This window comes from Stenella coeruleoalba (genome assembly GCF_951394435.1).
Source record: "Stenella coeruleoalba genome assembly, chromosome: X".
NCBI classification, from domain to species: Eukaryota; Metazoa; Chordata; class Mammalia; order Artiodactyla; family Delphinidae; genus Stenella; species Stenella coeruleoalba.
In genome coordinates this window covers 38,428,337-38,500,425 of record NC_137152.1, presented here as the reverse complement: position 1 = coordinate 38,500,425, position 72,089 = coordinate 38,428,337, and the positions used below count along the sequence as shown (strand labels likewise).

The window sequence follows — 72,089 nt, the reverse complement described above, 5'->3', positions numbered from 1 at the left end:
CACTGAACCAACCTTACCCACTGGGGGCAGACACCAAAGACAACAGGAACTACAAACCTGCAGCCTGTGAAAAGGAGACCCCAAACACAGTAAGTTAAGCAAAATGAGAAGACAGAGAAATATGCAGTAGATGAAGGAGCAAGGTAAAAACCCACCAGACCTAACAAATGAAGAGGAAATAGGCAGTCTACCTGAAAAAGAATTCAGAATAATGATAGTAAAGATGATCCAAAATCTTGGATATAGAATGGAGAAAATACAGGAAATGTTTAACAAGGACCTAGAAGAACTAAAGAGCAAACAAACAATGATGAACAACACAATAAATGAAATTAAAAATTCTCTAGAAGATGTAAGACCGGACACTATAAAACTCTTAGAGGAAAACATTGGAAGAACACTCTGACATAAATCACAGCAAGATCTTTTTTGATCCACCTCCTAGAGAAATGGAAATAAAAAGAAAAATAAACAAATGGGACCTAATGAAACTTCAAAGCTTTTGCACAGCAAAGGAAACCATAAACAAGATGAAAAGACAACCCTCAGAATGGGAGAAAATATTTGCAAACGAATCAATGGACAAAGGATTAATCTCCAAAATATATAAACAGCTCATGCACCTCAATATTAAAGAAACAAACAACCCAATCCAAAAATGGGCAGAAGACCTAAATAGACGTTTATCCAAAGAAGACATACAGATGGCCAAGAAGCACATGAAAAGCTGCTCAACATCACTAATTATTAGAGAAATGCAAATCAAAACTTCAATGAGGTATCACCTCACACCAGTTAGAATGGGCATCATCAGAAAATCTACAAACAACAAATGCTGGAGAGGGTGTGGAGAAAAGGGAACCCTCTTGCACTGTTGGTGGGAATGTAAATTGATACAGCCATTATGGAGAACAGTATGGAGGTTCCTTAAAAAACTAAAAATAGAATTACCATATGATGCAGCAATCCCACTCCTGGGCATATACCCAGAGAAAACCATAATTCAAAAAGACACATGCACCCCAATGTTCATTGCAGCACTATTTACACTAGCCAGGTCATGGAAGCAACCTAAATGCCCATCGACAGACGAATGGATAAAGAAGAAGTGATACATATATACAATGGAATATTACTCAGCCATAAAAAGAATGAAATTGAGTCATTTGTTGAGACGTGGATGGATCTAAAGACTGTCATACAGAGTGAAGTAAGTCAGAAAGAGAAAAACAAATATCATATATTAACTCATGTATGTGGAACCCAGAAAAATGGTACAGATGAACCGGTTTGCAGGGCAGAAGTTGAGACACAGATGTAGAGAACAAACGTATGGACACCAACCAGGGAAAGCGGAGGGGTGGTGGGGGTTGGGGTGTGATGAATTGGGTGACTGGGATTGACATGTATACACTGATGTGTATAAAATTGATGACTAATAAGAACCTGCAGTATAAAAAAAAAACAACTAATACTAAACTTTTGGGGGGTTATTTGTATGGAAATATGTTAATATAAATGTTTCAGACATTACATGAAATTTCTAAAAATTTTATATGTTCTGTTATAATGTTATAAGTCATAATTCTAGTTATTACTTTAAGATGTATATCTCAGAAATAACTAAATTTCCTCATCAATTGCATTATTATGAACTTTCATCAAATCTTTAACCGTGGTCATTTTTAAGTCTTTTGTCATTAACAGACAGTTCTGGGTGTACTCTGATGCTTTTGCAAAAATGTTCCTATAAAAGGGTTTCATCTTCAAGGAATTCATGGAAAAGACTCTGACAAGTACAGGTTTCTGGTAACTGACTATACTGCTGAACTGAATGAATAAGCATTTTCAGAACTCTAATGGAAAACTGATGAATTCATAAAAGTGCTAACAAAAGATCAAGATAAAAATAATTAATTACATGGGACTGAGTGAACTGATGAGGATGATTATAATTTATGTGACTTTCTGTTTGAATAAAAAAAATCCCACAAGGACTCAGAGGCAAAAAATATACAAATCAATTTTCACTGCAAAGTAAAGGAGCTGTTACAGTGGAGGATTACTGGACTGAATGTCAATATAATGACATAGTATGAGTGTGTTTCATGTTTGGTAACTGCAATCATTGTTGCTTTTGTTGTGGTCATCCATTTACAATGCTTGGTGTCAGTTTATTTATCTCTTGTAAAAATAAAATACAGTGTGTGTGTGTGAAAAAAATAATACTTGGTAATGAGGGAGGTGAAAAAAAAAAGGAAAACAACCAAGTGTCCTTTGACAAATGAATGGATAAAGAAAATGTAGTGTATATATAGACAATGGAATATTATTCAGCCATTAAAAGAAGGAAACCTTGCTGTTGGTGAAAATGTAAATGGACCTGGAGGACATTATGCTTATAGAAATACACCAGACAATGAAAGACAATGTATGATCTCACATATATGTGGAATCTAAGTAAATCAAGCTCATAACACCATAAATTAGAACTGTAGTTGTAAGGAGTAGATGGTGGAGAAAGTGGGGAGATATTGGTGCAGGGTACAAACTTTCAGTTAAAAGATGACAAAGTTCTAGGTATCAAATATGTATCATGTTGACTATAGTTAATAATGCTGTATTGTTTTTTTGCTATCTAGTATGAGAGACCTGCTTGTGTTCTCAACACCCAGAAACACACAAATAGAAACTATGTGAGGTGACAGTTAATTACCTTGATTGTGGTAATCATTCACAATGTCTATCTGTATTAAATCATCATTTTGGAAATCTTAATGAAACTTTCAATTTTTACAATCGAAATATATGTAGTTTTGTGAATCATACTTCAATAAACTGGAAAAAAGGGAAAAAAAACAGAACAAAAAACCCAAAAATGGGCAAAAGACCTAAACAGACATTTCTCCAAAGAAGATATACAGATTGCCGACAAACACATGAAAGAATTCTCAACATCATTAATCATTACAGAAATGCAAATCAAAACTACAATGAGACATCATCTCACAGCGGTCAGAATGGCCATCATCAAAAAATCTACAAACAGTAAATGCTGGAGAGGGTGTGGAGAAAAGGGAACCCTCTTGCACTGTTGGTGAGAATGTAAATTGATACAGTTACTATGGAGAACAGTATGGAAGTTCCTTAAAAAACTAAAAATAGAAATACCATATGACCCAGCAATCCCACTACTGGGCATATACCCTAAGAAAACCGTAATTCAAAAAGAGACATGTACCAAAATGTTCATTGCAGCTCTATTTACAATAGCCAGGACATAAAGCAACCTAAGTGACCATCATTGGATGAATGGATAAAGAAGATGTGGCACATATATACAATGGAATATTACTCAGCCATAAAAAGAAACAAAATTGAGTTATTTGTAGTGAGGTGGATGGACCTAGAATCTGTCATACAGAGTGAAGTAAGTCAGAAAGAGAAAAACAAATACCGTATGCTAGCACATATATGTGGAATCTAAGGGAAAAAATGATCATGAAGAACTTAGGGGCAAGATGGAAATAAAGACACAGACCTACTAGAGAATGGACTTGAGGATATGGGGAGGGGAAGGGAAAGCTGTGACAAAGTGAGAGAGTGGCATGGACATATATACACTACCAAACGTAAAATAGATAGCTAGTGGGAAGCAGCTGCATAGCACAGGGACATCAGCTCGGTGCTTTGTGACCACCTAGAGGGGTGGGATAGGGAAGTTGGGAGGGAGGGAGACACAAGAGAGAAGAGATAGAGGAACATATGAATATATATGACTGATTCACTTTGTTATAAAGCAGAAACTAACACACCATTGTAAAGCAATTATACTCCAATAAAGATGTTAAAAAATAAAAAAATTTAAATATAAAGAAAAGATATTAAAATCAGCAAGGGAAAAGCAACAAATAACATACAAGGGAATCCCCATAAGGTTGACAGCTGAACTTCAGCAGAAACTCTGCAAGCCAGAAGGGAGTGGCAGGACATATTCAAAGTGATGAAAGAGAAAAATCTACAACCAAGATTACTCTACACAGCAAAGATCTCATTCAGATTTGACGAAGAAATTAAAACCTTTACAGACGGGCAAAAGCTAAGAGAATTCAGCACCACCAAACCAACTTTACAACAAATGCTAAAGGAACTTCTCTAGGCAGGAAACACAAGAGAAGGAAAAGATCTACAATAACAAACCCAAACCAATGAAGAAAATGGTAATAGGGACATACATATCGATAACTACCTTAAATGTAAATGGATTAAATGCTCCAACCAAAAGACGTAGACTGGATGAATGGATACAAAAACAAGACCCATATATATGCTGTCTACAAGAGACCCACTTCAGATCTAGGGACACATACAGACTGAAGGTGAGGGGATGGAAAAAGATATTCCATGCAAATGGAAATCAAAAGAAAGCTGGAGTAGCAATTGTCATATCAGACAAAATAGACTTTAAAATAAAGACTATTAGAAGAGACAAAGAAGGACACTACATAATGATCAGGGGTTGGATCCAAGAAGAAGATATAACAATTGTAAATATTTATGCACCCAACACAGGAGCACCTCAATACATAAGGCAAATACTAACAGCCATAAAAGGGGAAATTGACAGTAACACATTCATAGTAGGGGACTTTAACACCCCACTTTCACCAATGGACAGATCAACCAAAATGAAAATAAATAAGGAAACACAAGCTTTAAATGACACATTAAACAAGATGGATTTAATTGATATTTATAGGACATTCCATCCAAAAACAAGAGAATACACTTTCTTCTCAAGTGCTCATGGAACATTCTCCAGGATAGAGCATATCTTGGGTCAGAAATCAAACCTTCATAAATATAAGAAAGTTGAAACTGTATCAAGTATCTTTTCTGACCAGAACACTGTGAGACTAGATATCAATTACAGGAAAATATCTGTAAAAAATACAAACAGATGGAGGCTAAATGTACATTACTAAATAACCAAGAGATCACCGAAGAAATCAAAGAGGATATCAAAAAGTACCTAGAAGCAAATTACAATGAAAACACCATGACCCAAAACCTATGGGATGCAGCAAAAGCAGTTCTAAGAGGGAAGTTTACAGCGATACAATCCTACCTCAAGAAACAAGAAAAGCCTCAAATAAACAACCTAACCTTACACCTAAAGCAATTAGAGAAAGAACAACAAAAAAACCCCAAAGTTAGCAGAAGGAAAAAAATCATAAAGATCAGATCAGAAATAAATGAAAAAGAAATGAAGGAAACAATAGCAAAGATCAATAAAACTAAAGGCTGGTTCTTTGAGAAGATAAACAAAATTGATAAACCATTAGCTAACCTTATCAAGAAGAAAAGGGAGAAGACTCAAATCAACAGAATTAGAAATGAAAAAGGAGAAGTAACAACTGACACTGCAGAAATACAAAGGATCATGAGAGATTACTACAAGCAACTATATGCCAATAAAATGGACAACCTGAAAGAAATGGACCACTTCTTCGAACAGCACAACCTTCTGAGACTGAACCAGGAAGAAATAGGAAATATAAACAGAACAATCACAAGCACTGAAATTGAAACTGTGATTAAAATCTTCCAACAACCAAAAGCCCAGGACCACATGGATCCACAGGCGAATTCTATCAAACATTTAGAGAAGAGCTAACACCTATCCTTCTCAAACTCTTCCAAAGTATAGCAGAGGGAGGAACACTACCAAACTCATTCTAGGAGGCCACCCCCAACCTGATACCAAAACCAGATAAAGATGTTACAAAAAAAGAAAACTACAGGCCAATATCACTGATGAACATACATGCAAAAATCCTCAACAAAATACTAGCAAACAGAATCCAGCAGCAGATTAAAAGGATCATATACCATGATCAAGTGGGGTTTATCCCAGGAATGCAAGGATTCTTCAATATACGCAAATACACCATATTAACAAATTGAAGGAGAAAAACCATGTGATCACCTCAATAGATGCAGAAAAAGCTTTTGACAAAATTCAACACCCATTTATGATAAAAACTGTCCAGAAAGTAGACGTAGAGGGAACTTACCTCAACATAATAAAGGCCATATATGACAAACACACAGCCAACATCATCCTCAATGGTGAAAAACTGAAACCATTTCCTCTAAGATCAGGAACAAGACAAGGTTGCCCACTCTCACCACTCTTATTCAACACAGTTTTGGAAGTTTTAGCCACAGCAATCAGAGAAGAAAAAGAAATAAAAGGACTCCGAATCGGAAAAGAAGTAAAGCTGTCCCTGTTTGCAGATGACATGATACTATACATAGAGAATCCTACAGATGGTACCAGAAAACTACTAGAGCTAATCAATGAATTTGGTAAAGTAGCAGGATACAAAATTAATGCACAGAAATCTCTTGCATTCCTACACACTAATCTTTTGCATTCCTATACACTACAAAATTAATGCACAGAAATCTCTTGCAATCCTATACACTGCGAAAAATATGAAAGAGAAATTAAGGAAGCACTCACATTTACCACTGCAACAAAAAGAATAAAATACCCAGGAATAAACCTATCTAAGGAGACAAAAGACCTGTATGCAGAAAACTATAAGACACTGATGCAAGAAATTAAAGATGATACAAACAGATGGACAGATATACCATGTTCTTGGATTGGAAGAATCAACATTGTGAAGATGACTCTACTACCCAAAGCAATCTACAGATTCAATGCAATTCCTATCAAACTACCAATGGCATTTTTCACAGAACTAGAACAAAAAATTTCACAGTTTGTATGGAAACACAAAAGACCCCAAATAGCCAAAGCAATCTTAAGAAAGAAAAACGGAGCTGGAGGAATCAGGCTCCCTGACTTCAGACTATACCACAAAGCTAAAGTAATCAAGGTAGAATGGTACTGGCACAAAAACAGGAATATAGATCAATGGAATAGGGTAGAAAGCCCAGAGATAAACCCACGCACATATGGTCACCTTATCTTTGATATAGGAGGCAAGAATACACACTGGAGAAAAGACAGTCTCTTCAATAAGTGGTGCTGGGAAAACTGGACAGCTACATGTAAAAGAATGAAATTAGAACACTCCCTAACACCATACACAAAAATAAACTAAAAATGGATTAAAGACCTAAATGTAAGGCCAGGCACTATAAAACTCTTATAGGAAAACATAGGCAGAACACTCTATGACATAAATCACAGCAAGATCCTTTTTCACCCACCTCCTAGAGAAATGGAAATAAAAACAGAAATGACTTAATGAAACTTAAAAGCTTTTACACAGCATAGGAAACCATAAACAAGACGAAAAGACAACCCTCAAAATGGGAGAAAAATATTTGCAAATGATGCAACTGACAGAGGATTAATCTCCAAAATTTACAAGCAGCTCATGCAGCTCAATATCAAAAAACAAACAACTCAATCCAAAAATGGGCAGAAGACCTAAATAGATATTTCTCCAAAGAAGATATACAGATTGCCAACAAACACATGAAAGGATGTTCAACATCACTAATCATTAGAGAAATGCAAATCAAAACTACAATGAGGTATCACCTCACACATGATCAGAGTGGCCATCATCAAAAAATCTACAAACAGGGGCTTCCCTGGTGGCGCAGTGGTTGAGAGTCCTCCTGCCGATGCAGGGGACACGGGTTCGTGCCCTGGTCCGGGAGGATCCCACATGCCGCGGAGCGGCTAGGCCCGTGAGCCATGGCCGCTGGGCCTGCGCGTCCGGAGCCTGTGCTCCGCAATGGGAGAGGCCACAACAGTGAGAGGCCCTCATACTGCAAAAAAAAAAAAAAAAAATCTACAAACAATAAATGCTAGAGAGGGTGTGGAGAAAAGGAGACCCTGTTGCACTGTTGGTGGGAATGTAAATTGATACAGCCACTATCAAGAACAGTATGGAGGTTCCTTAAAAACTAAAAATAGAACTACCATACGACCCAGAAATCCCACTACTGGGCATATACCCTGAGAAAACCATAATTCAAAAAGAGTCATGTACCACAATGTTCATTGCAGCACTATTTACAATAGCCAGGTCATGGAAGCAACCTAAGTGTCCATCGACAGATGTATGGATAAAGAAGATGTGGCACATATATAGAATGGAATATTACTCAGCCATAAAAAGAAATGAAATTGAGTTATTTGTAGTGAGGTGGATGGACCTAGAGTCTGTCATACAGAGTGAAGTAAGTCAGAAAGAGAAAAACAAATACCATATGCTAACACATATATGGAATCTATAAAAAAAAGAAAAACGGTTCTGAAGAACCTAGGGTCAGGACAGGAATAAAGAGGCAGACATAGAGAATGGACTTGAAGACACAGGGAGGGGGAAGGGTGAGCTGAGACGAAGTGAGAGAGTGGCATGGACATATATACACTACCAAATGTAAAATAGATAGCTAGTGGGAAGCAATTGCATAGCACAGGGAGATCAGCTTGGTGCTTTGTGACCAGCTAGAGGGGTGGGATAGGGAGGGTGGGAGGGAGACGCAAGAGGGAGGGGATATGGGGATAGATGTATACGTATAGCTGATTCACTTTGTTATACGGCAGCAACTAACACAACAATGTAAAGCAATTATACTCCAATAAAGATATTTTTTAAAAAATACATCTGTAACAAAAACCATAGCAGAAACAAAAATGATTATTTAAATGGAGAAAAATATCACATTTTTTCCTCAGAACCAATAAATGAGTTTCAATTAATCACTAAAAAAAAAGTTGAAATAGCATAAATATCTACCAGCTGATGAATGGATAAACAGAATGTCATATATAATTATATTATTCAGCCATAATAAAGAATGAAGTACTAATACATGGCACAACATGGGTGAACCTTGAAAACATTATGTAAAGTGAAAGAAGCCAGGCACAAAGGACTACATATTTTATGATTCCATTTATATGAAATGACCAAAATAAGCAAATCCATAGAGACAGAAAATAGATTAGTGATTGCTAGGGCCTGGGAGGAGGGGAGAAGGGGAAATAACTGTTAATGGGTACTGGGTTTCTTTAGAGGAGGATGAAAATGTTCTACAATTAGGTAGTAGTGATGGTAGTACAACTTTGTGAATATACTAAAAAAAGCCTAATAAATTGTACAGTTTTTAAAAATCCTATAATTCCCTTTAGGGGCACATTTTCTAGTTACCTCTTGTGATGAGTGAAGCATATCTTTTAACTTTTGAAGCCTTCCTGAATGTACATCCTTCTGGACACCTGTACAAAATGGACCTTCTCCGTGTTTCTTGTCATTGTCCCATATTCATCTGCAGACACAGCTTCAATGTCTTCTATCTTGGTATCTTAGTCCATTAATTATGACTGCCAAAAGGAGATGGAGGCCCAAATAGATGAGTTGAGAATGTATCATGGGCCACTTTGTACAATAACCTATATCAGGTCATATTGTAAGGACTATAAAATACCCTAAATTTAGGAATTATGTTTTCTTCTTTCCTTCTCTTCTGCTTTCCTCTATGGACTGAGAAAATGTAATTGTCATAGCCTCTGTTTAGTTTTAATCACATGAACTAAACCCTCTGTTTAGTTTTAATCACATGAATTAAACCCAATTAAATTGCAGTTCTAATGCCCTTTAGCTCTCTCTGCTTCACCATCTACAAATATGTGTTTGATTCACCATCTACAAGCTTGTGTTTGATTTCTCTCAAGCAAGGTTTCCCAAAAGTGTATGATCTACCAATCTCCAATAAATGGGTTGACTTGAAGATGGTAAGAGCTTCGTGTTTTACCTTTCTCACTGCCGCTAACATTTTACCAAAGGTCTACTGTTAATATATGTTCTAAACCAGCCATCCTCAACCCTAGATACACATTCAAATAACCTGGGAAATAATTTTTGAATATTGATGCCTGAACCCCAGACCCAATTAATTGGTATAGGTTGGGGCCTGAAAATTCATATTTTTAAAAAGTTCCCCTGGGCAACTCCAGTGGGCAGCTAGGGTTGATGAAAACTGCACTAAGAAAGACTTGAGTATTTCTTAAATTTAGATTTACTAATTATATTTTTATCAAGCAATATAGATATAAAGTTCTAAAAGTCAAATGGTACTTACCACAAAGCTTTTTAAGAAAGAAATTTCTTGCTCTACCCCTTCCCATCCCTGATCCTCATTCCCCAGAGGCAACCACATTCAACTCTTTTTTTAAAAATTTTATTTATTTATTTATTTATTTTTGGCTTCATTGGGTCTTTGTTGCTGCGCACGGGCTTTCTCTAGTTGAGGCGAGCGGGGGCTGCTCTTCATTGCGGTGTGCAGGCTTCTCATTGTGGTGGCTTCTCTTGTGGAGCATGGGTTCTATGCACGTGGTCCTCAGGAGTTGTGGTACACAGGCTCAGGAGTTGTTGGGCACGGGCTTAGTTGCTCCACAGCATGTGGGATCTTCCCGGACCAGGGCTTGAAACAGTGTCCCCTGCATTGGCAGGTGGATTCTTAACCACTGTGCCACCATGGACGCCCCATATTCAACCCTTTTAACTATTCCCTTAAATTATTTACATCTTTTATCATTATACTGATATTTCTTATTTATTTTCAATTTTATTTATTGTGAGTTGACTTCCTACTACAGAAGACAATGATCTACCTCTCCTCTTCCAGCATTCTGCACACAAAAGTTTCTCTTCCACCTTCCCAGCATAGGTATTACATGGTTTGGGGCTAAAGCAATATTCGGTGTTGACATATTTATGACTATGTAAATATAATAAAATGGCAGACTTAAGCCCTAACCTATCAGTAATTACCTTAAATATAAACAGTTTAAGTTCACCAATTGAAAGACAGATTAGCAAAGTGGATTAAAAAATTTAATCAAACCATATCCTATCTACAAGAAACTCACTTCGAATACAACCACAGAAAAGTAAAAGAATGGAAAAATATGTACAACACATTATGTCTTTTTAAAAAGCAGAACTGCCTATATTAACATTAGACTCCAGAGCAAAGAAAATTACTAGAAACAAAGAGGGATATTACATAATGATAAAAGGATCAGTTCACCAAGAAGAGATATTGAGGCAGAAAAAGCATCTGCAAAATCCAACATTCATTCATGATTTAAAAAAAAAACCCTCAAAAAAACTAGAAATAGAAGGAAATTTCCTCATCTTGGTAAACAGTACTTACAAAAACTTACAGTTAATATTTTATTTAATTGTGAAAGACTGAATGCTTCCCCTCTAAGATCGGGAACAAGGCAAGGATGTATGCATCTCACCACTCTCATTCAACATTCTTCTGGAAGTTCTAGCCAGTGAAATAACACCCAAAAAATAGAATAAATAAAAGAGATACATATTTTTTAAAAGAAAAAATAAAACTGTCCCTATTTGCAGATATCTATACTGTACGAAATCCCAAGGAATCTAAAACAAAACAAAAACCCTCCTAGAACTTATGAGTTCAGCAAGGTTTCAGAATATAAGATCAACACTTAAAAATCAATCGCATTTCTATATGTTAACAACATACTTGTGGAAACAAAAATTTAAAACACAATACCAGGGCCTTCTCTGGTGGCACAGTGGTTAAGAATCTGCCTGCCAATGCAGGGGACATGGGTTCAATCCCTGGTCCGGGAAGATCCCACATGCCGCGGAGCAACTAAGCCCGTGCACCACAACTACTGAGCCTGCATGCCACAACTACTGAAGGCCGCGTGCCTACAGCCTGAACTCCGCAACAAGAGAAGCCACCACAATGAGAAGCCCATGCACCACAATGAAGAGTAGCCCCTGATCGCCTCAACTAGAGAAAGCCCACGGGCAGCAATGAAGACCCAACACAGCCATAAGTAAATAAATTTATATATATATATATATTTTTTTTAAATACCATTTATGGTGTGTGCTAAAGAAAATTAAATAGATATAAACCTAAAAGCATGTACAGGATCTGTATGCTGAAAATTACAAAACGCTGCTGAGAGAAATCAAAGGCCTAAATAAATGGAGAAACATATGTTCATAGATTGGAAGACTGAGAATATTGTAGATGTCAATTCTCTCCAAATAGATCTATAGGTTTAATGCAATTCCTACTGAAGTTCTTTTGTAGACACAAACAAGCTTATTCTAAAATGTATATGGAAAGGTACAAGCCCTAGAATAGCAATATTAAAATAAAATTTTAAATAAGACATACCTAATTTTTAGTTTTTTAAATATTAAATTAAAATAATCTTTAAAAAGAAGAGTAAATTGGGAGGGATCATACCTGATGGCTTACTATATAGCTGCAGTAATCAAGGTAGTTATTGTCTTAGCAGGGAGATGGGCATAGATCAATGGAACAAAATCAAAATCTCATATAGACTCACACAAATACAGCCAGCTGATTTTTGACAAAGATGCAAAAGCAATCCAATGGAGGAAGGATAGCCTTTTCAACAAATGGTGCTGGAGCAATTAGATATTCATAAGCAAAAAAATGAACCTTGACCTAAACCTGAAACCTTACAAAAATCAACTCAAAATGGATCAAGGAGTGAATGTAAAATGTAAAACTCTAAAACTTTTAGAAACAAAATATAGGAAAAACTCTTAGGGACCTAGGACTAGGTGAAGAGTTCTTATACTTGACGTGAAAAGCACAGTCCTTAAAAGGAAAAATTGATGAATTGGACTTTATCAAAATTAAAGACATTTGTTTCATTGAAAGACTGTTAAGAAGATGAAACGACAAGTTACAGACTGGAAGAAAATATTTGCCAGCCACATACCCAGTGAAGGCCTTATATCTAGAATATATAAAGAACTCTCAGAACTCAACAATAAAAAAAAGGAAACAATCCAACTAGAAACTGGGCAAAAGACATGAACATTCATTTCACCAAAGAGGAGATATGGATGGCAAATAAGTGTCTGAAAAGATATTCAACACCACTAGCCATTAGGGAAATGTAAATTAAGACTGCAATGAGATATCAGTTGAAATAAAAAATAGTGATAAATAACAAATGCTGGTGAGGACACAGACAAATTGGATCTCTGCACATTGCTAGTGGGAATGTAAAATGGTGCAGCCAGTCTGGAGAAGAGTTGGGGGTAGAGTGAATACGTACAAAGAGGTAATATTAGGTGGTTCTTTTGTGGTGATGGGAACCACTTCTGTATCTTGCTTGTGGTAGTGGCACAGAACCACACACACACACACACACACACACACACACACACACACAGGGTTTTTTTAATGGTGAAAACTGAATGCTAAAAACTGAATGTGGTCCGTAGTCTAATTAAGAGTAATGTACCAATGTCAGTTTCCTAATTTTGATATTATACTACAGCTGTGATATTGGGGGAAGCTGGGTGAAGGATGAACTTGTACTATTTTTGCAATTTCCTCTAAGTATATAATTATTTCAAAATAACTTTTTTTAACTTTAAGAAATACATCCCCAGAAAAGTCTTTTTGGTCTTGTAAATATCCCTCAGTGGGGAAAATCCTTAAGCAATTGCTTTCCAGCTATAGCTTTATCCAGCTCATTTTGTTAGGTCATTTCCTGCCCTGAGGGCATGTTGGATTGTATCAGGGGTGCTTCAGGAGACAGAAGGAGGGAGCCCCAGGAAATGGGGGAGGACCTCACAAGGAGGGGTGCATGTACCAACCACCACCTTCTCTTCAAATGCTTGTCCAACATTAGCCAGCCCTGTCTCAATATCTCTGCCGAGGTCCATCGGCCTCATCCACACACAGAGGTGGCAAGACAGAAGTTAGCCTGCAATTCACAAAGTTTGCTCTGTTCCCACATCTGCCTGATGCTTGCTGGGTGCCTAAATTTCCCCTATGAAGAACAGGAGTCATGCCATTGTTCTGTAGTAGCTGGGAATAAATGGGCTAAAGAAGAATTCAAAAGTATCATAATTGTAGTGATGCCAAAAGGGGAAATCTTCTCACTGTGTGTGTCCCCCCATCCTATCCTTCCCCAGATTCAGTTCCTAGGAGACCCTCACAATTTTAATAAGTGCTTTACATAGTTATGAATACCTGAATTGTAACTATATCAAAACATTATATGAAAGGCTTCATGCATAATATAACATTTCTTATTCACAGTTGGAAGGAGGTATGGTAGTTTGCATATGGAGGTTTGAAACACAGCTCATTTTCATTGCCAGAATTTATTTTTGTTATACTATCCCATGAAGTCTAAAAATAAAGATATGATTGTAAAATTATAATAACCTAGAATAAAGAGGATAAAATACTATTTGTTAGTCCATGTCTTATAAATATTTATCAGTGCTTAATTTGTACAATAAATCCACAAAAACAAAAAAAATAATAAAAAGTATCATAATTGCAAGCTTGGATGATTAGAGCAGCTTGGGATTGATGAAGGATTTAGGGTCTGAGCTTTTTTTAAAATTTTATTGAAGTATAGTTGATTTACAATGCTGTGTTAATTTCTGCTGTACAGCAAAGTGATTCAGTTATACATATATATACATTCTTTTTCATATTCTTTCCATTATGGTTTAGCACAGGATATTGAATATCATTCCCTATGCTATACAAAAGGACCTTGTTGTTTATCCATTCTATGTATAATAGTTTGCATCTGCTAATCCCAAACTCCCACTCCATCTCTCCCCCCTCCCCCATCCCCCTTGGCAACCACAAGTCTCTTCTCTATGTCTGTGAGTCTGTTTCTGTTTCGTGGATAAGTTCGTGTCATATTTTAGATTCCACATAAAAGTGATATCATATGGTATTTGTATTTCTCTTTCTGAATTACTTCACTTAGTGTGATAATCTCTACTTGCATCCATGTTGCTGCAAATGGCATTATTTCATTCTTTTTTATGGCTGAGTGATATTCCATTGTGTATATGTGTATGTATGTGTATGTGTGTATACACACACACACACACACACACACACACACACACACACACACACATATAGGGTCTGAGCTTTTGACAGAAAGGCATCTGAATCAGAGACAGGAGTCTCCAAATTCTTTAGCATTCAACAGGCTCCTCCTGTTGGTCTAGATTTTTGCTTCTAAGACATCAGGCTTTAAGAGTCACTGAGAAGCTGTTCCCCTGCAGAACAGACAGAAACACATAGTAAACATCATTCCATTTTTCTTGAGGGGTACTTGTGAATGTCCCAACATCAAGGCAGGAGAAACCCCACCGTTCAGAAGGATTCTGGTTCCGACAACAGCAGGTCATTAATTTGGAGACAGAGATCACTGTTACAACTGAATGCCAGAGGTGGGGAAAATGTCAGTCTAACTGCTGACACAGTCTCAGCTACTGGTGGCTAAAGCCAGGCCACAGAGTTTGAGGAAGGAACAAGAGTTTGTCTGGGGAGACCAAGGGTGAGGGGCTGAGGAAAGGGAAATATGTGCATTGTGACCAAGAAGAGCTTTCTGGTGAGCAGTATTTCTTACACTCAAATTGCTGTTTTATAGAGCCTGGCCAAGAATGGAGCTGGTACATGAAAAAGCAGAGAAGCACCTGTGAAATAAAGCAAGAAGCTCTTTGACAGAAGGTATTAAAGGAGCCTGGAGAGACATACTTGCTGACAGCTTGATGGATGCATAGGTGTGATGGTCCCTTCCTTCAACACTAATTGCAAAGTCATAGGCATTAAGCAACGCACACAAGAGGGGTAATTATGATTTTCAAAGACTAGGAAGGATACGATCAGAGGAAAACCTTGAAGTGATCACAGCCACTGAGGATCATTATTCATTTGCTGAAGCTAATGACAGGTTGGCTCTTAGAAACTGGTGGGGACGGCGCTTCTGGTGGGAAGAGAAGAGATGGGAAGAGAAGAGAGTATTCAGCTTCTTGTTATGCAAAACCTGTCCCCTGGAAACAGCTAAAACGACCTACTGTGGTTGAATTTAAGCTACAATACACAAATGTTTTATGATACGGTCCTTTTTCATGATACTACTGACTTGGAATGTGCTTGTGTTGGTTTAGAGTTTCATTTCTGCCCTTAGGTTGGCATAAAGACAATGCTTTTCAGTGAAATGGCATCATTTGTCAAGGTGTCATTGTGAATTCTGTCCAGATGTGTTAAGCACAACTGTCCTTGGAGAGCCTACTCTGTGGGGTCAAGGGGACAAAGCCACCTTGCCCGAGGAGAGAGGAGCCTTCTGAGGAAAACGCTGTGGATAGCTCTTCGAGTGGAAAGGCACTCAGGAGAGAGGAAGCAGATAAACAGGGAAGGAAAGACCCCCACACATGCTCGGCTGCTCGGAGATGAGTGCCAGAACCTAGCGTCCATTGGCATGCAGACATGGTAATCCTCAGGCTGGCCCTTGGCCTAGGGTCATGCTGTAGAGCAGGCTGGGAGTATCTCCTTGGCTCTTGATACTCCTCTCTGCCCTATTTTGAGACTCTCCCATTTTAGGCTTTCTGACTTGCTCTCCAAAGTGTTCTATGACCTGGGTCAAGAGGAGCACAAGGGGAACATTTGGAACAAACTCTTTCACACGGAGATGTGACCCAGCATGATTCCTTACCACCACTCCTGCCCCAACTCTTACCTTTACATTCTCACTGAAGTGAGCAAAAAGGTGTTGGGGATCTAGGCAAATATGCAACACAGCCCCTTTACTCACCTGATCCCTAAAATGGATATCTGACTGTGATTGTTCTAGCTCAGACTCTCTTTGTCCTGCTCTGGTATGGGAACCCCTTTATTCTGCAGAGAACCCATCATCCTTGCAGTTTGCTTGGAGCTGAAACCATCTGCCCCTCCTGACCACAGGGCTGGGCCTCCTGTGACCTAAACTGGCCAACCGGCATCCACCTCCCTCTTAGGCATAGTGCTTGAATGAAGGGAGGGCACAACAGAGAGCAAGACTTCGGGTACTAAACTAGCTACAGAAGCCAAAACTTGACCTCATGGGCAATCAGATTGGGAAAAGATGTTAGGACATACTGGAAAGAGACAAACACAGAGTTCTAATCTGAGAGCATCCAGGGGAGAAGACATATCGTCATGGTAGATATTCAGGCTGAAGAAGCGAGACAAAAGTCTAGTTCTGTGAAATGGACTAGAAAGATCCAGAACCAATTTAGAAGCAAGCAGAGCCCAACGCTGAGTCCAGAATGTTAAAGCAGGGCTCCAGAAGTTTTCACTGCGAACAGACAGTGTTTGTTATAGAGAATGAGGCAAGATTTAGCCTTGAGGTGGGAATTGAGGGGTCCTTTTAGGAGAAAATGATAATAGTGACTAGAAAGCCAGCTGGAAATGTCACTGCTAACATCCTGACACCTCCTTCAGTTCTATGTATGCCACTATTAGAACTGGATTTTGTTTTTAGCAAAGGGCTATTTCACTCCTTATAAGAAAAATTCCTATTAGTATATGGGCCATGATTTAAATGGTTATCAGCCATTTATACCTTAGTATGAATTTGCTTACATATTTCCTTCTTGAGAGTGGATTTTGATGGAGGCTGGAAGAAATTATTCATATAGCAGAGTCTTACTGAGACGCTAAGGGCCAGGCACTGTGCTATACCCTAGGGGTACGAAGATGAAGCAAAGCACATGTGCTTCATCCCTGAAGAATTTTACAGCCTTCTAGATTGAAGGTGGAAAAGAAGCCACTAAAAAGAAAAAGATGTGCAACAGGGAACCTGGATATAGTATAGAGAAATGTTTTATTTTCTAGTGTTTCCAAAGGACTCATTTCTCCATGGAAATCCCACAGATGATCCTCGCCATCTTCCCACAGCCGTTAGCCTCAACTCTTCAAGTAGCATCAGGGCTTCTTGGTCCATGCTTACTGTCAGAAGTAGAGATGCTGGGAAGATCATTTTGTCCAATAGCCTTTGACTTATTAACAAGGAAAACCAGGACCAAAGAGATAAAGGAACTGTAAGAAATTATGATGGGAGTTCATGACAAAAGTTCATGGGTTCCTCCAAACTTCTCGTCAACACCCTCTCACTGAACCTGCTGTATAAAAATAAATAAATAAATAAAATTTTTTAAAAAAGAGGGTGGTGATGGTGGGATGAATTGGGAGATTGGGATTGACATACATACACTGATATGTATAGAGTAGATAACTGATAAGAACCTGTTGTATAAAGTAAATAAATAAATAAAATTTAAGATTGGAACCAAGATGGCGGAGTAGAAGGACGTGCTCTCACTCCCTCTGGCAAGAACACCAGAATCACAACTAGCTGCTGGACAGTCATCGACAGCAAGACACTGGAACTCACCAAAAAGATACCCACATCCAAAGACAAAGGAGAAGTCACAATGAGACGGTAGGAGGGGCGCAATCACAGTAAAATCAAATCCCATAACTGCTGGGTAGGTGACTCACAGACTGGAGAACACTTATACCACAGAAGTCCACCCACTGGAGTGAAGGTTCTGAGCCCCACGTCAGGCTTCCCAACCTGGGGGTCCGGCAATGGGAGGAGGAATTCCTAGAGAATCAGACTTTGAAGGCTACTGGGATTTCATTGCAGGACTTCGACAGAACTGGGAAAAACAGACTCCACTCTTGGATGGCACACACAAAGTAGTGTGCACATCAGGACCCACAGGAAGGAGCAGTGACCCCAGGGGAGACTGAACCAGACCTACCTGCTAGTGCTGGGGGGGTTCCTACAGAGGCAGGGTGTGGCTATCGCTCACCGTGGTGACAAGGACACTGACAGCAGAAGTTCTGGGAAGTACTCCTTGGCGTGAGCTCTCCCAGAGTCCTCCATTAGCCCCACCAAAGAGCCCAGGTAGGCTCCAGTGTTGGGTTGCCTCAGGCCAAACAACCAACAGGGATGGAAGCCAGCCTCACCCATCAGCAGTCAAGGGGATTAAAGCTTTACTGAGCTCTGCCCACCAGAGCAACAGTCAGCTCTACCCATCACCAGTCCTTCCCATCAGGAAACTTGTATAAGCCTCTTAGATAGCCTCATCCACCAGAGGGCAGACAGCAGAAGCAAGAAGAACTACAGTCCTGCAGCCTGTGGAACAAAAACCACATTCACAGAAAGAGAGACAAGATGAAAAGGCAGAGGGCTATATACCAGATGAAGGAACAAGATAAAACCCCAGAAAAACAACTAAATGAAGTGCAGATTGGCAACCTTCCAGAAAAAGAATTCAGAATAATGATAGTGAAGATGATCCAGGACCTCAGAAAAAGAATGCAGGCAAAGATAGAGAAGATGCAACAAATGTTTAACAAAGACCAAGAAGGATTAAAGAACAAACAAACAGAGATGAACAATATAATAACCGAAATGAAAACTACACTACAAGGAATCAATAGCAGAATAACTGAGGCAGAAGAATGGATAAATGACCTGGAAGACAGAATGGTAGAATTCACTGCTGCGGAACAGAATAAAGAAAAAAGAATGAAAAGAAATGAAGACAGCCTAAGAGACCTCTGGGACAACATTAAATGCAACAACATGTGCATTATAGGGATCCCAGAAGGAGGAGAGAGAGAGAAAGGACCCGAGAAAATATTTGAAGAGATTATAGTCGAAAACTTCCCTAACATGAGAAAGGAAATAGCCACCCAAGTCCAGGAAGCGCAGAGAGTCCCATAGGATAACCCAAGGAGAAACACGCTGAGACATATAGTAATCAAACTGGCAAAAATTAAAGACAAAGAAAAGTTATTAAAAGCAGCAAGGGAAAAATGAGAAATAACATACAAGGGAACTCCCATAAGGTTAACAGCTGATTTCTCAGCAGAAACTCTACAAGCCAGAAGGGAGTGGCAGGATATACTTAAAGTGATGAAAGGGAAGAACCTACAACCAAGATCACTCTACCTGGAAAGGATCTCATTCAGATTCGATGGAGAAAGCAAAAGCTTTACAGACAAGCAAAAGCTGAGAGAATTCGGCACCACCAAACCAGCTCTGCAACAAATGCTAAAGGAACTTCCCTAAGTGGGAAACACAAGGGAAGAAAAGGACCTACAAAAACAAACCCAAAACAGTAAGAAAATGGTCATAGGAACATACATATCGATAATTACCTTAAACGTGAATGGGTTAAATGCTCCAACCAAAAGACACAGGCTTGCTGAATGGATACAAAAACAAGACCCATATATATGCTGTCTACAAAAGACACACCTCAGATCTAGGGACACATTCAGACTGAAAGTGAGGGGATGGAAAAAGATATTCCATGCAAATGGAAATCAAAAGAAAGCTGGAGTAGCAATACTCATATCAGATAAAATAGACTTTAAAATAAAGAATGTTACAAGAGACAAGGAAGGAAACTACATAATGATTAAGGGGTCAATCCAAGAAGAAGATATAACAATTATAAATATATATACATTCAACATAGGAGCACCTCAATACATAAGGCAATTGCTAACAGCTACAAAAGAGGAAATCAACAGTAACACAATATTAGTGGGGGACTTTTAACACCTCACTTACACCAATGAACAGATCATCCAAAATGAAACTAAATAAGGAAACAGAAGCTTTAAATGACACAAAAGACCAGACAGATTTAATTGATATTTATAGGACATTCCATCCAAAAACAGTAGATTACACTTTCTTCTCAAGTGCACATAGAACATTTTCCAGGATAGATCACATCTTGAGTCACAAATCAAGCCTCAGTAAATTTAAGAAAATTGAAATCATATCAAGCATCTTTTCTGACCACAAGGCTATGAGATTACAAATCAACTACATGGAAAAAAACATAAAAAACACAAACACATGGAGGCTACATAATAGTTTACCAAATAACCAAAAGATCACTGAAGAAATCAAAGAGGAAATAAAAAAATACCTAGAGACAAATGACAATGAAAACACGACGATCCAAAACCTATGGGACACAGCAAAAGCAGTTCTAAGAGGGAAGTTTATAGCTATACAAGCCTACCTCAAGAAACAAGAAAAATCTCAAATAAACAGTCTAACTTTATGCCTAAAGGAACTAGAGAAAGAAGAACAAACAAAACCCAAAGTTAGCAGAAGGAAAGAAATCATAAAGATCAGAGCAGAAATAAATGAAATAGAAACAAAGAAAACAATAGCAAAGATCAATAAAACTAAAAGCTGGTTCTTTAACAAGATAAGCAAAATTGATAAACCATTAGCCAGACTCATCAAGAAAAAGAGGGAGAGGACTCCAAACAATAAAATTAGAAATGAAAAAGAAGTTACAACAGACAATGCAGAAATACAAAGCATCCTAAGAGACTACTACAAGCAACTCTATGCCAATAAAATGGACAACCTGGAAGAAATGGAAAAATTCTTAGAAAGGTATAATCTTCTAAGACTGAACCAGGAAGAAATAGAAAATATGAACAGACCAATCACAAGTAATGAAATTGAAACTGTGATTAAAATCTTCCAACCAACAAAAGTCCAGGACCAGTTGGCTTCACAGGCGAATTCTATCAAACATTTAGAGAAGATCTAACACCCATCCTTCTCAAACTCTTCCAAAAAATTGCAGAGGAAGGAACACTCCCAAACTCATTCTATGAGGCCACCATCACCCTGATACCAAAACCAGACAAAGATACTACAAAAAAAGAAAATTACAGACCAATATCACTGATGAATACAGATGCAAAAATCGTGAACAAAATACTAGCAAACAGAATCCAACAACACATTAAAAGGATCATACACCATAATCAAGTGGGATTTATCCCAAGGATGCAAGGATTCTTCAATGTACGCAAATCAATCAAGGTGATATACTGTATTAACAAACTGAAGAATAAAAACCATAGAATCATCTCAAGAGAGGCCAAAAAAGCTTCTGGAAAATTTCAACACCCATTTATGAACAACTCTCCGAAAGCAGGCATAGAGGGAAACTACCTCAACATAATAAAGGCCATATACAACAAACCCACAGCAAACATCATTCTCAATGGTGAAAAATGGAAAGCATTTCCTCTACGATCAGGAAAAAGACAAGGATATCCACTGTCGCCACTACTATTCAACATAGTCTTGGAAGTCCTAGTCATGGCAATCAGAGAAGAAAAAGAAATAAAAGGAATACAAATTGGAAAATAAGAAGTAAAACTGTCACTGTTTGCAGATGACATGATGGTATACATACAGAACGCGATAGAGGCCACCAGCAAACTACTAGAGCTAATCAATGAATTTGGTAAAGTTGCAGGATACAAAATTAATGCACAGAAATCTCTTGCATTCCTATACACTAATGATGAACAATCTGAAAGAGAAATTAAGGAAAAACTCCCATTTACCATTGCAACAAAAAGAATAAAATACCTAGGAATAAACCTACCTAGGGAGACAAAAGACCTGTATGCAGAAAACTATAAGACACTGATGAAAAAAATTAAAGATGATACTAACAGATGGAGAGATATACCACATTCTTGGATTGGAAGAATCAATATTGTGAAAATGACTGTATTACCAAAAGCAATCTACAGATTCAATCTAATCCCTATCAAATTACCAATGGCATTTTTTATTCAACTAGAACAAAATATCTTAAAATTTGTATGGAGACACAAAAGACCCCGAATAGCCAAAGCAGTCTTGAGGGAAAAAAACAGAGCTGGAGGAATCAGACTCCCTGACTTCAGACTATACTATAAAGTTACAGTAATCAAGACAAATGGTATTGGCACAAAAACAGAAACATAGATCAATGGAACAAGACAGAAAGCCCAGAGATAAACCCACGCACCTATGGTCAACTAATCTATGACAAAGGAGACAAGGATATACAATGGAGAAAGACAGTCTCTTCAATAAGTGGTGCTGGGAAAACTGGACAGCTACATGTAAAAGAATGAAATTAGAACACTCCTTAACACCATACACAAAAATAAACTCTAAATGGATTAGAGACCTAAATGGAAGACCAGACACTATAAAACTCTTAGAGGAAAACATAGGAAGAACACTCTTTGACATAAATCACAGCAAGGTCTTTTTTGATCCACCTCCTAGAGTAATGGAAATAAAAACAAAAATCAACAAATGGGACCTAATGAAACTTCAAAGCTTTTGCACAGCAAAGGAAACTATAAACTAGATGAAAAGACAACCCTCAGAATGGGAGAAAATATTTGCAAACAAATCAATGGACAAAGGATTAATCTCCAAAATATATAAACAGCTCATGCACCTCAATATTAAAAAAACAAACAACCCAATCCAAAATTGGGCAGAAGACCTAAATAGACATTTCTCCAAAGAAGACATACAGATGGCCAAGGAGCACATGAAAAGCTGTCAACATCACTAATTATTAGAGAAATGCAAATCAAAACTACCATGAGGTATCACCTCACACCAGTTCGAATGGGCATCAACAGAAAATCTACAAACAACAAATGCTGGAGAGGGTGTGGAGAAAAGGGAACCCTCTTGCACTGTTGGTCGGAATGTAACTTGATACAGCCACTATGGAGAACAGTATGGAAGTTTTTTAAAAAACTAAAAATAGAATTACCATATGATCCAGCAATCCCACTACTGGGCATATACCCAGAGAAAACCATAATTCAAAAAGACACATGCCCCCCAATGTTCATTGCAGCACTATTTACAATAGCCAGGTCATGGAAGCAACCTAAATGTCCATCGACAGACGAATGGATAAAGAAGAAGTGGTACATATATAAAATGGAATATTACTCAGCCATAAAAAGGGATGAAATTGGGTCATTTGTTGAGACATGGATGGATCTAGAGACTGTCATACAGAGTGAAGTAAATCAGAAAGAGAAAAACAAATATCATGTATTAAAGCATATATGTGGAACCTAGAAAAATGGTACAGATGAACCAGTTTGCAGTGCAGAAATTGAGACACAGATATGGAGAAGAAACGTATGGACACCAAGGGGGGAAAGCGGCGGGGTGGTGGTGGTGGTGGTGTGATGAATTGGGCGATTGTGATTGATATATATACAGTGATGTGTATAAAATTGATGACTAATAAGAACCTGCTATATAAAAAATAAATAAATGAAATTAAATTTAAAAAAAAAAGATTCTCTTACTAGGTGCCAAGGCCATACTGATTAGTTATATATGTGCTGGTATGTTTGTTTTTTTGAAACCTTGAAGAAATGTGTCCCTGACTTGTTTAATGTTCTTTCTTCTGACAAGATATAAAACTGTGCTGAAAACCATGCTTCTTCAGAGCAGTTTCTCAAGGTAATCTGGGAAGCTGGCTTCTGGGCTACAGTCCTCTGTTTGGCTCAAATAAAACTTTTTCCTACTCTTAAAAAATAAAAAATAAAAAAATAAAATTTAATTTAAAAAAAGAAAAGAAAAGAAAAAACCCTTTCACTGCATCACAGCATCTCCTAACAATAGGCTGGGGGGTGGGGCTATAATAACAGAGAAACCCCAGGTCACTTGTTCTCCAGTGTCCACTACATAAAATTCAAACCCCTCAGCCTGGCTTTCAAAGCCTTCCATTCTCTTTGTTCTACATAACTGTACTACTTGATCTTTCATTACTCATCTACTTTAATTATCTGACTCATGATTCCCAGAATAGAATCTGTGCTTTCCTATTTCTATGCCCTTGCTCATGCCATCCTCTCCACCAGATGTCCCACTGCTACCATTTCTATATAAAGAATTTCTACCAATTCTTCAGTGCCTTCCTAGTCACTAAATCATCCCCAATCTCACCCACCAGAAAAGATCGCTAACTATATTTGTGCTTGTACCATTCCAATGGCTATTACCACATACCACCTCAGATGCGTATTTTTTAACTGTCTTATCTATCCTACTGAAAGACAGGAACTCTAATGCATATCCAGAACTCCTCTAGCACTCCTAGCACAGTAAATTCTGGGCATCATAAATATCTGATGAATGAATGAATTGAATTGAATTCATGTCATTGGCAGAAAGGTAAAGACCAAATCAAAGCAATGTTGTTCCAAAGCTTAGCCTGGCTGAGGCAGGCAAATAGGCCAGAGAAGGGGAAACCAGGGGAGCCAAACAAGGGACCTGTGATTATCACGGAGTGAGGAGACAAAGGTAGAGATCCAGACAGTAGAACTGGGCCTGGACAGGAAAGAGCAAACTGGAAAGGCATTTCAAGCCAAGACTTGTGGCCTGTAGGAGATGAAGGGTAAGGTTTCATCTTGGGTAACTAAACATGGAAGTGCCCTAGACACAAATAAGCAGAGAGCAATTGCCAAACTGTTTTGTGCTTTTGTTCCTTCTTGATTCAAGGTCTGAGCTTAGTTGATAATCACTCATTTTAAAAAAAATTTTGTTGAGGGCTTCCCTGGTGGCGCAGTGGTTAAGAATCCACCTGCCAATGCAGGGGACACAGGTTCGAGCCCTGGTCCAGGAAAATCCCGCGTGCCGTGGAGCAACTAGGCCCGTGTGCCACAACTACTGAGCCTGCGCTCTAGAGTACATGAGCCACAACTGCTGAGCCTGCGTGCCACAACTACTGAAGCCCGTGTGCCCTAGAGCCCATGCTCTGCAACAACAGAAGCCACCATGATGAGAAGCCAGCACACCACAGTGAAGAGTGGCCCCCGCTCGCCACAACTAGAGAAAGCCTGCACAGCAACAAAGACCCAATGCAGCCAAAAATTAATTAATTAATTAAAAAAATATTTTGTTGAAAGGTCTTGGAAGTCTTTAAGGTGCAGATGTGGAGGTTGTGTTCCTGGGAACCCTGTCCCCCACCTCCTCTCTCCCCATTCATGCTCTGGGTAGACATCTCAAGGCCACCAGGGCTGTCAAGTGGCAGTACAGGCAGGGTTCTGGAACTCCAACTAACCTCACTTCAAGTACTCGACTTCAATTTATCTTGTATTTTGGGGTTTCCCATAAAATGTATCTTGAAAAGAAGATTTTGCTGTTTGAAAAGTGTTTTAGATGACACATCAATTCCATTTCTTTTATTCAAGAGAAATGAAAATATATGTCCATGCAAAAACTTGTACATGAATGTTCATAGCAGCACTATTAATAATAGCCAAAATGTAGATGCAAGCCCAATGTCCATCAAATGATGAAGAGTTAAATGTGGTTTATCCATAAAATGGAATATTATTCAGCCTTAAAAAGGAATGAAATACTAGGTATTCCCTGGCGGTCCAGTGGTTAGGACTCGGCACTTTCACTGCGGTGGCCAGGGGTTCAATCACTGGTTGGGGAACTAAGATCCGGAAAGCTGTGCGGTGCGGCCAAAAAAAAAAAAAAACAAAAAGAAAGGAATGAACAACTGATACATTGTAAAAGTGAGTGAACCTTGAAAACATTATGCTATGTGAGAGAAGTCAGTCACAAAAGGTACACATTGCATGATTCCATTCATATGAAATGTCCAGAATAGGCAAGTCCATAGAAATAGTTGATTAGTGGTTACCTTGGGGAGGGGGGAATAGAGACTGACTTCCAACGGGCATGAAGTTTCTTTGAGGGGGAGGACAAAATTGTTCTAAACTTACATTGTGATTATGGTTGCTTGACCTTATAAATACATTTTTAAAACCACTTTTTTTTTTTTTTTTTTTTTTTTTTGCGGTACGCGGGCCTCTCACTGTCGTGGCCTCTCCCGTTGCGGAGCACAGGCTCCGGACGCACAGGCTCAGCGGCCATGGCTCACGGGCCCAGCCGCTCCGTGGCATGTGGGATCTTCCCGGACCGGGGCATGAACCCGTGTCCCCTGTATCGGCAGGCAGACTCTCAACCACTGTGCCACCAGGGAAGCCCTAAAACCACTTTTAAATGGTGAACTGTAAAAGACAGTCTCTTCAATAAGTGGTGCTGAGAAAACTGGACAGCCACATGTAAAAGAATGAAATTAGAACACTCCCTAACACCATACACAAAAGTAAACTCAAAATGGATTAAAGACCTAAATGTGGGCTTCCCTGGTGGCGCAGTGGTTGAGAGTCCGCCTGCCGATGCAGGGGACACGGGTTCGTGCCCCGGTCCGGGAAGATCCCACATGCCACGGAGCGGCTGGGCCTGTGAGCCATGGCCGCTGGGCCTGTGCGTCTGGAACCTGTGCTCTGCAACGGGAAGAGGCCACGACAGTGAGAGGCCCGCATACCGCAAAAAAAAAAAAAAAAAAAAAAAAAAAAAAAAAAAGACCTAAATGTAAGACCAGACACTATAAAACTCTTAGAGGAAAACATAGGAAGAACACTCTTTGACATAAATCACAGTAAGATCTTTCCTGACCCACCTCCTAGAGTAATGGAAATAAAAAAATAAACAAATGGGACCTAATGAAACTTCAAAGCTTTTGCACAGCAAAGGAAACTATAAACTAGATGAAAAGACAACCCTCAGAATGGGAGAAAATATTTGCAAACAAATCAATGGACAAAGGATTAATCTCCAAAATATATAAACAGCTCATGCAGCTCAATATTAAAAAAACAAACAACCCAATCCAAAATTGGGCAGAAGACCTAAATAGACATTTCTCCAAAGAAGACATACACATGGCCAAGAAGCACATGAAAAGCTGCTCAACATCACTAATTATTAGAGAAATGCAAATCAGAACTACAATGAAGTATCACCCCACACCAGTTAGAATGGGCATCATCAGAAAATCTACAAACAACAAATGCTGGAGAGGGTGTGGAGAAAAGGAAACCCTCTTGCACTGTTGGTGGGAATGTAACTTGATACAGCCACTATGGAGAACAGTATGGAGGTTCCTTAAAAAACTAAAAATAGAATTACCATATGACCCAGCAATCCCACTACTGGGCATATACCCAGAGAAAACCATAATTCAAAAAGACACATGCACCCCAATGTTCATTGCAGCACTGTTTACACTAGCCAGGTCATGGAAGCAACCTAAATGCCCATCGACAGACGAATGGATAAAGAAGAAGTGGTACATATATACAATGGAATATTACTCAGCCATAAAAAGGAACGAAATTGGGCCATTTGTAGAGACATGGATGGACCTAGAGACTGTCATACAGAGTGAAGTAAGTCAGAAAGAGAAAAACAAATATCGTAGATTAACGCATATACATGGAATCTAGAAAAATGGTACAGATGAACTGGTTTGCAAGGCAGAAATAGAGACACAGATGCAGAGAACAAACATATGGACACCAAGGGGGGAAACTGGGGTGGGGGGGTGGGGAGGGATGAATTGGGAGATTGGGATTGACATATATGCACTAATATGTATAAAATAACTAGTAAGAACCAGCTATATAAAAAAATAATAAAATTAAATTAAAAAAATAAAAAAGTAAGTGAATTGTATAGTATGTGAATTGTATCTCAATAAAGCATTTTTTTAAAAATTTAAACATTTTAGAACATTTTACTCTAGGGCACTGGTTCTCAATGGGCAACAAGGAGGTGATTTTGTCCCCCAGGAGACATTTGGCAATATCTAGAGACAAGTTTGATTGTCATAAGCAGGTAAGTGCCACTGGTGTCTAGTGTGTAGAGGCCAGGCATGCTGCTAAACATCCTACAATGCATAGGACAACCCCCACAACAAAGAATTATCTGGCCCAAAATGTCAGTAGAGCTGAGGCTGAGAGACCCTGACCTAGGGTGTAAGGTGCTTTAGAGGGGTGGGATAGGGAGGGTGGGAGGGAGGGAGACGCAAGAGGGAGGAGATATGAGGACATATGCATATGTATAGCTGATTCACTTTGTTATACAGAAGCAACTAACACACCATTGTAAAGCAATTATACTCCAGTAAAGATGTTAAAAAACAAAACAAAACAAAAACTAAATAAATAAATAAAAATAATAAAGATGATTGTTCCTAATACTCTTATCAGAGGTTGTTGTTGCTGCTTTTTCATGACATTTGCACCTGCACCCCCTATACAGCCGTTGGACTCTGGAGTTGTTTTGCAACTTTTGCAACCAGCCTCTCAGGCTAAAGTAGCCACTAGGATGCATGAATTCCTGTGTTTATAGCAGTGATCAGCTCCTCTCCTGTCACAATGGTTAGAAACCACTTTAGGATTACAGTCAGAGTTATTGAAAATATTTATGCAACAAACAATTTTTCAAGATAGTTACGGCTCTATAAAATGGGCACAGGATATCTTAAAATTCTAAATAAAGTATTGTATTTTAGAAAGTAAAGAAACATCCATATTTTATAGTCTATAACATGTAAATCTATGCTTTAAAAAGAGACCTTCCGGGCTTCCCTGGTGGCGCAGTTGTTGGGAATCTGCCTGCCAATGCAAGGGACACAGGTTCAATCCCTGGTCCGGGAAGATCCCACATGCCGTGGAGCAACTAAGCTTGTGCACCCCAACTGCTGAGCCTGCTCTCTGGAGCCCGTGAGCGTGCCACAACTACTGAAGCCCACACGACTAGAGCCTGTGCTCCTCAACAAGAGAAGCCACCGCAATGGGAAGCCCGCACACTGCAACAAAGAGTAGCCCCCACTTGCTGCAACTAGAGAAAGCCCGCGCACAGCAAAGACCCAATGCAGCCAAAAATAAATTAATTAATTAATTAAAAAAATAATAAAAGAGAGACTTTACATGAAACGCATACACAAGTCAGCAAGTTTATCAATATACAGTTTGACAGGGACTTCCCTGGTGGCACAGTGGTTAAGAATCCAGCTGCCAATGCAGAGGACACGGGTTCGAGCCCTGATCCAGGAAGATGCCACATGCCACGGAGCAACTAAGCCCATGTGCCACAACTACTGAGCCTGTGCTCTAGAGTCCATGAGCCACAACTACTGAAGCCCACAAGCCACAACTACTGAAGCCCGCGAGCCACAACTACTGAAGCCCGCGCACCTAGAGCCGGTGCTCCTCAACGAGAAGCCACCACAATGAGAAGCCCACGCACCACAACAGAGTAGCCCCTGCTTGCTGCAACTACAGAAAGCCCATGCGCAGCAATGAAGACCCAATGCCGCCAAAAATAAATAATAAAATAAATAAATAAATTTTTAAAAAATGAAAAAATATATACAGTTGACCCTTGAAGAACGTGGAGGGTTAGAGGCTCTGACCACCCCAAGCACACTTGAAAATCTGCATAGTCCCGCATCCGCGGCCCCTGTAGTAGTGTAATACTTATTTGTCCAAAAAATTGCATTTAGATGGACTCAAGCAGTTCAAACTCCTGTTGTTCAAGGGTCAACTGACTATTTATACAGAAGGTGCATTATGAAGCTAGCGAATCTGGTGAGACTGGGTATCTATAGACCAGATCCCAATGAGGGCAAATGCCTATGGAAAAATTTTGTGACAGGCAAGTTGAAGTTCAAGGAGATAAACTCTGTATAGGGGCAACTCTACAACGTTGGAAAACCAGAAACGTGTGTCTTTATGTGTCAGAGCCTCCCTTGCCTGCTTTATTGGTTTCCCTCAGGAACACCTCTCAGACGTTAGAAGCCATATTCTTTCCACCTTACCCCCATCACACTTCTAACAAAACCAATTCTCAGAAAAAAATTCTGCCAAGGTCTTCACCTGGAAATGTACATCCTATTGTGAGTATGAGCTGGGGGATGCAGATTTCAGTGGGATTTGTTAGCAACAGCAACACTTGGACGGGAGTCTGCAACACTGTAGGTCCTGTTCTACGTAATATACGCAGAATCATGCAGTATTTGTCTTTTTGTGACTCTCTTATTTCACTTAGCATAATGTCCTCAAGGTTCATCCATGTTGTAGCATGTGTCAGGATTTCCAGGGCCATATTTTTAATGTATAAGTCTCCACTGAAGATGTCACGGACTTGCTCCAGATCCCCAGGAGTCTGAGTTGGGATTCTCCCACTGAGGCTTGCTATAAATTCTCCGCCATCTTTTCCCACCACTGATATTTCCAACAGCCTAATGTCTGCCAGATCATATGTCCCAAGCACTAGGGCTGCTTGAACTGCACCTTGAACCTGATACAGGGCCCTTTCCTGCTCTGGGTTCCAATCAAATGCAGCAGCCTTCTATGTCACCTGGCATGTGGGCCAAAGCAATAACCCAGGTGTCAAATACCCTGCCTGCAAAATCTGAAGAGGCCCACCAGGCACTATCCTTCCTCTGTGGCGGGAGATGCAAGATGCAATAATTCATCTTTTATTTCGGAAGGGATGTTCTGGAACTGAACTCTGGACCACTGAACTCCTAACATTTTTAAGCATGTGACAGATTCCGGAATTTTCACAGTGTTCATCTCCCACCCTCTGGAGCACATGTTTTCCGGTTGTCCAGTGTGCTGGCCGTCTCTTACATGATAACTGATGTAATGAATCAATATGATGTTCTGTGAAGTGGCCAGACAGTCCTGATTATTTTGTACTAATTACGACAGAAGGCAGGAGAGTTAAAAGAGTTTGGGGACAAAACTGTAAATTAATATTATTGCCCATTCTATGTGATTGTAAACTGTTTTTTATCTTATTTTCTGATAGGGATAGAAAAGGATGCATTCAACAAATCGAGGGCCATGTACCTGAGGCCATGTTAATCTTCTCTAGCAATGATATCGTATCTGGCTGCCACTGGAACTGCTGTTATTAGGTTGAGCTTGGAGCAGTCTACTGTCAACCTTCAGAATCCAGTCAGTTTCTGCAGGAGCCAGACTGGCATATTAGATGGATAAACAATGAGGATCACCATTCCTACATCCTTTAGATCCTTAAAGGTGGCACTAATCTCAGCCATACCCGCAAGGATGTAATATTGCTTTGGATTTACTACCTTTGATGAGTGAAGGGTAGTGTTATGGGTTGAACTGTGTCCACCTAAAATTCATATGTTGAGGTCCTAACCCCCAGTACCTCAGAATGTGGCCTTATGTGGAAATAGGATTGTTGCAGATGTAATTAGTTAACATGAGGTCATACAAGAGCAGGGTGGGCCCCTAATCCAATATGACCTGTGACCTTATGAAAAGGGGAAATTTAGACACACACACACACACACACACACACACACAAAGGGAGAATGCCATGTGAAGATGAAAGAAGAGATCAGGGTGATGCAGCAGAAGCCAAAGGATGCCAAAGAGGGCTTCCCTGGTGGCGCAGTGGTTGAGAGTCCACCTGCCAATGCAGGGGACACGGGTTCGTGCCCCGGTCCGGGAAGATCCCACATGCCTCAAAGCAGCTGGCCCGTGAGCCATGGCCACTGAGCCTGCGCGTCCGGAGCCTGTGCTCTGCAACGGGAGAGGGCACAACAGTGAGAGGCCCGCGTATCGCAAAAAAAAAAAAAACAAAAAAACAAAAACAAACAAACAAAAATAGAATGCCAAAGATTTCCAGCAAACCACCAGAAGCTAGGAAGATGCACAAAGAGATTCTCTCTCAGCCTCAGAAGGAACCTTTCCTGCCAACACCTTGATTTCAGACTTCTAGATTTCAGAACCGTGAGATGATAAATTCCTATTATTTAAGCCACGCAGTTTGTGGTACTTTGTTACAGCAGCCCCAGGAAATGAATAAAGGCCGTTCCAGAGGTTTCCACTTAGCCTTCCCCACTATCATAGCTCTTATCCTACAGGCCAAGGAACCAATATAGGAGTTGCACAAACTGCCCATCATGTCAATCCCGATCATACGTTCAAAGTCTGGCAAAATGACCACGGGTTGGGACCATGGACTCAGTGCCCCCACCGTAAACTAAACCAAGTGTCACTGTGACCTGGTCTTGGGACAGGACTCCATTTATTACCTGGTCCTTAAACACCCCCACTCTAACAGTGAGGCCATGATGACACAAAGTTTCCAGATATCAATGTCAACTCAGACCCTATGTCCAACAGTCCTTAAGACATCTGGATATTTCCCTTCCTAGTATAGTTGTCCACGACCAGCTGCAATGGCAGGGGCTATGGTTCATCCCACTAATCTCCCTCTTCTAAGTTACCCCTCAGGAAAAGAGGCCCACCAGAACTTTGGAAGAGGAGCACCTGATCATATGTGGAGAAGTAGATCCATGTGATCTGCACAGGGGGTGGGCTGTGCAGACACAAACGTGAGCCCCCCAGGCCCGCTTCAAGCTCCTTTGGCATCTGCCTCAGCTTCAGAGAACCACCTGGGTTATAGCCTCCCCAAGACAGCACACAAGCAGTGACTGAGGGAGACAGGAGGCATGAAGCCCCAGCCAGCTCCACCCAACACAAGACACTCTGATGAGCATTACTTACTGCAATGGATTGAATGTTTGTGTCCCCCCACCCATATTCATGTATTGAAACCCTAATCTCAATGTGATGGTATTTGGAAGTGAGCCTGTGGGAGGTAAATGGGTCATGAAAGTGGAACCCTCAAGTGGAATTAGTGCTCTTGTAAAAGAGGCCAGACACCTAGCTGGTTCTCTTTCTGCCAGGTGAGGATACAATGAGAAGTCGCCAGCCTGCGACCCAGAAGAAGGCTTTCACCAGAACCCAGTCATTCTGGTACCCTGATCTCAGACTTCCAGCCTCCAGAACTGTGAGAAATAAATATTGTTGCTGAAGCCCCCTGGTCTATGGTAATTTGTTGTAGCAGTCCAAGCAGACTAAGACACTCCAGGGTTCCCTCCTGGATTGGCTGGCCGAGGCTTTGTCAGGCTCTCAATCACAGTTTGACTTCTCCCTCTGCCCACTTCCACTTCTGTATCCTTCTGTCACAGGTGTTGGTCCTTAATAAATGTCTTGCCCCCAACTGTCTTGGGAGAATACAACATGTGACATATGTGTTCATTCTATACTTGTATCAGCGTCATGTTTGAAAATTGTACTTTAATAGAGATTTCACAGACAGTATAGGAGTGTTACAAGCACAAACTCCTGGATGGAATAAAGAATCAGCTCTTTATTAAGAGCTGTGTGAGGTCAATTGATGTTCTTACTTATTTCATCTCAAGCAAAACTGTTATTTTCTGAGTTCCTTTCCTTGGAAACACATGGAGGCCCATGTAGAGAGGGAGCTACACTAAAGAATATAAATGGAAGGGAACACTTCTCAGTAACGTTGTAAAACATGTTATGTTCCTTCGAGGTCTTCACCTTTCCCTTTGGGCATCCTCCTCCTTCTCCATTAATCATGTGAACTCTCACGGTGACCTGGGTCCCCAGCAAACCTCCAGGACCTTCTCCCCCATTAAACTCCCCTGCCCACCAAAAGTGACCCATTCTTCATTATCCCTGTGGGTCACATCCCCTTAGACAAGTGCTAAATGACTCATTAATCTGGATCAACCAGACTATTAATAGCTGCTAATAGCAAAGTAAACAGTCCTATTTCTATGCTTTTTCCAGAAGAGGAGTATAATGCAGGGATTTCAGAGCTATGTTGGGGCCAGCGGGGCAGACTGTCATAAGTAGAGGCAGCCACAAATCGTGGCTTCTCAGCAGTCACTTTGACATGGAAAGACAGAGAAAGATCAGAGTGGTATTCTAAGAAAGGGTTAATGACAAGCACCACGCTGGGTTATGGCCCTCAGCAGCTGGAGTGATCTGGGCTACTCCAGGGGCTGGAGAAATGGTGAAGGGACCTGGGAGGATAGTGAGACTACTCCAGCCACCTGCTTACCCAGTTCTGAATCCTGTATTCTGAGGAAATTCCAGACCAGTAACTGATTTAAACAGGCTGTTTATCCAGTCTGCCTTTGTCTTGGAGAAATTGGCTTCAGATAAATGACAGCATCCTGATTAAAACAAACAGGAACCATTCAGGAATCCTGACAAAAAGAAAAGAAGATCAAATTGAATACTGAAGACTGTATTGAATTGAATACTGGAGCCCTACTGACACAGCCAGAGACAGTTATCTGGAAGAACACTTTTCTCTGTGGGTTTTCAATTTGATCAAGGGTGAGGTTCATTTACCCTCCTTCAGTGTTGGTGGGAATGTAAATTGGTGCAGCCACTATGGAAAACAGTATGGAGGTTCCTCAGAAAACTAAAAATAGAATTATCCTATGATCTAGCAATCCCACTCCTGGGCATATATCCAGACAAAACTATAATTCGAAAAGATACATGCACCCCTATGTTCATAGCAGCACTATTCACAATAGCCAAGACCTGGAAACAACCTAAATGTCCATCAACAGTGAATGGATAAAGAAGATGTGGTATATATATACACAATGGAATACTACTCAGCCATAAAAGAGAACAAAATAATGCCATTTGCAGCAACATGGATGCAGCTAGAGATTATCATAGTAAGTGAAGTAAGTCGGAAAGAGAAAGACAAATACCATATGGTATCACTTATATGTGGAATCTAAAATATGACACAAATGAACCTATCTACAAAACAGAAACAGACTCACGGACATAGAGAACACACTTGTGGTTGCCAAGAGGGAGGAGGTTGGGGGAGGGATGGAATGGGAGGTTGGGGTTAGCAGATGTAAGCTATTATATATAGAATAGATCAACAACAAGGTCCTACTGCATAGCACAGGGAACCATATTCAGTACCCTATGATAAACCATAATGGAAAAGAATATTTTTAAAAAGAATGTATATATATGTATAACTGAATCACTTTCTTGTACAGCAGAAATTCACACAACATTGTAAACCAACTATACTTCAATTTAAAAAAAAAAAAAGAGGTTCATTTGTGTATGCTTGTATTCACTTTTAGGGTTTGCTTTTCCTCCCATACTTTCACATTTTTACTTTTTGACTACGTAGCTTTCCCCACTTTTCTATGCATCACAAGAGAAAATGTTGGAAATATATGCTGCAAACACAGGTGTTTGTTGTTGCCTTTAGATAAACATTTCTGCTGTGTTTTAAAACTAGATTGCAGTACAGTTTCAAGATAAACCTGGTTCCAGGCTTAAAGTATTTCTGGAATTAACAGCAAAAAGAAAACCCACATGGGAAAATATTTCATCACAAAAGCACCAACTTCTGGAAACTGGGTTTGTCTAAGGAGCCCTGCTCTGTGGTCCAGGGATCATGGGCCTTCCACCAGGGCAGGATTTCTGCTTAATAAAGTAACTTTTGTGAAATTTCCCTAAATCTCAAATCCGACGATGCAATTTTAGCAATGGAGAGAATGAATGAATGAATGAATGCAAGGAGGTAGAAGCGCTTGCTGGGCCTGTGACTGAGTTTAGGGGCAAATGGGGAACAAGAGACTGCAGCTGCTCACGCAAGGTCGGCCCCCATCACCGCTGCACTAAGAGGTATAGTTTTCAATTCTGCTACAGGAGAATCTTCAGCACCTTTGACAAGTGAACCAACTGAGTCACGGACACAGGATTCGAACGGATTCTCCATCCCAAAAGCCCTGCCTCCACATCCCGAAACTCTGGCCAAGCTGCCATCGCGCCTGCGCCAAATTACCGGCCAATTGGAGTTCGGCACGCGCCTGGGGGCGGGGCTAATGCCCCTGTGCGCACAGAAAAAGCTCAGGATTGGTAAAAACTCGTGTTGACCAATCAGATCCCAAAACGCACCTTGAGACCCGCTCACCTCTGCGTGGATCCAATCGCTTGCTCCTGCATGCTCAAGCCACCGATTCAAAGGTAAAGAAATTGTAGGGTGGAGGCCGAGAAGCTGCGAAGGAAGCCTGGGCAATGTGGAGGCCTCAGTCCAATAAAAGGTGCCTGCCTGGGACTCGGATAGGAATCAGGAGGATGGGTGGGGGCTGCAAACGGTCAAGGTTCTGACATTCTTGCTTCCATCGGGAGCTTGTGCGGAAACACTTAAGCGGCCCTTAGTGTCCCCTCCAACCCACGCAGTGGTTTGTTCCAAAAAAGATGCCACCTACCCAGTGGTACCTCCCAGAACGGACTGTTCCATCTGTGCCTCACGCAGGGGTATAACCTGAGAGGATGGTTCTATTACCGACTCCTTATCCCTACCTCCCGTAGGCCCCCTAGTGGTGTGATCAAGGAGGCTTCTATGCAAATGCCCTGTGAACCGTTCCTTCCTCAGCCTCCTGCCACTCCCTGGACCCTTCCATCCCTGTCTCCCTCCACTCCACACCCACGTCTGCAAATGGACCATCCCAGGCCCTGACCCGGAAGGTCTTGCAGAGAGCAAAGGCAAAAGAGTACACCCACCTGCCTTAAAGTTCCCGCCCCAGAAGTAGGCCGAGGATGTCAGTAATTGGACAAGTGTGGCAGCATCTATCAAAATAAAAACTGGAACTATCCTCCACTGGAATGTCAGCTCCACCAAAGCAGGAACATGTGGCTTTCTAGTTCCTTGAGTCTCCCCAACGCCTGGAGCAGTGTCTGGAACAGAGTAGGCACTCAGGTTGTTGACTGACCCCTTTGACTCAGCAGTTCCACTTCTAAGATTGTGTGCTAAAGAAACACTCACACATGTGCACAAGGATGATACGAGCAAACTATTGGAGAGGGCGGGGGGGGGGGGGTGGTCTAAATGACCATTTATAGCCAGTAGCTTGCAGAGTAAAATTAATGACTGGGATTCATGTTATACACACAGCATCCACTGGATATGATACAAAATGAGTGGGACCTGTGTGTACCTGCAGGGGCAAGGGGAGTGCTTTCTACAGGACACGCTATTAACAGAGAACAGCAGGTGGAACAAGTGTGTTGCAGAGAAAAGTGTCCGACCCCAAGAGGCTAGTGCCCGATTCCTGCGGAAGGAATGGGGACTGGGTTTTGTTCACCGCAGGTCTGTCTCCACATCACTCACAGGGCAATCTCAGAGGAGGGGCTTGGGGAGGGCTGGCTCAGGAGCCTGGGAGGGGGTGAGCCATTCCTTTGAGTGTCATTCATTTATTCACAAATGCAGTGGGCTGCCAGTTACCTTTAGGACTTGGATGAAGATACAATGAGAAGCTTATCCAGACTGACAGTGGGAGGACAGGAATCCCCAGATCCTAACTGTCTCCAGGAAGTCAGGCCTCCTGGAGTGACCTTCATGGGGCCCAGAATGAGGCACTGACACCCAGCTAGGCCCTTTCATGGCAGGGAAAGGGGGTCCCATGTCACTTTGGGAAGGTACCCTTGGGAGCCACAGGGAAATCTTGGAGGCGCAATAACAGGAGTGCCATCCAGAGTGGAGGAGACAGGCCCCCTGCTAAGGGATGGAGGCTTAGCCCTAGGACTAAGGCTAGGGCTTTCTCGAAGTGAACACATTAAGAAAGTTGTAACAAAATAGGCACAATAAACTTTGGAGGGTAGTGCTGATATCACCTCCACTTTACATGTGAGGTGACCTTTATGTCTTCTTCCCCTGTGTCCCTTCTTGAACTTCCGTGGGCTGCACTCCTAATTCAATGCTTTAAAATTGTTTCATTAGCAAGCACTTATTAAATGTTTATTATATTCCAGGAACTGTTCAAAATTCTTTACAAATATTAACTTACGTAATACTCTCACAACAACCTATTGAGTTAGGTAGTTTTGTTTTCTCCATTTTACAAATGAGGCACCTGGGAAACAGAGAGGTTTAGAAACCTACCAGAGGTCACACAGCTGGGAAATCATGGAGCCAGGATTTGAACCAAGGCCATGTGGATCCAGAGTTCCATCCTCATAACCACATACTGCAGTGCCTTATTGTTTTCTTTTAGTGCTTTTGTGTGTGTGTGAGTGTGTGTGTGTGTGTGTGTGTGTGTACACTAGATCCCCAGGGCTTATTTACGTTATGACTGGAATTTTGTACCTTTTGAGCCCCTTCACCCATTCCCCAACCCCCACCCCCTGCCCTGCCTCTGGCAACCACCAATCTGTGCTCTGTTTCTATGAGTTTCGTTTTTTAGATTCCACCTATAAGTGAGATTATTCAGTCTTTGCCTTTCCCTGACTTATTTCATTTAGCATAATGCACTCCAGGGCCATCCATTTTGTTGCAAATGGCAGGATTTCCTTCTTTTTGTTTTTTTGTTTTTTTGCGGTACTTGGGCCTCTCACTGCTGTGGCCTCTCCTGTTGTGGAGCACAGGCTCCGGACGTGCAGGCTCAATGGCCATGGCTCACGGGCCCAGCCGCTCCACGGCATGTGGGATCTTCCCAGACCGGGGCACGAACCCGTGTCCCCTGCATCGGCAGGTGGACTCTCAACCACTGTGCCACCAGGGAAGCCCAGGATTTCCTTCTTTTTTATGGCTGATCCCAAGCACCTCTTAAGTGCCATCCTACTTAATCCTCACTGAGCCCCTTGGAAGAAAACACTGTCACCCCTGTCAGCGATGAGGACACTCAGGCCCAGAGAAGGCACTTAACTGGCTCTGTCATCCAGCTAGGGCAGGTGCCAAAGCCCACGAGGACAGCAGCTGGGGCAGTCCTGGCACTTATGCTGCCCCAGCCCCTCCCAGGGTCCCTTCCCTGTCCTCACAGACCCAGCCCTGCACTCTGTCATCCTACCTCCTGCGGGACACCCAGCCCACTCCTGCTCTCAGAGACCCTCTCCCTTTCCACCCAGCCCTGCGGGAACTTCCCTGGACTCCTGGTCTGGGTCTGGATTTCATCTGGATCCTGGAGAGATTTTCAGTTCTGCCCTCACAGGGACTTTTTGAGAGACCCCTGTTTGTGGGCAGGAGCGAGGTGTCCTGAAGACACCTCTGCCCTTGCAGGGAGCTGGCAGGGTCCTGAAGGGATCCTCTGAGGCAGCACTGGGTGCTGGGTGAGAGGACACAAATGGGGTGAGGGTGTAACTGAGGCCCTGTGAATAGGGCTGGGGGAGGGGGCTAAAGAGGCCCCTGGGTGGAAGGGGAGGCCTGGTGGCAGGCGAGGGGAGGTTTGGGAACACACGTGTTGGGGTGTCCAGAAGTCCTTGTCCAGACACCTGCACCATTCATGGTCTGCTGCCCACCTCCCCCCAGATGCCCACAGGAGACTTTCACTCTCCCAGGCTGCCTCCTGCTCACTCTCAACAACTAGGCACTTTAATGGCCTAGAATCTTGAGCTGAGGAGATTATCCTGGACAGGAATGTGGAGCTTTGGGTAAGGCATGCCCCACGTGTACTGAGGGTCATCATCCCCTGAGTTATGTAGATGCATAACCCCTAAATTATGTAGATTAAGCCACAAGTATAAGATACCATGCTCTGTGTGTATGTGTAAGAGAGAGACAGAGAAAGAGAGGGAGGGAAGGAGAAGAGACAGAATCAGAGAGTCAGACACAGAGAGAAGTGGAGTCAAACAGCCTCTCTGTAGGTTCATAAAAGGTAGTGATCTGGCCACTAGCAAACCCTAAAATCCATCCTACAATTCTAGGTCCATAAACGATCCATTCTAAGGAGGTCTCCCCTGACCTCTGGGGGTCATGGTCATAACTGGAGGCAGTGGCTTAGGGGCACAGGCTGTGGAGAAAGCTGGAGTTCTAACCCTGGCTCCTCCACTACTTCCCATCTGCGTGACACTGCGCAAATCATAGAACCTTGCTGGGCCTCAGACTCTCACTTGTAAAATGGAGACAGTGGCAAGTATAACTCATGCAAAGCACTGGCACATGGCAAGCCCAGTGCAAACAGTACCTGTTATGATCAACATTGTCGCTATTATTATTCTTTTTTTTTTAGGTAAGAAGTAGATTTATTTAGATAGAAACACACTCCACAGACAGAGTGTGGGCCATCTCAGAAGGTGACAAAGGCCACTATTATTCTTAAGGCCATCGACTGTTGCTGGATTTTTCTCCCTTGTGGGATGGGGACCTTGCTACTCTTAGAGGTAAGCCCCATCTGTCCACCTCTATGGACCCATCCGGGGACAGTGACAGTCACAAGGGCTTGCGGGAGGGAAAGGAGGTGTGATACACAGAATAATGACCCCCGCAAAGATGTCCACATTCTAATCCCCAGAACCTATGAATGTGTCACCTTACATGGCAAAAGGGACTTGGAGGACGTGATTAAGTTAAGAACCTTGAGCTGGGGAGATTATCCTGGATTATCTGGATGGCCCCTGTGTAATCACAAAGATCCTTATAAGTGGAAGAAGGAAAACCAATGTCCATATGACCAAATTCTGAGTCATAGCAAAATCTTAACAAATTTAAAAGAATTGAAATAATGCACAGTATGTTCTCTGGCTGTAATGGAACTAAACTAGAAATCAATGACAGAAAAATACCTGGAAAATTTCCAAACATCTGAAAATGAAAGACACTTGTAAATAACCCATGGGTGCATCAAAGAGTAAGTCACAAAGCAAGTTAGAAAATATTTTTAATTAAATGACACTGAAAACACAATGTAACAGAGTGTGTGGTATGCACCTAAAGCAGTGCTTAGAGGAAAAATTATGACATTAAATACTTATGTTAGAAAAGAAGGTTATAGGAAAGGAAAAATTTTCCCTTGACCCTCTTAGGGTCCTTGGTTGGGTCTGAAAAGTAAAATGACAGATTAACAGGAGAAAAGTATGCAAATTCATTTAATATAAATTTTACATGACACGGGAACCTTCATAAGGAAATGAAGACCTGAGGAAACAGACCTGAGTAGTTTTATTCTAGGTTTGATGAAGCCTAGACAGTCATAGAGAAATATGATAGGGTCAGAGAGCATGTGGTAAGTGTAGTAAACTGGGGGAAAGTTAGCAAGGCCTGTTTGTTCAGATTCTTATTAGGGTTCCTTTGTCTTCAGAGATAAGAATGCTCCTTTCCTCTGGGTATGCGGAGGGCACCTCTCACATGAGGGTGTATGAACTGTTTCAGGGGAGAGGGCAGGAGGAAGGTCAGAGTGACCTCCCTGCTTCTGCTGTTTTCTCCACTTCCTTCAGCTTAAAGTTTTCAATATGCCAAGGTGCCATATTTGGGAGAAGCATGTCCTGAACTCCATCAAGTCCTCCTATCAATGATCTAAGCTTCCACCTCATGAAATTAGAAAAAGACAAACAAAATTAAGCCAAGCTGAAGGAAGGAAATAATACAGAAAAGAAATCAAGAAAACAGAATAACAAGAGGGAAAAAAAATCAATGAAACTAAAAACTAGTTCCTTGGAAAGATCAATGAAACTGATAAAACTCTAGCCAGACGGACCAAAAACACAAACAAACAAAAATCAAAGAGGAGACAAATTACCAATATCAGGAGTGAAAGAGAGACAGAGGGGGAAATGGGGAGGTCATGTGTAATGCGTACAGGGTTTCAGTTTTGCAAAATGAAGAGTTTTGGAGATGGATGATAGTGATCATTCACAGAAATGTAAATGTACTTAATGCCACAGAACTGCACACTTAAAAATGGTTTAAAAGGTAAAATTTGTGTTATGTATCTTTAACCGCAATTTTAAAGTAAATAAATAATTGTTTAAATGAAGCAGTGGTTGTTACCAGGACCCCAGAGCAAAATGTTTTGTGCAGGAGGGGGAGGCTGCTTACCCGCAACTGCTGCAAATGCTTGTCCTGCAATTCCAGGTGCCCAAGACCCTGACCGACCTGAGCTGAGCAGCCTGGAGGGGCTGGTGCCTCTTTGGGGAATTCATCACCAGATTCTCAGCCTCATGATTCCCAGCAGACACATCTGGTGGTCTCTGGTCATCCTGAGGCCTTTGTCCCTATGACATAGACCAATTTGTGCAACTATAAGCCTTACCTGGGGCCTAGATAAGAATCTTTTCTCTAAGGAGCCCTGGCTGAGGGGGGCTGACACCAGTCTTCAGCATGACTTCTGACCCAGCCACACAGTTCCTGACAAAGGTCTGTGATCCAAAGCCTGAGCAATAAAAAGATTTCCAAACACCTTTAATGCGTAAACTTGAGTGTAAACTGACCAGATGTCAGGGATTTATCTTCTTCCATAAGAAAACAAAAACCAAAAAACAACTCCCTACATTCCCTCATTCCCTGCATTTTCTGTCATCCTTTGAGTGCCTCTTCACCTATATTTCTGAATCAAAGACAGTCATCAGGTGACTTGGGGGAAAGAGCAAACATCAGCCAGTTTTCCCTGGCTTTCAACTCACTGAAAACACTCCAAAGTTGATACAACCTAAGAACTTCTGCTCCCATGGGCCATCTTTTGTCCTTTACAAAAGGTTATTGTCAAGGCTAGGGGACTCCAGGGTTTGTAAGTCTATGGGCAACACACAACTTCAGTGCTCTGTAAACTCTTCCATTGGGAAGGGAAAAAAATGAATTTCCAAGATTTTGTTGGAATTTGCCATAATATTGGTTTCAGAACTCAATAAAGAGACCTTAATTGGATTAAGTGTATGTTTATATTTTAATCATCCATTAATTAAGAAAAAGTAGAAAAGTACACTTTTTTTTGGCCGCACTGTGAGGCTTGCAGGATCTTAGTTCCCCAACCAGGGATAGAACCTATGCCCCCTGCAGCGGAAGCGTGGAGTCCTAACCACTGTACCAGCAGGGAATTCCCAAAAAGTAGATGTTTTTTGTTTTTTAATTTTTTATTGAAGTGAAAAGATACAGATTTCCAAAAAACTTCCTGGAAATCAGGTAGCTAATATGAAACATTCAATGGAAGGCTTGAAAAAAAAAGTTGAGCAAATCTTCCAGAAAGTTGAATAAACAGACAAAAGGAGTGAAACAATTTTTTTAAGTCTTAATAAAGGTGATCTAGAATTAGAGTTTAAAACTTTCCAGATACTGAGAACAGAGGAAAAGGCAGAGAAAATTATCGAAGAAATAATCCAAGAATGTGCCTTAGAAATGAAGGCCATGTGTATCCAACACAAATGAATAACGACTTAGACAAAGGGATATTACTGTAAAATTTCAGAATACCAAGTAAAAATAAAAATAAATAGTAGATCCTAAAAAAAAAAAGAAGACAACCCAGGGACTTCCCTGGTGGCACAGTGGTTAAGAATCCACCTGCTTTGTGACAGCCTGGAGGGGTGGGATAGGGAGGGTGGGAGGGAGGAAGACGCAAGAGGGAAGAGATATGGGAACATATGTATATGTATAACTGATTCACTTTGTTATAAAGCAGAAACTAACACACCATTGTAAAGCAATTATACCCCAATAAAGATGTTAAAAAAAAAAAAAAAAGAATCCACTTGCCAATGCAGGGGACACGGGTTTGATCCCTGGTTCAGGAAGATCCCACGTGCTGCAGAGCAACTAAGCCCGTGTGCCCACAACTACTGAGCCTGAGCTCTAGAGCCCATGTGCCACAACTATTGAAGCCCGTGCACCTAAACTACTGAGCTCACATGCTGCAACTACTGAAGCCCACGCACCTAGAACCCATGCTCCGTGATAAGAGAAGCCACCACAATGAGAAGCCCACGCACCGCAACGAAGAGTAGCCCCCGCTTACCGCAACTAGAGAAAGCCTGCACACAGCAACGAAGATCAATGCAGCCAAAAAAAAGACAACCCAATAAAACAAGAAATGTGAACAGACAAGAATAAATGTGAATGAAAAATTAGCACATGAAAATAGGCTCAACATGTTGAAATGCAAATTCAAACCCCAAGAAGATGCCACACACTCCTTTTAGAATAGCTAAAATTAAAAAGACTGACCATCCCAGGAGTTAATGAGGATGTGAAGCAACCCTCATACACCGCTGGTGAGAATGCAAAATTGTACAGCCAGTTTGAAAAATATTTTGGTGGTTTGGCACTAAAGCTGTAAAAATAAATAAATAAACAAACTCCTGATGAATTAAAGAGAAAGAATTTATGGGACAAGCAGAGCAAAGAAACATATGTATGGTGAATGTGAATTAAGACAGAAGACAATATTAAAAGCAAATAGATGGTTATAATGAGAAGTACATAGGGGTTCTAAGAGTCCTGGGTTGAAAACTAGCTGCACTGGGGACTAGTGATTTGACCTTGAACAAGATACTTCTCTTCTCTTCTCTTCCATTACTTGACCTATAAAATGAGGATAACAGAGCAGTGAGGTGTTTTTTTTTAAGGGTAGTAACAGAGAGATTGAAATGTACTTATAGTGAAGCAGTACCTAGAGCACTCACACCATCCCCTGGGAGAAGCCATTCCTGACCACCTGGGTTACAGGGCTCTCCTCTGTATTCTGATCATCCCCTGGCTCTCCCCTGCCATGGCTCTCATCATAGTTGTTCTATCATTATGTTCTGGATGGTTCTCTACTCATTAACTCTGAGCTCTTTGAGAACTTATATCCTGCCTGAATCAATCATTCCTATGTCCTCAGAGCCTGCCTAGCCCAGAGCAAGGAGCTTGATTCCCGGCAGGGGCTCAGACAAGATTGTTTTTTGTCTTTGGTTTTGGGTTTGGTTTGGTTTGGCTTGGTTGACTGGGGGGTTTTGTCTGAGTGATGATGACACTAGATAATCAAGTTTAGAGGATGATGAAGTTCAGGAACCACTACTCCAAAATATGGCACCTTGACATGTTGAATACTTCCAGCTGAAGGAATTTAAGAAGCGGCAAGTACAGGCAGGATTTTCTGACCTTTCTCTGAAACAGGTCATAAGACCCTCATGTGAGAGGTGCCCTCCCTCTACCCGGAGGAAAGGAGCATCCTTATCTCCAAGACACAGGGACACTGACAAGAATCTGAACAGACAGGCCTTAATGTTTCCCCTAGTTTATTACACTCGGCTCACATTCTTTTTTATCTTATCACATTTTTCCAGGACTTCCCACTCTTCATCAAATCTAGCATAAAACGCTCAGGTTTAACCACTTCTTCGGGTCTTGTAAAACTTATATTAAACAAATTAATATGCTTTTCTCTTATCTTTCTTTTGTTACAGCAGCCCCAGCCAAGAACTTCAAAGGATAGAGAAAAAAGATATTTTTCCTCCCTACACCATTATGAAACTAGCATTTGGTTATTGGAAATAATACATTATAAACAAGAGATCATAGGAAATCTCTCTTTGCAAACTTCTGTTCTCTTAGAGGGGGATGTGCAGGAAAGGGTTACCTCAGTGGGCCTGGGTTGCTCAAATCCTGCACATACCAAAGAAAAGCCTGCCTCCGGGATTGGCCCTTGGATGGCTCCTGAGAGATAACTTCTGAGCCCTTCGAATATTTTGCCTGATAAGAGTTTTTGCATGTTTGAGACCTTGGGCCATGCTGTACCAGCAGGATCAAATAAGTTTATCCTAACAATGTGATTTATGATGACTGTCTGGTTTTGCTCTGGGGAGATATAGTCTGAGTAACTGAGATCAGTCACATGAACTCTGCATGCCTATGTGACTGACTCCCCCCAAAAAAAACATGGACACCAAGGCTCAGATGACCGTCCCTGGTTGGCAACATTTCACATGTATTGTCCCACACCATTGCTGGGAGAATATACAAACATGTCCCCATGCAACTCTACTGGGAAGGGACCCCTGGGAAAGGAATCTTGCACCTGGTTTCTCCTGGACTCCATCCCATACACCTTTTCCCTTTACTGATTCTAATCTGTATCCTTTCACTGTAATAAACCAAACCATGAGTATAACAGCTTCTGAGTCCTGTGAGTCCTTCTAACAGATCATCAAGCCTGAGGGTGATCTTGGGAATCTCTGGCACAGGGAGCTTGTGCCCTTTACCCACACTCTTGCCAGAATCATCTAGTACCAGTGTACTGCCCACATTTATATTTATAATGAACCTTAGTCACTGCTGCTTTCTCAGATCAGCCTCCAGGGGCTGCATTGGCTAATTCGCTAAAGCCTTCCCATATACAAAGGGGCTAAGGAACAGACTAGGCTCTCAATAAATACTCCTTGAATAAACACAACACTGCCAATCTGGTTATTTTAGTTTTAAGTGTAAGGCATAGATGTCACTCAGCCTTATATCAACAGAACCAAGTATGTGAACCCAGTGATCAGTGGGTGTGGGAAGTCCAGTTGGCCTCTTTCACCCTCACGAGTCTCCTCTCCTTGTTTTCCTCCTGCTTTGTGGCCACCCCACTCATCACTTTTTTTCTAGGTTCCATCCCTGTGTTCCTCCTTTGCACTTCAACTGCTCTTTTGTTTATGTGTCTTCTCTGCCCCACCAGTGTAATATCCCCCATGACAAACACCATATGTATCCATATGCTACCTCACTTATTTCACCACAGCAATCCTTTAGTGTAAATATTTTAATCCCTATTTTGGAAATGGAGAAACACAACCAAAGGATATAGATACCTTTCCCACCATCACACAGTGCGTGTCAGGGGCAGGATCGAAACCAATGGCTATTTCATGCCATGGCCTATAAGCAGACAGAATAGGTAGGACCCAAGTCGTTTGGCCTCAGCCAATTTCCCTGCTCCCTTTCCCTCTTCTACCTACATTCTAATCCTTTCATCCAACTCTACAGCCTAGGGACTTCTCACATACTTTGTAGCAAACGGGGATACCCTACGTTTAGTCTTTTTATTTGAACCATAGATTTTCAGTCCTTTTGGGTGAGGAAATATCTTTAAACCTGTATTAAGAGGGAGAAATAATTGCATTTATTATTCCTTAAGCAGGATGGATTCTGAGCAAGGTCTTTTCTTCAGAACCTTTTTTTGGAGTGTTAAAATAAAAATGGGAGCTCAGAGATGTAGCTTGCTCTCATTGTATACAGTAATAGGGGTATAAGGCTGGAATCAGGCAGTTGGGGGCTTCTGAGTGTGATCTGTGACTATCAGGCCAGTGGAGGATTTTGCAGAGGAAATAGAGATTTGTGGCTGCTCCCTCCCCACCTCTGAATAACTTGGAAGGATAGGGGTGTTTGCAGGGGATGTTGTGGCATTTTGCCATGAGGCCTGTGGCATAAGTTTTTTTCTCTGTCTCTCCACAAACTGTCCCCAAAAGGTTTAGTGTTCTAGTTATATTTTTCTGTAGCACTATAAGATAAGCATGTTATTATTTTTAAATGTTTGTTTTTAATATCAATGATTTCGTCTGGAATACCATCTGGGGCAACGCTTCATCTGCAGTATGTGGTCTGTGTTTCACATATTGGGAAACCCTTCCTTCAAGAGAAGAACAAAGCCTTTTAAGTCAAACAATTTTATATATTTTTAAAATTTAAATTAAATCTTATAAAAACATCACATTATAACTGAAATCATCATATACAGCATCAGTTCTGTACTCAACACTTCAGGAGCTTTTACTCTGAGAAAAGAGCAAGGGTTTTGAACTTCGAACTCGAACCCCCAATCTGCTTTTTACTGGGGTCAGAGATTCTCAATTTTGTGAAAACTCTGACTTTCTTTGTGAGGATCTGATGAGGTCATACATGTACAGAATCTAGCACACAAAAATGGCTAACAGTACATACTCTATAAATGTGAGTTTTTATAGTAAATCAACTATAGATTGATTTATAGATCTATAGAACTATAGAACTATAGATCTATAGATCTATAGAACTCAATAGATGAAGCTATGGTCGTAACTGTACACAGCTCCAGGGTTGGTCAGCCATTCGTGACCATACAGGACAGATCAAAATCATCTAGGCAAGTTAAAAGAGCCGTGACTTTTAACTTTCTGTGTACAGGAGATTGGTATCAGCATAGAAACAGGAGCAGGTAGCTTTCAGAGTGACAGCATCATTAGAGGTATCTTGCAGGGAAGATGGGCACCTCACAAAGTTTGAAGGGATGGCAACCTGGAGCTGCCCCTTCTGTCTCTACCTTTTAAGTAAAGTCCAATCTTCAAAGAGAAAGGCAATTCAGAAACAGCTGATCACAGGAAAGCCTGGCCCCACATTACTCACAGCCTTGAAGCTCTAGAGAATAGAAGAGGTTTTACATCCCAGCTCATTGTATGAAGCTAGCATAACCTTGATACCAAAGTCAAAGAGAGTACATGAAATAAAAGTATAGGCTAGTGTCACTCATGGGGACACACATAATCCTAAACAAATTATTAGGACATAGATTACTCATGACCAAACTGTTTATTTTAGGAATATAAAGTTGGCTTAAACATAGAAACTTATCCATTTAATTCAACCCATTAACATATTAATAGAGGGGAAAATCTTATGATCATCTCAATAAATGCACTTTAAGTGTTTGGTGAAATTCAACATGTAATCAACATGAATACTCTAAGCAAATTAATAATAAAATAGAATGACTTTGATAAAGTGTATCTACCAAAAGAAAAGCACAGTAAACACCATGGTGAAATATTGAAAATTTTCCATTTCTCATCAGGGAAAAACAAGGATATCCACTATCTACTATCTACTTTAAAATGAGAAAAGGAAATAAAAGCTGTAATGTTTAAAATGGCAGGAACAAAACATTATTATTCAAAGATGATATGATTATGTATTTTGAACACTGAAAAGGATCTAAAGATAAACTTTAGGACTTAAGCATATTTTAGCAAGGTTGCTGGGTAGAAAAAACAACACATAAAAATTAGGTCTCTATATACCAGATCAAACAAAATATAAAGTTTCCAAAAAAAGGTACAATTTTCAATAGCATCAAATACCTAGGAATAAATTTAACAGAAGACATGCAAGACTTCTTTGGACAAAACTGCAAAACTTTACTGAGAGAATTTTACAGTCACATTTCCAACACAAGAACAGCCTGCATGGTTACAGTTTGTCTTCATTTAAACCTGTGGTTGCCCTTCACCTGTAAGATAACATAACATTTGGGAATATTAGTTAGAACTTTATTCAGATGACGCTAAAGGGATACAGAGGACACTACAGTCTTAGTTTTATAAAATGGACTAAAACCAGAACCCTAAGGGTGACCCTTGGCTTATATACAGTTAAACTTCTGTAGAGACTTTGAAGGTAGACTTTCAGGCACTTCAACAATATTTGCTAAACACATCACTCTTTCTAGTGGTACAGAGAAACAAAGAGACTGTTCAAGTTCAGAACTGATTAAGCCCAATGCTTCCATTCAGAAGTAGTTTTAAGTAGAAAGCAACATTTTTTTATACTTTTAGTAAAAATCCAACCAAACAACAAATAAAAAACCTAAGAAACAAAAGAAACTTTTAAAAAGTTCATTTAAATGTTTTGACTTGAAAAAAAATTCTTAATATAGGATATCTAAAACAGTAATGTCACACTTAGAATTGCTTAAATGGAAAACAGAAAGGCTAGTATTGCATTTGTTTTGGCTCTACTGTGGAAAAGTACAAAACTTTCTATGAGCCAGTTTAGCCCTTACATAGTAGTAGGTTAACCATTTGTCCCTGTTTTCATCCATACTCCTATGAGTAGTGACTCTCTACACACCTAAAAGCATTCCAGTTTGTATAATAAATTATATGGTTACACTAGTTTTAAGTCATTACCATCAAAAGTAACATCACATTGTGAAGGAAAATAGTACCATGTCTCACAGTCCGGAAGAAAAAAAAGGACAGAAGTGGGGTGGAGAGAAAGGAAAAAAACCTAGAGAGCCAAATATCTAGATAGACAGAAAGATAATATAGTCAATATCTGTTAGTGTCTTTTTCATAATCCTTATTGTGTACACTTAGCCTTTTGTCTGTTTTCTGCAAGATTATTTAAACTAGTGGATCTTCTATTCACAAATATTTTCTAAAAGAGCAATCTCATTGATTTATTAGTTGTATTATTTTTCCTTTTCCTAATGATTCATACCTGTCTTTTATTAAGAATCCCCTTCCTCTTCCCCTTAGATTTATTTTGTTGCCTTGTTATTATTTTCTTATATTGGATGCTCATGTAATTTTATTATCTTTTTTAACAGCCTATGTATTTAAGGCTATGATCTTCCTATGAGTACATTTTAGCCATGTTCAGTAGGTTCCTGAAAGTAGCCTGAAAACTATCTTTTAACGTAAAGAGTCTGGAATGGACCAGGAATGTAAAGTGAAAATATTTAGAAGACTAATGCAGGGTAATTTCTTCTCTAAACATCAAGTGCTTCCTTTAAATTCAGAAGCTGTGTGATTAATGGTCAGTAATTTGGAAAACACACATGTAAAACACACTTAAATTGATTACTCAGGAAGTACTTCAGTTACGGTCTTTGAAATTCAATCTTAACAATTTGATGCCTCAAGGAGCAAAATTTTCACACATTTGACATGGTTAGAGGTGATTATATCATACTATCCACATTTTATTAGGAACAGTAGCTCATTAAGACTGACAGTGGGGACAGGGAGCGTGCTCAGCACAGGTATCTTACTAACAGTCACCTTGACCATCACTGACTACATGCACTCTCTACTTGATCACCCACAGAGACCAGAGACTAGACTGTCTCTTGATATTTTATTATTCAGTCATCTGAGGCTTCATTCCGGGAAGGATTTAAAATGCAATTGTTGGGCTTCCTTGGTGGCGCAGTGGTTGAGAGTCTGCCTGCCGATGCAGGGGACACGGGTTCGTGTCCCGGTCCGGGAAAATCCCACATGCCGCGGAGCGGCTGGGCCCGTGAGCCATGGCTGCTGAGCCTGCACGTCCAGAGCCTGTGCTCCGCAACGGGAAAGGCCACAACAGTGAGAGGCCCGCGTATCGCAAAAAAATAAAATAAAGCTCAATTGTTCACATTTTTGTCAATTATACATCAATAAAACTGGAAGAAAAAATAAAATGCAATTGTTCTTTAAAAGCCAGATAATTCAGAATTCAACAGAATCCGAGGACAGGCATTCAGAACTCCAACAGAATAACAAATATCAAGCAAAGTGTTAGTTCATTTTCTTAGTAGTGATGAAACCTCAATTCAAATGTAATTTGACTCAGGTCAGGATTTGATGATTTATGATAAACAAAATCACATAAAGCAGCTTATCTTTGTATTCTATGCAACAGAACCAGAGTAAGTAAAAATGAGAATTGAAAATAATTTTTAAATATCTGATTTGAAGTCACTATTTTTATAAGAGCAAAGATGGGTTTAGAAATTAAGGGATTTGCCCAGAGTCACACAAATTATGTTGGAGCTGGTACTAGAACCTACTTCAGCGCTTCAGCATATTTCATACAAACTGATGTGTGTTACAAATGCATTACACGTTTGTTAAATGCAGATCTCTATAAAAGCATCTGAAAATTATTAACTGTTGGTTAAAGGGCTTATACTTAAAAGTAAGAAAATGCTTTCATTTTATAATTCAATATGGCTTTGACCCAATTTGTTTCTATACCTGATAGTTAAGGTCTGAACTACATTTCAAATCAGCTTTATATGTGAACTCTGCTATTAAACCAACAGTAATGTTATCTTTATATTATTAAAAATATAATATTGTGGAAAACAGACACCCTATAATTTGCATGCATAATAGATAACATACCTGCTTCTGGCTCTTTAATGGGCTCTGGATTTGGCAGTCTCTTCCTCTTGACATCAGAACCATCTCCACACCCACACCCAGTCTTTGGCTGAGCCAGTTCCTGCTGATTAGCTTCCAGGGCAGGACCTTGCAAATAAAAAGTTTATCAATTTAAGAAGTAAAACTTAAGATATAAATAAGGGAATGATAATATTCACTCCTTCAGTGTTATGAAGTAAAAGCCTTAGGCTAGTGTGGTAATAAATGTGATGCATGAGAATCCCAAGAGCATTATTTCAGGAGTCTGTTACAAGAAACAGGGTTTTATTACCCTCTTCCTTTCCCAAGACTGCCCTCAGACAAATTAGGTGCTCCCTTTGTACTTATCCATATTGTACCTGTGACTGTACTTATCAGTGATTCGTTTGGGTCTCTCCGACTAAATTGTGAGCTCAAGGTTGAAACCATGTCTCCTATTAGTACTTAGCATATTACATGGCATGAGCAGACAACGATAAATGTTGAGTGGGGAAAAAAGTCTTAAAAAATACCTCAAACTGATTAACATTTTGCAAACCAACTGGTATGTCCTCTTCAAAAATGTCAAGTGTCATGAATGCCAGAAAACTAAACAGACATGACAACTAAATGCAATGCATGATCCTGGACTGAACTCTGGATAAAAAAAAATTCTATAAAGGAAGTTATTGGGACAACTGGGGAAATTTGAATATACACTGTGTATTTAATGATTGCATATTCTCATTGTCAAATTTCCTGATTCTGATAATTGTACAGTGATTAGAGCCAAGAGAATTACTTTTTCTTTGTTCTCAGGCTATACATACACTAATGTACTTAGGGTAAAGGGTCATGATAGTTGAACCTTTATCTAAATGACTCAGTAGTAATAAGAGCAAACATATCAGTTAAGTGTGTATGTGTGTGTGTATACATACAGAGGGGAAGGGAAGAGGATATGAAACCAATGTGGTAAAAACTATTAACAATCGGTGAATCTAGGTGAAAAGTTTATGAGTTAATTGTACTATTCTTGCAAATTTTCTGTAAATTTTATGTTTTTAGAAATATAAAGTAAAAATTAAAGAGAATACATGACAACTACATTGTACTTCAGGAAGACAAGAGTGATCTTATTTTTAATTGTGGTTTAAAAACACATAACAGCGAATTCCCTGGTGGTCCAGTAGTTAGGACTCTGTGCTTTCACTGCTGAGAGCCCAGGTTCAATCCCTGGTCAGAGAACTAAGATCCCACAAGCCACATGGCCAAAAGAACAAAAAAATTTTTTTAAAAAGCACGTAACATAAAACTTACCATCTTAACCATTTTTAAGTGTACAGTTCAGTAAGGGGTTATTTTTGCATCATTAGCAGAAACTAGAAATGGACTTTACATATTTGTTTTCCTGTATTATGAAACCTTTATTTTAAATGGTCTAAGAATAAACCATAATAAACGTATAATTTCTGTATTTTGCTAAAGTGTACTAAAAGCAGTGAGCATCAGCTATTTACAAAGCCTGAAGTCTATACCACGTATAGGATTTCAATTACAATTAAAAGGTAATCTTCTGAAGAGTTAGCTCAGTGCATTTGCAGGCCCATGACAAATCTTATAGTTGTGACAGCCACGCTCTACTGGGGTAGCCAGAAACTTACTTCGTTAAAATAAACAAAAGCTATATTTAGGTCCAAAGGTCCTATATGTAACTTTCCATAAATAAATCCCATGTAGAACAAAGTAAAATTATTTAACTTTTAAATTTAAAAAATAACCAAAATAGGGGTTTCCTGGTGGCACAGTGGTTGGGAGTCCGCCTGCCAATGCAGGGGACATGGGTTCGTGCCCCGGTCTGGGAAGATCCCACATGCTGCGGAGCGGCTGAGCCCAGGAGCCATGGCCACTGGGCCTGCGCGTCCGGAGCCTGTGCTCCGAACAAGAGAGGCCATAACAGTGAGAGGCCTGCGTAAAGCAAAAAAAAAAAAAAAAAAAAAAAAACAAACAGTAAAATTATTTAAGAATAACAGTCAAATATACAATGAGAATAAAGGAAATGGGGTAGAAAGAAATGAAAGGGCATTGTTGCCAGTCATATTCTACAAACCTTTAACCGTGGCCTGAGTTATGTAAATGTTTTGCTTCAAAATACTATGTATATCCGGGGAAATAATGTCTGTCTCATGTTAATCTTAGAATAATTAATCTTTTGATTTTCCTAAGCATAGAAGGATTTAACCACCTTTTAAAAACCACTTTAAAACAATCATACTAAACCAGCTACCTGTATGACAGTATCCTGAACTATCCAGCTTTTATCAAACTTACCATGTAAAAATATCAATTACAGAAACAATGGCCATCATGCATGACTCATTTCTGGAGCCTCTATCCTACTACATTGAACTGGGGCAATACTGAGCTACATTACAGTACAGACATTTGAGTTTTGAGCAAAATCATTCACCTTTTTTACAGCAACATTCATGGTAGGAAGACACAAACTCTGGAGTGAAATACAGATTTTGTATTGAAAAGCCAAGTGCTCTTTGATAAGCCCAATCCTTTAGCCTCAATTTTCTCATTCATAAATTGGGGAAAATTTATTATAGCGAGGGATTGCCCTAAGCTGCAAATTATACTCTCTTCACTTCTCCAGCCAATTTTCAGGCCATGTTTGAGATCCCTTTCTATTGTTTTCTTTCTTTCTCTGACCGGTATATCATAATGCATGAGACACCACACACACACACACACACACACACACACACACCCAACAGGCATTCTTCTTCCCCTTCCCTTCACCTTGAACTGAAGATGCTCCTTCATCCTTTTCCTCTTGACCAAGTATAATGTCCTGACTTTTAGTTAGTGGCTTCTCTTGTTGAGGTTTCTTATCACCAGGCTGCTGGAACTATGGGTGTGTGTGTGCAAATGAAAAGTTTTGTTACTAATACGTGTCAACAATATAAATATACAAAATACAAAGATACATTTGATCATAAATAAATCTAAAGACATTTTTCAAATACTATTCAGTACACTTTTTTTTTTGGAGCAGAGAAAGTTGTATTACAAGTCCATGCTAGGAGACGAGGTGGCTCATGCCCTAAAAAGCCTCGAGCTCCCAGCATACTTATTCTTAACAAAGTTCCTCTTCCCACAGAGAGGCTACTCCAAGAAAACTGTTACCCACAAGGACTTTGGAAGCTATTTTAATCTATGTCAGGATGGCTGTGTGCAATCTGTTAATAAGCATGAGAAGGAAGTCATCAGTCAAATTCCCCAGGAACGTAACAGCATTCATCCAGGCAACACCAGAGTGTAATCCTCCTGGATCAATGTTCCTTATCACATGGAAGACCTTTATCACTGTATCTATATTAGTTCAACAACATTTGCACACAAATTAATTTCTACTAATAAAAATCATCAAATGTTAAAACACTTACAAACACAGGCCAAACTGCCCTGGGATATCTTTGATCATCACGTCTTTCTTTAGGTCTGTATGTTGACTTTATTCTCCGACTCATATTTCCCACTGAAAACAGAACATTGTCATTTGGAAAATGCACTTAAGAGGATAAATATATTTGAACACTTCCGTGGCCAAATGATGATGTATACTATTTTTGTAATACTGAACACATTTTCAAAATAAGTCTCAAGGTAATTTAAATGTGTGTGCTTTCCAATCACACCAAATCTGGCAACTTGCAAAAGCAATTGTTATGTCATGGCCAAGCTGACAGAAAAATCACCTTAAAACACATAGTAGGGCTTCCCTAGTGGCGCAGTGGTTGAGGGTCCGCCTGCCGATGCAGGGGATGCGGGTTCGTGCCCCGGTCCGGGAGGATCCCACGTGCTGCGGAGCAGCTGGGCCCGTGAGCCATGGCCGCTGGGCCTGCGCGTCCGGAGCCTGTGCTCCGCAGCGGGTGAGGCCATGGAGGTAAGAGGCCCGCGTACCAAAGAAAAAAAATAAAATAACCAAAATAACAGTAAAATTATTTATGAATAACAGTCAAATATACAATGAGAATAAAGAAAATGGGGTAGAAAGAAATGAAAGGGCATTGTTGCCAGTCATATTCTACAAACCTTTAATAGTAGCCTAAGTTATGTAAATGTTTTGCTTCAAAATACTATATATATCCAGGAGAAATAATGTCTGTCTCATGTTAGTCTTAGAATAATTAATCTTTTGATTTTCCTAACCATAGAAGGATTTAACCACCTTTTAAAAACCACTTTAGGGCTTCCCTGGTGGCGCAGTGGCTGAGAGTCCACCTGCTGATGCAGGGGACACGGATTTGTGCCCCAGTCCGAGAAGATCCCACATGCCGCGGAGCGGCTGGGCCCGTGAGCCATGGCCGCTGAGCCTGCGCGTCCGGAGCCTGTGCTCCACAACAGGAGAGGCCACAACAGTGAGAGGCCCGTGTACCGCAAAAAAAAAAAAAAAAAAAAAAAAAAAAAAAAGACTTATAAAAAGTCATACTAAACCAGTTGCCTGTATGCCAGTATCCTGAACTATCCAGCTTTTATCAAACTTACCATGTAAAAATATCAATTACAGAAACAATGGCCATCATGCATGATTCATTTCTGGAGCCTCTATCCTACTACATTGAACTGGGGCAATACTGAGCTACATTACAGTACAGACATTTGAGTTTTGAGCAAAATCATTCACCTTTTTTACAGCAACATTCATGGTAGGAAGACCTAGACTCTGGAGTGAAATACAGATTTTGTATTGAAAAGCCAAGTGCTCTTTGATAAGCCCAATCCTTTAGCCTCAATTTTCTCATTCATAAATTGGGGAAAATTTATTATAGCGAGGGATTGCCCTAAGCTGCAAATTATACTCTCTTCACTTCTCCAGCCAATTTTCAGGCCATGTTTGAGATCCCTTTCTATTGTTTTCTTTCTTTCTCTGACCGGTATATCATAATGCATGAGACACCACATACACACACACACACACACACACCCCCAACAGGCATTCTTCTTCCCCTTCCCTTCACCTTGAACTGAAGATGCTCCTTCATCCTTTTTCTCTTGACCAAGTATAATGTCCTGACTTTTAGTTAGTGGCTTCTCTTGTTGAGGTTGCTTATCACCAGGCTGCTGGAACTATGGGTGTGTGTGTGCAAATGAAGAGTTTCGTTACTAATACACATCAACAATATAAATATACAAAATACAAAGATACATTTGATCATAAATAAATCTAAAGACATGTTTCAAATACTATTCAGTACACTTTTTTTTTTTTTGGAGCAGAGAAAGTTGTATTACAAGTCCATGCTAGGAGACGAGGTGGCTCATGCCCTAAAAAGCCTCGAGCTCCCAGCATACTTATTCTTAACAAAGTTACTCTTCCCACAGAGAGGCTACTCCAAGAAAACTGTTACCCACAAGGACTTTGGAAGCTATTTTAATCTATGTCAGGATGGCTGTGTGCAATCTGTTAATAAGCATGAGAAGGAAGTCATCAGTCAAATTCCCCAGGAACGTAACAGCATTCATCCAGGCAACACCAGAGTGTAATCCTCCTGGATCAATGTTCCTTATCACATGGAAGACCTTTATCACTGTATCTATATTAGTTCAACAACATTTGCACACAAATTAATTTCTACTAATAAAAATCATCAAATGTTAAAACACTTACAAACACAGGCCCAACTGCCCTGGGATAGCCTTGATCATCACCTCTTTCTTTAGGTCTGTATGTTGACCTTATTCTCCGACACATATATCCCACTGAAAACAGAACACTGTCATTTGGAAAATGCACTTAAGAGGATAAATATATTTGAACACTTCCGTGGCCAAATAATGATGTATACTATTTTTGTAATATTAAACACAGTTTCAAAATAATTCTCAAGGTAATTTAATTGTGCGTGATTTCCAATCACACCAAATCTGGCAACTTGCAAAAGCAATTGTTTATGTCATGGCCACGCTGACAGAAAAATCACTTTAAACCACATAGTAGGGCTTCCCTAGTGGCACAGTGGTTGAGGGTCCGCCTCCCGATGCAGGGTACGCGGGTTCGTGCCCCGGTCCGGGAAGATCCCACATGCCGTGGAGCGGCTGGGCCCGTGAGCCATGGCCGCTGAGCCTGCGCGTCCGGAGCCTGTGCTCCACAACAGGAGAGGCCACAACAGTGAGAGGCCCGTGTACCGCAAAAAAAAAAAAAAAAAAACACTTATAAAAAATCATACTAAACCAGCTACTTGTATGACAGTCTCCTGAACTATCCAGCTTTTATCAAACTTACCATGTAAAAATATCAATTACAGAAACAATGGCCATCATGCACGACTCATTTCTGGAGCCTCTATCCTACTACATTGAACTGGGGCAATACCGAGCTACATTACAGTACAGACATTTGAGTTTTGAGCAAAATCATTCACCTTTTTTACAGCAACACTCATGGTAGGAAGACACAAACTCTGGAGTGAAATACAGATTTTGTATTCGAAAGCCAAGTGCTCTTTGATAAGCCCAATCCTTTAGCCTCAATTTTCTCATTCATAAATTGGGGAAAATTTATTATAGTGAGGGATTGCCCTAAGCTGCAACTTATACTCTCTTCACTTCTCCAGCCAATTTTCAGGCCATGTTTGAGATCCCTTTCTATTGTTTTCTTTCCTTCTCTGACCGGTATATCATAATGCATGAGACACCACATACACACACACACACACACACACCCAACAAGCATTCTTCTTCCCTTTCCCTTCACCTTGAAGTGAAGATGCTCCTTCAGCCTTTTTCTCTTGACCAAGTATAATGTCCTGACTTTTAGTTAGTGGCTTCTCTTGTTGAGGTTGCTTATCACCGGGCTGCTGGAACTATGGGTGTGTGTGTGTGCAAATGAAAAGTTTTGTTACTAATACACGTCAACAGTATAAATATACAAAATACAAAGATACATTTGATCATAAATAAATCTAAAGACATTTTTCAAATACTATTCAGTACACTTTTTTTTTTTGGAGCAGAGAAAGTTGTATTACAAGTCCATGCTAGGAGACGAGGTGGCTCATGCCCTAAAAAGCCTCGAGCTCCCAGCATACTTATTTTTAACAAAGTTCCTCTTCCCACAGAGAGGCTACTCCAAGAAAACTGTTACCCACAAGGACTTTGGAAGCTATTTTAATCTATGTCAGGATGGCTGTGTGCAATCTGTTAATAAGCATGAGAAGGAAGTCATCAGTCAAATTCCCCAGGAACGTAACAGCATTCATCCAGGCAACACCAGAGTGTAATCCTCCTGGATCAATGTTCCTTATCACATGGAAGACCTTTATCACTGTATCTATATTAGTTCAACAACATTTGCACACAAATTAATTTCTACTAGTAAAAATCATCAAATGTTAAAACACTTACAAACACAGGCCCAACTGCCCTGGGATAGCCTTGATCATCACGTCTTTCTTTAGGTCTGTATGTTGACTTTATTCTCCGACTCATATTTCCCACTGAAAACAGAACATTGTCATTTGGAAAATGCACTTAAGAGAATAATTATATTTGAACACTTCTGTGGCCAAATGATGATGTATACTATTTTTGTAATATTGAACACGTTTTCAAAATAAGTCTCAAGGTAATTTAAATGTGTGTGCTTTCCAATCACACCAAATCTGGCAACTTGCAAAAGCAATTGTTTATGTCATGGCCAAGCTGACAGAAAAATCACCTTAAAACACATGGTAGGGCTTCCCTGGTGGCGCAGTGGTTGAGGGTCCGCCTGCTGATGCAAGGGACGCGGGTTCGTGGCCCGGTCTGGGAGGATCCCACCTGCCGTGGAGCGGCTGGGCCCGTGAGCCATGGCCGGGGCCTGTGCTCCGCAGAGGGAGACACCACGGCAGTGAGAGGCCCACGTACAGCAAAAAAAAAAAAAAAACAAAAACATAGTAAAAGACAAGAACACATTTCTGATGAGTTTTGGATTCACAACTTCATACACCATTATGGAGACATTTAGTAAAATACTACTGGAAATTTAAAACTTCAGGGACTATTGCTTTCGTCACACTCTTGTTTACCAAGCCCTTGCCCCCACCCTAATTAAATTCTTTTGGAACACAAAGCCACACTCACTCGTTCGCATATTGCCTACGGCTATTTTTGCATTTGCAGAGTTGAGCGGCTGCAGTAAAGACTCCTATGAGGCACTCTCCTTCCTTGGCACCCTGTTCGGGGCACTACAAATCTCAGGATGCCGTTACAACCCCACATTGGTCTAGTGTCTAGGCCTTTCCTTTACCTCCCGCCCCGCCCCCATGCCCCGGGCCCCACTGCTGACTCCGGATTCTGTGCTCTGTCTGCAGTTCCAGGGCCTCCAGGACCCAGATACTGCAAATAACCCCGCCATGACTCGCTCTACCTTCATCTGACCTCCCTAACCTCCACCGCCCACCGCCCACCGCCCTCCCTTTCCAGCCACCAGGACGAGAGTTATGGTGGCCATGACACCTGTGGTGAGAAGGACAACGACCTCGAGGGCTTTCCTCCTCAGAGGCCATAGATCGCACCGCCTGACCCGCCCGAAGCCCGCTGGCTCCCCCTCACACACACGCACACTTAAACTCCAAGCAGGACAGATCTGTGGACCTACCTGGTGAGTCTCAGCCAGGCAGAAAGAACGGAGAGGCTAAGACGCGATGCGCGCAGCTCCGCACCCAGACGACGTTGCACACGCCGCACAAGGGCCGACGGGAAGGCGTGCAGCCCTGAGCATGCGCACTGCGTCTCGCACGTGCTGCGTGGGCTGGTTTCCCCGCCCCTCCACGGGACCCCACAGAGAACTCCCGGATCTGTACTCGTCTGCACTTCCGGTCCCTCCAGGGTTCAGATACCTCAAGTAACGCCCCCAAGCCCCTCCCAACTTTCAACTTCCCCTCTCCCCTTTGTGGCCCGTTTTCCATTATCCCAGCCCCCACTATGACAAGGGCTGTGGTAGTTGCCTGTGAAATGAGTAGAATGCCTGCTAAAACCGAAATGACAATATACTCCATAGGATTTGCATAAGCCCAGGCCTCAGAACCTAATATTCAAAACGTCCAGCATATGATTCAAAATTACTCAGGGAAGATGGCAGAAGACTAAGACGCGGAGATCACCTTGCTCCCCACAGATACACCAGAAATACATCTACACGTGGAACAACTCGTACAGAACACCTACTGAATGCTCGCAGAAGACCTCAGACCTTCCAAAAGGTAAGAAACTCCCCACGTACCAGGGTAGGGCAAAAGAAAAAACAGAGACAAAAGAATAGGGATGGGACCTGCACCAGTGGGAGGGATCTGTGAAGGAGGAAAGGTTTCCACACACTAGGACGCCCCTTCGCGGGCGGAGACTGCAGGTGGCGGAGGGGGAAAGCTTCAGAGCCGGGGAGGAGAGCGCAGCCACAGGGGTGCGGAGGGCAAAGCGGGGAGATTCCCGCACAGAGGATCGGTGCCAACCGGCACTCACCAGCCCGAGAGGCTTGTCTGCTCACCCACCAGGGCGGGTGGGGTTGCGAGCTGAGGCTAGGGCTTTGGTCTGAGTGCAGGGAGAGGACTGGGGTTGGCGGCGTGAACACAGCCTGAGGGGTTAGTGCACCACGGCTAGCCGGGAGGGAGTCCGGGAAAAGGTCTGGAGCTGCCGAAGAGGCAAGAGACGTTTTCTCGCCTCTGTTTCCTGGTGCACGAGGAGAGGGGATTAAGAGCGCTGCTCAAAGGAGCTCCAGAGACGGGCGCGAGCCGCGGCTAAAAGCGCGGACCCCAGAGACGGGTGGGAGACGCTAAGGCTGCTGCTGCCGCCGCCAAGAAGCCTGTGTGCGAGCACAGGTCACTCTCCACACCTCCCTTCCGGGGAGCCGGTGCAGCCGGTCACTGCCGGGTTCCCGGGATCCAGGGACAACTTCCCCGGGAGAACGCACAGCAGGCCTCAGGCTGGTGCAACGTTACACTGGCCTCTGCCGCCGCAGGCTGGCCCCGCACTCCGCGCCCCTCCCTCCTCCCGGCCTGAGTGAGCTAGAGCCCCCGAATCAGCGGCTCCTTTAACCCCGTCATGTCTGAGCAAAAAACAGATGCCCTCCGGCGACCTACACGCAGAGGCGGGGCCGAATCCAAAGCTGAGCCCCGGGAGCTGTGGTAACAAAGAAGAGAAAGGGAAATCTCTCCCAGCAGCCTCAGAAGCAGCGGATTAAAGCTCCACAATCAACTTGATGTACCCTGAATCTGTGGAATACATGAATAGAAAACGAATCATCGCAAATGGAGGAGGTGGACTATGAGAGCAAGATTTATGATTTTTTCCCCTTTTCCTCTTTTTGTCACTGTGTATGTGTATGCTTCTGTGTGAGATTTTGTCTGTATAGCTTTGCTTCCACCATTTGTCCTAAGGTTCTATCCGTCCGTTTTTTTTTCATTTTTTTCTTAATAATTATTTTCTAATTTAATAACTTTATTATTTTTTACTTTATTTTCTTTCTTTCTTTCTTTCTTTCTTTTTTCTTTCCTTCCCTCCTTCCTTCCTTCCTTCCTCCCTCCCACCGTCCCTCCCTCCCTCCCTCCCTCCTTCCTCTCTTTCTTTCCTTCTTTTCTTCTTTCTTTCTTTCTTTCTTCCTGCTTCTCCTAATTCTTTATCTCTACTTTTTCTCCCTTTTATTCTGAGCCGTGTGGATGAATGCCTCTTGGTTCTACAGCCAGGAGTCAGTGCTGTGCCTCTGAGGTGGGAGAGCCAACTTCCGGACACTGGCCAACAAGAGACCTCCCAACTCCACATAATATCAAACGGCGAAAGTCTCCCAGAGATCTCCAACTCAATGCCAGCACCCAGCTCCACTCAACGACCAGCAAGCTACAGTGCTGTACATGCCAAACAACTAGCAAGACAGGAACACAACCCCACCCATTAGCAGAGAGGCTGCCTAAAATCATCATAAGTCCACAGACACCCCAAAACACACCACCAGACGTGGACCTGCCCACCAGAGAGACAAGATCCATCCTCATCCACCAGAACACAGGCACTAGTCCCCTCCACCAGGAAGCCTACACAATCCACTGAACCAACCTTAGCCACTGGGGACAGACACCAAAAACAACGGGAACTACAAACCTGCAGCCTGCAAAAAGGAGACCCTAAACACAGTCAGATAAGCAAAATGAGAAGACAGAAAAACACACCACAGGTGAAGGAGCAAGATAAAAACCCACCAGACCTAACAAATGAAGAGGAAATAGGCAGCCTACCTGAAAAAGAATTCAGAATAATGATAGTAAAGATGATCCAAACTCTTGGAAATAGAATAGAGGAAATGCAACAAACATTTAACAAGGACCTAGAAGAACTAAAGATGAAACAAACAAAGATGAACAACACAATAAATGAAATGAAAAATACTCTAGGTGGGATCAATAGCAGAATAACTGAGGCAGAAGAATCGATAAGTGACCTGGAAGATAAAATAGTGGAAATAACTACTGCAGAGCAGAATAAAGAAAAAAGAATGAAAAGAACTGAGGACAGTCTCAGAGACCTCTGGGACAACATTAAACACACCAACATTCGAATTATAGGGGTACCAAAGAAGAAGAGAAAAAGAAAGGGACTCAGAAAATATTTGAAGAGATTATAGTTGAAAACTTCCCTAATATGGGAAAGGAAATAGTTAATCAAGTCCAGGAAGCACAGAGAGTCCCATACAGGATAAATCCAAGGAGAAATACGCCAAGACACATATTAATCAAACTGTCAAAAATTAAATAAAAAGAAAGCATATTAAAAGCAGCAAGGGAAAAACAACAAATAACACACAAGGGAATCCCCATAAGGTTTAACAGCTGATCTCTCAGCAGAAAATCTGCAAGCCAGAAGGGACTGGCAGGACATATTTAAAGTGATGAAGGAGAAAAACATGCAACCAAGATTACTCTACCCAGCAACGATCTCATTCAGATTTGATGGAGAAATTAAAACCTTTACAGACAAGCAAAAGTTGAGAGAGTTCAGCACCACCAAACCAGCTTTCCAACAAATGCTAAAGGGACTTCTCTAGGCAAGAAACACAAGAGAAGGAAAAGACCTACAATAACGAACCCAAAACAATTAAGAAAATGGGAATAGGAACATACATATCAATAATTACCTTAAATGTAAATGGACTAAATGCTCCCACCAAAAGACACAGATTGGCTGAATGGATACAAAAACAAGACCCATATATATGCTGTCAACAAGAGACCCACTTCAGACCTAGAGACACATACAGACTGAAAGTAAGGGGATGGGAAAAGATATTCCATGCAAATGGAAACAAAAAGAAAGCTGGCGTAGCAATTCTCATATCAGACAAAATAGACTTTAAAATAAGGACTATTAGAAGAGACAAAGAAGGATACTACATAATGATCAAGGGATCGATCCAAGAAGAAGATATAACAATTGTAAATATTTATGCACCCAACATAGGAGCACCTCAATACATAAGGCAAATACTAACAGCTGTAAAAGGGAAAATCGACAGTAACACATTCACAGCAGGGGACTTTACCACCCCACTTTCACCAATGGACAGATCATCCAGAATGAAAATAAATAAGGAAACAAGCTTTAAGTGATACATTAAACAAGATGGACTTAATTGATATTTATAGGACACTCCATCCATAAACAACAGAATACACATTTTTCTCAAGTGCTCATGGAACATTCTCCAGGATAGATCATATCTTGGGTCACAAATCAAGTCTTGGTAAATTTAAGAAAATTGAAATTGTATCAAGTATCTTTTCCGACCACAACGCCATGAGACTAGATATCAATTACAGGAAAAGATCTGTAAAGAATACAAACACATGGAGGCTAAACAATACACTACTTAATAACGAAGTGATCACTGAAGAAATCAAAGAGGAAATTTAAAAAAACCTAGAAACAAATGACAATGGAGACATGACAACCCAAAACCTATGGGATGCAGCAAAAGCAATTCTAAGAGGGAAGTTTATAGCAATACAAGCCCACCTTAAGAAACAGGAAACATCTCGAATAAATAACCTAACCTTGCACATAAAGCAATTAGAGAAAGAAGAACAAAGAAAACCCCAAAGTTAGCAGAAGGAAAGAAATCATAAAAATCAGATCAGAAATAAATGAAAAAGAAATGAAGGAAATGATAGCAAAGATCAATAAAACTAAAAGCTGGTTCTTTGAGAAGATAAACAAAATAGATAAACCATTAGCCAGACTCATCAGGAAAAAAGGGAGAAGACTCAAATCAATAGAATTAGCAATGAAAAAGGAGAAGTGACAACTGACACTGCAGAAATACAAAAGATCATGAGAGATTACTACAAGCAACTCTATGCCAATAAAATGGACAACCTGGAAGAAATGGACAAATTCTTAGAAATGCACAACCTGCCAAGACTGAATCAGGAAGAAATAGAAAATGTGAACAGACCAACCACAAGCACTGAAATTGAAACTGTGATTAAAAATCTTCCAACAAACAAAAGCCCAGGACCAGATGGCTTCACAGGCGAATTCTATCAAACATTTAGAGAAGAACTAACACCTATCCTTCTCAAACTCTTCCAAAATATAGCAGAGGGAGGAACACTCCCAAATTCATTCTACAAGGCCACCATCACCTTGATACCAAAACCAGACAAGGATGTCACAAAGAAAGAAAACTACAGGCCAATATCACTGATGAACAGAGATGCAAAAATCCTCAACAAAATACCAGGAAACAGAATCCAACAGCACATTTAAAGGATCCTACACCATGATCAAGTGGGGTTTATTCCAGGAATGCAAGGATTCTTCAATATACGCAAATCAAACAACGTGATTCACCATATTAACAAATTGAAGGAGAAAAACCATATGATCATCTCAGTAGATGCAGAGAAAGCTTTTGACAAAATTCAACACCCACTTATGATGAAAACCCTGCAGAAAGTAGGCATAGAGGGAACTTTCCTCAACATAATAAAAGCCATATATGACAAACCCACAGCCAACATCATCCTCAATGGTGAAAAACGGAAAGCATTTCCACTAAGATCAGGAACAAGACAAGGTTGCCCACTCTCACCACTCTTATTCAACATAGTTTTGGAAGTTTTAGCCACAGCAATCAGAGAAGAAAAGGAAATAAAAGGAATCCAAATTGGAAAAGAAGAAGTAAAGCTGTCACTGTTTGCAGATGACATGATACTATACATAGAGAATCCTAAACATGCTACCAGAAAACTACTAGAGCTAATCAATGAATTTGGTAAAGTTGCAGGATACAAAATTAATGCACAGAAATCTCTGGCATTCCTATACACTAATGATGAAAAATCTGAAAGTGAAATCAAGAAAACACTCCCATTTACCATTGCAACAAAAAGAATAAAATATCTAGGAATAAACCTACCTAAGGAGACAAAAGACCTGTATGCAGAAAATTATAAGACACTGTGAAAGAAATTAAAGACGATACAAATAGATGGAGAGATATACCATGTTCTTGGATTGGAAGAATCGACATTGTGAAAATGACTCTACCACCCAAAGCAATCTACAGATTCAATGCAATCCCTATCAAACTACCACTGGCATTTTTCACAGAACTAGAACAAAAAATTTCACAATTTGTATGGAAACACAAAAGACCCCGAATAGCCAAAGCAATCTTGAGAACGAAAACGGAGCTGGAGAAATCAGGCTCCCTGACTTCAGACTATACTACAAAGCTACAGTAATCAAGAAAGTATGGTACTGGCACAAAAACAGAAAGATAGATCAATGGAACAGGATAGAAAGCCCAGAGATAAACCCACACACATATGGTCCCCTTATCTTTGATAAAGGAGGCAGGAATGTACAGTGGAGAAAGGACAGCCTCTTCAATAAGTGGTGCTGGGAAAACTGGACAGGTACATTTAAAAGTATGAGATTAGATCACTCCCTAACACCACACACAAAAATAAGCTCAAAATGGATTAAAGACCTAAATATAAGGCCAGAAACTATCTAACTCTTAGAGGAAAACATAGGCAGAACACTCTATGACATAAATCACAGCAAGATCCTTTTTGACCCACCTCCTAGAGAAATGGAAATAAAAACAAAAATAAACAAATGGGGCCTAATGAAACTTCAAAGCTTTTGCACAGCAAAGGAAACCATAAACAAGACCAAAAGACAACCCTCAGAATGGGAGAAAATATTTGCAGATGAAGCAACTGACAAAGGATTAATCTCCAAAATTTACAAGCAGCTACTGCAGCTCAATATCAAAAAAACAAACAACCCAATCCAAAACTGGGCAGAAGACCTAAATAGATATTTCTCCAAAGAAGATATACAGATTGCCAACAAACACATGAAAGAATGCTCAACATCACAAATCATTAGAGAAATGCAAATCAAAACTACAATGAGATATCATCTCACACCGGTCAGAATGGCCATCATCAAAAAATCTAGAAACAATAAATGCTGAAGAGGGTGTGGAGAAAAGGCAACACTCTTGCACTGCTGGTGGGAATGTGAATTGGTACAGCCACTATGGAGAACAGTATGGAGGTTTGTTAAAAAACTACAAATAGAACTACCATATGACCCAGCAATCCCACTACTGGGCATATACCCTGAGAAAACCATAATTCAAAAAGAGTCATGTACCAAAACGTTCATTGCAGCTCTATTTACAATAGCGCAGAGATGGAAGCAACCTAAGTGCCCATCATTGGATGAATGGATAAAGAAGATGTGGCACATATATACGATGGAATATTACTCAGCCATAAAAAGAAACGAAATTGATCTATTTGTAATGAGGTGGAGAGACCTAGAGTCTGTCATACAGAGTGAAGTAAGTCAGAAAGAGAAAGACAAATACCGTATGCTAACACATATATATGGAATTTAAGGGAAAAAATGTCATGAAGAACCTAGGGGTAAGACAGGAATAAAGACACAGACCTACTAGAGAACGGACTTGAGGATATGGGGAGGGGGAAGGGTGAGCTGTGACAAAGCGAGAGAGAGGCATGGACATATATACACTACCAAATGTAAGGTAGATAGCTAGTGGGAAGCAGCTGCATAGCACAGGGAGATCAGCTCAGTGCTTTGTGACTGCCTGGAGGGGTCGGATACGGAGGGTGGGAGGGTGGGAGGGAGGGAGATGCAAGAGGAAAGAGATATGGGAACATATGTATATGTATAACTGATTCATTTTGTTATAAAGCAGAAACTAACACCATTGTAAAGCAATTATACCCCAATAAAGATGTTAAAAAAGATACGCAGAATACTCAAAACACTAAAAATAGAACTACTGTATGACCCAGCAATTCCACTCCTGGGTATATATCCAAAAGAAACAAAAACACTATTTGGAAAATATACATGCACACCAGTGTTCATAGCAGCATTGTGTGCCATTGCCAAGACATGGAAGCAACCAAAGTGTCCCCCAGTAGATGAATGGATAAAGAAGATGTGATCCATATATACAGTGGAATACTGCTTAGCCATAAAAAAGAATGCAGCAACATGGACGGACTTGGAGGGCATCATGCTAAGTGAAATAAGTCAGACAGAAAAATACTGTATGATATTGCTCATATGTGGAATCTAAAAATTGCAACGAACTAGTGAATACAACAAAAGAGCAGAATCACAGATACAGAGAACCAACTAGTGGTTACCAGTGGGGGGAGGGGGCAATATAAGGGTGGAGGGGTGGGAGGTACAAACTATAGGGTGCAAGATAGTCTCAAGAATGTATTGTAGGGGCTTCCCTGGTGGCGCAGTGGTTGAGAGTCCTCCTGCCAATGCAGGGGACACAGGTTCGTGCCCCGGTCCAGGAAGATCCCACATGCCGCGGAGCAGCTGGGCCCGTGAGCCATGGCCGCTGAGCCTGCGTGTCGGGAGCCTGTGCTCTGCAACGGGCGAGGCCACAACAGTGAGAGGCCCGCGTACCACACACACACAAAAAAAGGAATGTATTGTATAGCACAGGGAATATGACCAATATTTTGTAATAACTGTAAATGGAAAATAACCTTTAAAATTGTATTAAAATTTTTAAGTGAAAAAATTGCTCAAAATATGAAAAAACAGGAAAATCTGAGCTCACATGGGAAAGACAATCAATAGACACCAATGCAGAAAAGACTAAGATGCCAGGATTATCTGACAATGTCTTTCAAGCAGCTATTGTTAAAAAAAAATACTTAAGCAAATGAGTCATGAACACTTCTGAAATAAACGTAAAGACAGGAAGTCTTGGCAAAGAGAGAGAGAGAGAGGGAATATTTCAAGAAACAAATGGAAATTTTAGAAGTGAAAAATAGGATAACCAAATAAAAATCTCACTGCATGGATTCAGTAGCAGAATGGGGATGAGAAAATAGTGAACTTGAAGATAGATCAATAGAAATTAGTCAATCTGAACAACCCAGAAAAAAAGAGATCGAAAAAAACAAACAGACCTGTGGGAAAATACTAAAACATCTATAATTTTTATACAAAACATATATAATTTTTCCTTCAGAAAACCAGAAGTGAAAGAGTTATAGAGATTAAAAATAAGAAGAAGAGGGCTTCCCTGGTGGCACAATGGTTAAGAATCCTCCTGCCAATGCAGGGGACACGGGTTCGAGCCCTGGCCCAGGAAGATCCCACATGCCGCAGAGCAACTAAGCCTGTGCGCCACAACTATTGAGCCTGCACGCCTAGAGCCCGTGAGCCACAACTACTGAAGCCGGTGACCCCAGAGCCCATGCTCTGCAACAAGAGAAGCCACCGCAATCAGAGGCCTGCACACCGCAACGAAGAGTAGCCCCCACTCGGTGCAACTAGAGAAAGCCCGCACGCAGCAACAAAGACCCAACGCAGCCAACAATAAATTAATTAATTAATTAAAAATAAGAAGAAGGTTCAAGTGACTCTATTAATATCTGGCAAAGTAAACCACAGAACAAAGAAAATTACCAGGGATAATGAGATGTTACAAACTGATAAAAATTAACCAAAAATACTTAATGATCTATAACGTATATGCAATTGTGTTGGGAGCCCCCAAGACCACCCCAGGTTTATTATTCGCAAAGAGGATCCATAGAATTCAGCATATAGGTGTGCTCATCGCTAAGATTTGTTACAACTTAAGGGTACTAAGCAAAATCAGCAAAGGGAAAATGCATAGGGTGACGTCCAGAGGAAAGCAGCAGAAGCTTCTAAGAGTCCTTTCCCAGTGGAGTCACACAATTCATTCCTCCAGCAACGAATTGTGACAACATGTGTGCAGTGTTGTCTACCAGGGCATCTCGTTAGATACTCAATGCTTTCTCCCTAAGATAGGGAATGAGGCAAGAATGTCCATTCTCCCGCTTGTTATTTAACATTGTATTGTAAGTCCTAGCCAGTTCAGTAAAGCAGGAAAAGGATATAAATGGCTTACAGTTTGGGAAGGAAGAACTAAAACCATCCCAATTCTCAGGTGACATGATTATCTGCATAGAAAATCCCATGGAATTTAATTTTAAAATATTAGAGCTAGGACTTCCCTGGTGACACAGTGGTTAAGAATCCACCTGCCAATTCAGGGGACACGGGTTCGAGCCCTGGTCCGGGAAGATCCTACATGCTGAGAAGCAACTAAGCCCATGCACCACAACTACCGAGCCTGCGCTCTAGAGCCCACATGCCACAACTACTGAGCCCATGGGCCACAACTACTGAAGCCCGCGCACCTAGAGCCCGTGCTCCGCAACAAGAGAAGCCACCGCAGTGAGAAACCTGCGCACCGCAATGAAGAGTAGCCCCCGCTCGCCACAACTAGAGAAAGCTCGCATGCAGCAACAAAGACCCAACGCAGCCATAAATAAATAAATTTAAAACATATTAGAGCTAATAAGTAAATTTAGCAACATTGTAGAATATAAGTTCAGCACACAAAAATCAGGCTTATTTCTTTACACTAGCAATGGACAATCAAAACCAAAATTTAAAAACACACATGCAATACTATTTTACAACAGCTCCTCAAAAAATCTAACAAAACATGTACAGGATCTGTGGATGTTGAAAACTACAAGAAGCTGATGAAAGAAATAAAAGAAGACCTAAATAAATGAATATAGTGTTCATGGGTTGACAGATTCAATGTAGTTAAGACATCAATTGTCTCCTAATTGATCTTTAGATTTAATGCAATTCCAATCAAAATCCCAGTAGGAATTTTTTTGTAAATACAGAATAATTGATTCTAAAATGTATGTGGAGGACATTCCCTGGCGGTCCAGTGGTTAGGGTTCTGCTCTTTCACTGCTGAGGGCCCAGGTTCAATCCTTGATTGGGGAACTAAGATACTGCAAGCCGAGCAGGGCAGCCAAAAACATTTTCTTTAATTGAAAAAAATTAAAAATAAAGAATAAAATGTATGTGAAAGAACAAAGGAACTACAACTGTCAAAATAATTTTGAAAGGAGGAATAAAATTGGAGGACTAACATGGATTTTAAGAATTACTATAAAGCTACGATAATCAAGACAGTGTAGTATTGGCAAAGGGATAGATACACCTTTGTAAAATATCAATTGGTCATATTTGTGTGTGAAGGTGTGACTATGAAGGGATGGCACAAGGGAGTTCTGTAGGGTGATGGGACAGTCATGTATCCTTAGTGTGGTGGTGGTTACATGAATACACACATGGGTTAAAACTCACAGAATCCCCAAGGTCAATTTTACTGTATGAGTGATTGATTGATGGCTGCGTTGGGTCTTCATTGCTGTGCGCGGGCTTTCTCTAGTTGCCGCAAGCGGGGGCTACTCTTTGTTGCAGTGTGCGGGCTTCTCACTGCAGTGGCTTCTCTTGTTGTGGAGCATGGGCTCTAGAGC

At 40.8% G+C, this 72,089-nt stretch overlaps 1 long non-coding RNA gene across 2 annotated transcripts; it reads right to left on the bottom strand.

The window, feature by feature from the left end:
• Nucleotides 1-47,772: 47,772 nt before the first annotated feature.
• Nucleotides 47,773-60,934, bottom strand: LOC307180828. 2 transcript variants are annotated; one of them, XR_013825790.1, is made up of 9 exons: nucleotides 60,803-60,934; nucleotides 59,569-59,660; nucleotides 58,919-59,027; nucleotides 57,833-57,924; nucleotides 57,183-57,291; nucleotides 55,608-55,699; nucleotides 54,961-55,069; nucleotides 52,156-52,281; nucleotides 47,773-49,496 (listed from the first exon to the last, which is right to left on the bottom strand). It is a non-coding gene; the product is annotated as an uncharacterized lncRNA (long non-coding RNA). The 2 variants fall into 2 exon arrangements; XR_013825791.1 differs by lacking the exon at nucleotides 60,803-60,934 and adding an exon at nucleotides 59,882-60,001.
• Between the last annotated feature and the right edge of the window lie 11,155 nt (nucleotides 60,935-72,089).